We start from the raw sequence: 72,089 nt of genomic DNA, 5'->3' as shown, positions 1-72,089 counted from the left end.
ACTCTTATTATTATTTTTCTGAGGTGCAGTTAAATGGGGCAGGAAGGGGAAGCAGAGGAGTAAGTCAAGTAGTTATTGAGCTACTCAAGTGGCAACTCTCTACACACACTGTGACAGGCACCAGTAGGCCTGGGGTAGCATAAGGTCTAAAGATGTCTTAAGAAACCTTGTTCTTCATTATAGCTCAGAAGTTTGCCGTCCCCAGGAGATTATGAAACATTGTTGAGAGGTCACAACAGGAAGTGCAATCAGCAATGAGTAAATGGAGCTTTTCCTTCCTTTTCTATAGTTTTCAAAACTTCCTTCTCCAGTTCCAAATCCTCTTAGAGTTGTTACTCTCATATGTACATGGGGGAAGTTTGGGGAAAGGTTCATATGCATATACATCTTTAGCAGGATATACCTGCCACCTGTTCCCCCTTTCTTGCATCTTCATTTTTCACTTCTGCAAAGCCAGCCACATGATCTTTTCCTATGTGGGCCTAACTTTGTCTGAGACATTAATTATGTGCTTTCTTCCAGGTTGTTTTTTTTTAAAGCCCCAGTTGCGAAATGTCCTCTTTTTCTAACCTTGGGAACTCTTGGTACCTGCTTGCTGATAAGAGAATTTCATTGTTGCATGAACTGAATGGAAACATAGAGGCGGCTTCTTGCAACATTATCGACTGCATGGTGCAACACGGTCTAGATGGCGATGTGCTATAAAATCTAGTCTGCCTGCCTACCTCATTTTTCATGAAAAACAAGCTGTCAGAAGAGAAATGTCATAACTTAATCTGTCTTTGGAGATGGCTATCAAAGCACCGGCCAAAGGTCAACAAACCAAATTATGCATATCCCATCCTTAGCTCTGTGTGAATTCATGCTGAAACTCTAAAGTTCCTCATATATAACAGGCATAAGTGGTCTCATTTCCTCTGTCAGATTATTTTTCTAGCAGTTTAGAACTGATGTATCAGGTTGTAAAAGAAATAATCCTGAAGTTGCCTTATTATATATTTGCTACCTCCAGCACTGCAGTGCTACCAGACTTTTATAGGGTTTCCAAGCATTCTGTTTCTGCATAAAGAAAACAAATTTATCTTACTCAGCAGGCATATTGACAGTTTACTCCTGTCAATGGAGGTTCTGTTGGCATCTTTGATCCATACCAGAAAACATGGGTTGGTCCCAGTAGTAGCTTTCAAAAGAAGGCTTGAGTAAGATTTAATGACCAGGCATGATTTCTCATTAAGGGAATAAACAGCAGCAAGTTTTGGGTTGATATACTCCATTCTCCCTACCCCTTTCCTTTGCCCATGAAGGAAGTTGATTAGAAGCTCCTGCTTCCAGTTTGTGCAAAACATTGGTTCCCATTAAAACCAGAATCTCTAACCAAAATTTAATGGAATCCTGGTTTGGAAGCAAAGCAAACTATGGTTTGCTTCAACTATTTGCCTCATTTGGACAAAAGAACGGACTATGCTTTGCCACAAACTTAAAACAGAAGCTTCTGATCTCCTTTCGGGGGGAAGGATAGAATGCATGCAGCCAAGGCTTATTGCTGCTTGTTCTCATAACAGCAAACTATGTCTTGCCACTACGACTGAATTGAGCCAATAATTCTTGATATATTATTTGAGCCCAGTTAGTAGTCTGGAAATGTGCAGTGATATAGCCAACTGGATATAGAGAAGTTTAGCTCCTTGATGGAAAACCACCCAGGGTCCCATGCAAGGTCCACTGAACTTTCTAAAGGTAAAGCAGGATATAAGCAGAAAGATATAAATAAATGATTTATGTATTTCTATATGACCAGCTCTCCCCTACAATGCTACAAGCACAACATTTCTTTTAAAACTTGTGTGTGTGTGGGGTGGGTGGGGTGGGTGGGAGGGTGGGTGTGGGTGTGGTGCAAGTAAAAGGCTACCACCAGTCAGTAGTAACTAAGGGGATGAAGAACCTCAGACTGGCAGCTTTGTGAAGCGACAGTGTGGGCCTAGGGGCTGCTAGGTCACCATCATGGAGGGGCCTGGTGGCTGTGGGCACCTGGCATTATGGTCTGTCAGTAGTTGCATACCTGTGATGTCTGCTGCTAGGGCCATCAGTTCCTTCTCCTTAATCGCCACTTAACAGTGGCAACCAAGCAACTCACTTCACCAGCCAACCACCGTGGTCTTTATGGGATCACACATAAGGATACACTTTGGGATCAAATACACTTTTAAATCATGCCCTTTACATTTACCATTTGATTTGGAGTTTCATCTTTTCCACACTAAATCCTCAAACTTACAGGTGATACCCATGGAATCTTGTGACTTCTCCAGCTCTTGGCTCTTAAAAGTGAGCTCAACAGAGGAAAGTCCTGTTTTTAAGAGTCTGTAATCTCACATCACACTAGCTGCGGTAAGAGGGATAGAGTAATAATATTTGTGTCCCAAATAAAAGTGAGGAAGAGAACGCAGTTTCCCAAATGATGAAAGCACAAACAATTACAATGATGATGAGAAGCAACTGTACTATGTCTAATCCCATGACTGTGTTGGCTGCACCTATTTGATCAGTGGAGTACTTAAGTTCTTAACAGTGTGTACTAGTCACTGGTGTGTATCAAATGTACACTTAATTTTGGAGTATATCTTCCAAATGTACTTACTCAGATGCAATGTTTTTCTTGCTTAAATTCCGTATTTAATAATATTACAAACTACTATGCATAAAGCTTTGACAAGCTGAAACTTAACAGGGAAATCCTATGCATGTCTACCCATTGAGTTCACTGTGACTTCCTTCCAGGTATGTGTGCATGTATAGGAATGTAGCCAAAAGAGTGTCTGGGGTCCTAGATATAAACAAGAGATCAAACAACATGATAATAAACAATATCCCAAAGGGAAAATATATGCAATCCAGGAGGTGTGGATACACAACTGGAAGTCAACATTTCTAAAAATCATTTATTGGGGACATGTCAGCTTGTAGTTCTATGCAAATGTTTAAGATACCTGCTTCCTGCATCATCATGTAAAGGTTAAACAGAATGTAAGACAAGCACATGTGATCCCAGGGGAGGGAAGAGGGAGACGGAGTTGGCATGCTATAGAAGTAATTTAGGACACAAGAAGGATTGCTAAACATCCATTTTATTATTCATTTAACTAGTAAAAGCACATTCTGGCAGGACTGATGCCTAAAATCAGTAAATTTAATAATCAGCATAACAGATTATTATTGTCTTTGACCCCACCCCCTTACTTACCCACCAAGCTGTACCTATTACCCACCAAATTCCACCAGGCTGTGCACCACAACCTGTTTGATGGTTGCTGACTCTGCCCAAGGTCTACCAAGCTCTGGTTTTATTTTAATACCCATGACTCATCAGGTTATGCCCCTGACTCCATCCCTTGTAGTTTGACTTGGCCCCTCTGCTTCATTTGGGGAAGTCAGCAATTTGTAAATGAAAAGTTGACAACCCTAGGCATAGCTAGATGAGTAGATCCCATTGCAATTGGAGATATGTTCTATCTTATCCTATCCCTATCCTATTATATTCTATATCATGCTAACTGTGAATGCTTTGGTCAAACACTACATTTTGCTAATGTACTGTTTGGATGCTAGAGTGTACATTTATAAAGCATATGACTATGTAGTATGTACACAACAACAGCAGGGCTAGCTAATGTGGTCTGTAATTTTTGTGACTCTTCTTTAAAAAAAAACAACTAAGTACAAAACGTGTGTTCCAAAGAAATAATTAATCACTCTCCCTCTTCCCCCTCAAAAATAGACCATGTGTTTCCATGTGGTCTCTTTGTACTCTCCACCCACATTTCGTTTATACTGCAGAGATGGGCACCATGACAAGATAGAAAAGCCTGTAGGGCTTAAACCTCGAAAGAATAACTCTTGGATTACCTAGCAATTCCAGCAGGAAGCCAGATGATGATCACAACTGCATGTATGGCGCATCTGTCTCTAAATCCAACAGGTGTTATTAATGCCTGTCAGTAATGTGTACATGATATATGCACCAAACAAACAATTAGCAGGCGTGCATGATTGTGCATAGGTGGCTCTATACATAATATGGAAAACATAGCTTCAGAAAAAGAGGATCGGGCAGTCATTTCTTACCCCATCTTCTATGTTTGTCAGAAAACAGCTGTTGTACACTCTTATAAACATAGAAACGGGGATCTCTTTTCCACCCAGAACAATTCTCAGCACTATCTAATGTGACAGGTGGACTTGCATTTGATGGACTCTCAGTCTCACTGTTCAGAAGCTTCTCCTCCTCCTCCATACCCCAATTCTTTAATACTTGCTAATTTTGGGTGCCAGTTTGTGCATCTGACAAAGTTGGCTCTAAATCCACAAGAGTTTTTGCCACAACTCATTTGTTTGGGTTGCACCCAACTAAGTAATATTCGGAATAGACCTATTGAAGTCCATTGATTTCCATGGGTCTACCCTGAGTATGACTTAGTAAGTCTTTCTTGGATACAGCCCATAATTTATAATGTGTTGCAGGAGTCTTTCCTGTTTTTATTACAATAGACTAACCCTTCTGCTTCAGATACAATTAACTTCACCTGTAGTTCTTTCAGTAGTTCTAGTACCTGTGTACATGGATAAATGCACAAACTGTTAACAGTATATTGGTGAGCCACAGTTGGGTCTATCAGTTAACACCAGTGCTGATCTAAGATATTTTGCTCCCTAAAGGGGAGCCCAAATAGGATCCCTTCAAAATTAGGGCCAACACCTTAACAAGTCTTGCTACACCTTTCAGCTGCACACAATACATCCATGACTGGATGCAGGAGCATAACTCCTGAATAAGTATGCACTGCAGTTACAAAGATGGACCATAACTCCTCCTGAATGTGTTTGAATGCCTTTACTGTATTACTGACATTCCTTTGAATTAATTTAGGCTTCAGTAACCAAATGAGAAACTGTTTTACTGCTATTTTCTCTGAGCCACTAACAGAGATCTCAGTCACTTTTTTGAACAATGACAAAAATAATCAGAAAGACTAATTTGAAATATAAAATTCCCTTTACAGACCACTGAAGATTTTGTTCCTTTGAATGTTCCAGTGAGAAAAAGATAATTACCTCCCCCCCCCACGCACACATCCTTTCAAGAGAAATAGCGCAGTGGGGTTAAGAGAAATAACAATAAGTTGTTATTTAATAAGACATTATGCTTACAATTAGAGCATTTTAAAAAGAAAATTCACCTTTAAAATAAATTATACTAGGTAGTTACCCTAGAGCCACACTGATTGTGTCCTTCTGTTTGAAATGACGGGTTCGTGGTGGAGGGATGCTCTCTCTTTTCCTGCTTCTTATAGTTTCTAGAGCACTAGCCAATATTTCTGAATTATACTGACAACTTGAGTCTGCAGGTAGCAATCAGCAAAATTCAACTACATGAGTCCAAATTGAACCATTTATGATTAGTAACTATTCCAGAGGGCATTGTGAAAACTCATGTAACCTTTTGGCACTGTGGTAAAAATTGAATTTCTGTCATCAATTTATTCGACTTGCTAATCTCTTTACTGCTTCTCTGCAGCGACAAACCCTTTCATTAATAATATTTACTTTGTGGTACTGCATCATCCCTGTCATGTGTGTAGCTGGCATTGCCTTTGGTAGAGCAACATAGCCTTAAGGAAAACCCACGATTACTCATCCCTGGCTATTGTTTTTAATAGGATCATTTTTCTGAATTGCATCTTGACTCCTAAAAGACAGTCTGGAGCACAATGGGGACCAAAACAGTTTTTCATGCCATTTTTCTTTATATAATTATAGTTCTTTCTAGAAGCATATTGAACTGGAGTTGAACCCTCTCAAGATAGAAAAGGGGATCAAACGGGGTTCTAATGGCATCCTTTGTTGCTGACTTTCTGGAGTTGAGGGCCTAAAACAGGCTTTGGTAACACCTCCCCACACCCCAGAGAAAGCTTCACAACCTCTGTGAGGTCTTGGTTAATTTACAGAAACGCTTCCACAATTTGTAGCATTCTTGGAATATGCTGTATTTTATTTTACTGGAGATATATAGGCCTCACACTGTATTTCTTTATCGCTTTCATCCTTAGCCACCAATGCCCTTTTTGTGCTTTAGGTATATCCATAAATTATTAGTCACACTCAGAATGCACTTCCCAACTGCCTGGAAAGCTCATTTTGAATAGTCAGTAAATGTTTATATTTGGAGTGCTAATGATATAACATGAGTCCAAGTAGTGAAATGAAAAACCATAATGATCAGCAGGACCCTGCAATAAAATGTTGCAGTATGGAGTGCCTCTATACATGGTTCCAGGCATTTCTCTACATTCTCCCTCTTTCCTGGTTTTCCTTTTTTTCCTTGCCAACAGTGAGCATTTTGTTCCTTGCCCACTGAGCATACTTGTTCCTCATTGGACTGTTTTGCTTGCCAGAGAGAAACTGGCTAACATAGGCTCCTGAAAACAGTTTGGTAGCCAGCCATTTTTAGTATATTTTGGTCCATCTTGTTCATAGATACCTTGTAGGAGGTGCATTCAGTTAATGGAAGACAGCAAAACTGATTTCTATATTCTTACAAAGAACCAGACACCCAAGGAGATGAACATATTGTTCTAATTAACTGTATTTATAACCCAGTTTTCTATAAAACCATAATCAAAGCAGTTAATAAAAATATCAAAGCATCAAATTACAATAACATCCTTGATTTTAAAATAGCACAGTAAGATACCATACTATCTGTTCTGCCAGTGAAGCCTGCCAACTGATCAGGTCTGCAGAAAACAACAAGACCAATCACGTTTAGCTGATGGAGCCAAAAATCTGAAGCAGACACAGCTAAGATGTCTTCCTCATCAATTAGCCTACAGGCAGTGCCGGTGCCAGGTTATTTTGCGCCCTAGGCAAGGCTAACTACCTGCACCCCCCCAAAAAAAATTGCTAACTTCAATTTTCAAAAACAGATGTCTTGTAGAAAAAATGAAAAGCACAAAACTTGAAACTGCTAAATTTATTTCAAATTGCAAGAATAAGTAATACAACAATCTTTGATTATCTTTCTCAAATACAAAAGAAAATGTTTTAGCACACAAATAATTTTGAATAATCTTGTGATTTGTGATGTTAAAATTTAAGTCTCTTAAAAGTTTCAATTTCAGGCACATCAAAATATCACTTTGCGTGCCTTTTCCTTTGCAAATTTTGTCACCAGTTCCTTCAGGTCAAGTGCTGATGCTTGGGCATGTTCAATTGATATAGTTGCCAAGGCAACTAGTCTCTTTTGCAACATTGTTGAGCGTATGTAAGTTTTTACACATTTGAGCTTTGAGAAACTGCATTCACCACTTGCCACTGACACTGGAAATGTGAGAAGGATCCTTAGAGCAACAGAAACATTAGGCACATTATCCAGGAGTTTTTGTTGTAGTATGAAGAGAAGTACTCCTTGTGGCAGCATAGACATTGGAAGTCTTTGAGCTATTGCTATAAGTTCACAGTACAGATCTTCAGCATCAATATCTTTGTCTCCATTGTGCATCAATGATTTTTCCAAATTCTTGCAGACCTTAAGTATATCTTCAGTGGTTTTTTTGTTGATACTGTATGTATCATACAGGAAGCCAAATAGGGAATTATATTGTTGTAGCTGTTGGAATCTTTCTTCAACAGATTGTATGGCCATGTCTAAGACAGCATAGTAGAAACCTACTTTGAATTTCTGCTTTGGATCTTGCGGTGTCTCTTCTTGAGCCTCATACTCAAACTGCCGTTTCTTTCTCCTTTTTCTAACCTGTTCTGTCTCAAAGTTTGGTAGTATTTCTAGCTCCTTTGCAATCTCAGTAGCATCTATCAAAACTTGTTGAAAACATGGGGACATGGTAGAACCATCTGAGGCTCACTGTAATGAATTTGCTAGGCACTTCCAGGATAAAATCTTTAGCATCTGCCAGGACTTAGACTCCAGTGTTATAGCAGGTGAATCAAGTGAGGTATCCAGAACACAGCCTTGTTCTGATTTCTTGGATGAGTTTCAGTTGGTGCAGCTTGAGGACATTGACAAAGTGCTTGGACAGGTTCGTGCAACCACTTTTGTGCTGGATCCTTGCCTTTCTTGGCTAATAAAAGCTAGCAGGGATGGAATAGCCGGCTGGGCCAGGGAAGTGATTAATGCTTCTCTGCAAGAGGGGGTGGTCCCTGGCTGCCTCAAAGAGGCAGTAGTGAGATCACTCTTGAAGAGACCCTCTCTGGCCCCAGAAAATCTTAATAACTATAGGCCGGTGGCAAATGTTCCATTCCTCGGCAAGGTCCTTGACCGAATGGTTGCGGGCCAGCTCCAGACACTCTTGGATGAGACCGATTATCTGGATCCATTTCAGTCGGGTTTCAGGCCTGGTTTTGGCACGGAAACAGCCTTGGTCACCCTGTATGATGACCTTTGTCGGGAGAGAGACAGGGGGAGTGTGACTCTGTTGATTCTCCTTAATCTCTCAGCGGCTTTCAATACCATCGACCATGATATCCTTCTGGGGAGACTGGCTGAGTTGCGAGTGGGAGGTATTGCATTGTGGTGGTTCCGCTCCTACTTGGCAGGTCGCCTCCAGAAGGTGGTGCTTGGGAAACATTGCTCAGCACCCTGGACTCTCCAGTATGGGTTCCGCAGGGGTCAGTTCTGTCCCCCATGCTGTTCAACATCTACATGAAACCATTGGGTGCAGTCATCTGGAGCTTTGGAGTGCGTTGCCATCAGTATGCTGATGACACGCAGCTCTATTTCTCCTTTTCATCTTCTTCAGGTAAGGCTGTCAATGTGCTGAACCGGTGCCTGGATGCGACAATGGACTGGATGAGGGCTAATAAACTGAGGCTTAATCCAGACAAGACTGAGATGCTGCTAGTGGGTGGTTCTTCTGACCGGATGCTAGATGTCCAACCTGTCCTGGATGGGGTTGCACTCCCCCTGAAGGAGCAGGTTCGTAGCTTGGGGGTTCTCCTAGAACCATCTCTGTCACTTGAGCCTCAGGTAGGCTCGGTGGCACGGAATGCCTTCTACCAACTTCGGTTGGTGGCCCAGCTACATCCCTATCTGGACAGGGATAACCTGGCTTCTGTTGTCCATGCTCTGGTAATCTCCAAATTAGATTACTGCAATGCACTCTACGTGGGGCTGCCTTTGAAGACGGTTCGGAAACTGCAGCTTGTGCAAAATGCAGCGGCCAGATTGGTAACAGGGACCAGACGGTCCAAACATATAAAACCGATTCTGGCCCACTTGCATTGGCTGCCTGTATGTTTCCAAGCTCAATTCAAGGTGCTGGTTTTGACCTATAAAGCCTTGCATGGCTTGGGACCACAATACCTGATGGAATGCCTCTCCCGATACGAACCCACCCATTCACTACATTCAAGATCCAAGGCCCTCCTCCAGGTGCCTACTCCAAGGGAAGCTGGGAGTCTGGCAACAAGGGAGAGGACCTTCTCAGTGGTGGCCCCCAAATTATGGAATGATCTCCCTGACGAGGTGCACCTGGCACCAACACTGTTATCTTTCCAGCGCCAAGTCAAGACTTTCCTCTTCTCCTAGGCATTTTAGCATGTGTTTTTAAATTGTTTTAAATTTTTAAATTGTGTTTTAAATTGCTTTTAAACGATGTGTTTTAAATTTGTATATTTGTTTTAATGTTTTTAGTTACTGTAAACTGCCCAGAGAGCTTTGGCTATGGGGCGGTATACAAGTATAATAAACAAACAAACAAACAAATAAAACCCTCATCACACCTGCAGCCCACATGGTAATTCTTGGTCACTTGCAATTGGCTTGTAGCTGAATTTAAATCAGCTTCCTTATTTTGTTGTCACTTGCTTGTAAGATTGACTTCAGAAAGGATGTTGTACCATGTAACAAGGGATACCACAACCTTGAACTTACAAATTGCATCAGCAAGGGCCTTAGCTTCAATTTGGGAAGTATTTCCAGATAAACCTATTAGGCTTGTGTCATCAAAGATCTCTATTAAAGCATCATATATACTACCAAGATGATATTTCAGTGGTTTCAAAGCATCGATCCGACTCTCCCATCTTATTTCGCTCAATGGCTCAACAGTTATGCCTAAGTCTGATACATGGCTAGTTAGAATTTGCCAACGCTGAGTCGATGCAGAGAAATAATTATAGATCTGTTGAACCAAACTGAAGAAGCTAGTTGCTTCCAGACAACACTTAGCGGCATCATTGACTACCAAATTTAAAGAGTGTGCATTGTAGGACACAAAAAGGCATGTGGGTTTATGTCCAGGACTCTCTTTTGTACACCATTTTCTTTGCCTTTCATGTTACTCCCGTTATCGTGACCTTGACCATTCAGATTCTCAATTGGTAATCCCATTTGCTCAAGCTGTCCAAGAAGAGTTTCTGTCATAAAGGCACCTGTAGTCTCCTTTAGTGGAACAAATCCCAAGAAATGTTCTCTTATGATAACCTCAGGCTCAGACATCTCATTAACTGATGGTTTGATTACATCAACATAACGTACAATCATTGTCATTTGTTCAATATGACTGACATCAGGTGTGCAGTCCAGAATAATTGAGTGGTATTTGGCTGAGTTTGCATGTGCTAAACTTTTCTGCTTTATAGCACCTGCTAGAAGCTGTATAAGCTCATTTTTGATATCTTTTCCTAGGTAGTGAACCATTTCTTCTTGATCTTTAACTCTGCACAAATGTTCATTCATGACAGGATCAAAAAGGGCTAGATATTCTACAGACTTCAAAAAATTTCAATTGCTAGCACTGTACAACTTTTCAGTTGTACCACGGAATGCCAAGTTTTGTATGCCAAGAACTATGACCAAAGCAATCAAGCTTTCCAAGATTTGTCGCCGATATTGTTCTTCTTGCCTAATTTTCTGCTGGTTAATATCATCAATTGTTTTTCCTTTAGATAAGCGCAATTTAAGTTCTCTCCAGGTCTGATAGTTTTCTAAATGGTCAGTATTCCTAAAATTGCACAAACATGCTGTTACTCACTTGAGTATAAAAAGGATAAATAAAAAACAGAATATAGAAAATTTTCATAAGACTTTATAATTAATTATATTCCATAGCACTGTTGTGGCATTTATCTTAAAATAAAAATATAAATTGTCAGTTGCATTTTTACAAAGGTTAAAAAAATGAATCTGTATAAAACTGTGCCCCTCAAAGGTCAGTACTGCGCCCCTCTGAGGTCTGCGCCCTAGGCGGCTGCCTAGTTGGCCTAGTGATAGCACCAGCCCTGCCTACAGGACTCTTGTCCTGCTAAAATCAGGGAGACTATATTAACAACTAATGTCAATTCAGATGATATCTTCCATTCTTCCCTTCTCATCCCCCAGCCCCGTTGGGTGTATTGACTTCAATCAATGTTCCTGTCCCAGTACACTGCAATTTACAGGGCATTTTACAAGTAAATACTTTGAAAACCTCTGGTCAAGATCCCACTTTTCCACTCCAAGGTAGCATTCTGTAGAAGATTAATCTCATATAGAATCTATTGTGGAACTGAATATTACCATGCTTCCTGGGGTGTGGGTGTGTGGGGTGTTTTAAGTCAATAACAACAACAGAAGTATGCCAATAATTTTGCAAAACGGAATAAGCTTTATGAACATTACTGCATGAACTACAATTTATCAGCAGGCATCCTTTTTCAGATGTATCCATTTCAATATCTTTTCCATAGATTTTTTTTAAATTATCTTAATAGATTTACATTTTAAACTGATTTCTGTCTCCAGTGAGGGTCATTCTTTCTCAACAGCCATTTGTGTATGAACATTACTTATAGGTAAAATCCATGCACTTAGTTTTTTCCTCTAGTTTCTTGACATCTTGAAGTTTCTTGAAGACAGTTTCTGCTATCTGAGCCAAAATTACCAGATGGTGTCTTCATGCACCCCCCACATACAAAAGCTAACTGGACTGGCAGTTGGATCTTGCTTCAGCACTAGTGACAGGGCAATATCCTCCACTGCACCAGAGGGCAACAGGCTTAGGGGGCACTCGAGAGACTGCATCATGCACACAGATTAGTCCTCCCACACCTCATTGCTGCTTGCTCTCCTCTCTGCCTGGCACATGCTTGCTTGCTATCTGCTCAAACAAATTCTGCAGTGCAGCAGCAATAGCAAACATCATATGAGCCGACTAGCATATGTGTACGCCTAATATCTGCCAGAGCCTTTATGGCCTGAACTGGCTGCTTCTCTGACTCCTTGCTTCGTTAGGGGCCTTTCCCAACAGCGCGATTTGTGATGGGAGAAGGCATGTAGGCTGGACAGACACCCCAGGCTAGGCATTGCTGCCTCTGGGATGCCAGCTCAGGAGGATAGAAACTTAAAAAAAAGATTTAAAAAACAAGAAAAGGATAACAGAAACCCCTTGGCAGCTCTGTAAGGTGAAGTAAAATATGTGGCAACCACCTCCCAAAAACTGCAGAGAAATTTCTTTTCATATTCATTTGTGATAATTTGGGTGGGTTTCTTTTACCACCACTCACCCAACAAATGGTAAAAAAAGAAATGTTCAGGGTTTTTTCAGCTGTAGATGAACCATTCGAAGTTACACCACGTGCCCATAGATTGTTCAATTGCAGGGAACTTTTTATGGCAAAAGAGTTTTTTTAAAAAAAAACCCCAACCCTTTCACACAATCCTGAAAGTGTGCTGAAATGTCATAAACAAAATTTGTACAAATGTACAAAACAATTCATGGATTAATTTTTAAAAAATAAAAACCGTAAATAAAGAATGGGGTTTGCTAATCCATCATTTACTAATTAATGTTATTGTAGTTTAATTCTACAGGGTTTGGGGCTGCTTCACATAGCCTGGCAACGGTGATGAAATGTGGGCTGAGTTGCAATATATGTGAAATGGTCATGTAACCATCATAGCATGAGCCTGAGACTTGTTTTGCTGATATATATAGCAACTAATACTGTGGCATTGCCATACCAAAGGCTCCAAGAATTGATCAGTAGTAGCTTTGAAAAATTGGGACTTCATTGTGGGATGAAGCAATTGTTCAACTGGTTCGCTATGAGCAAAGGGTTTAACATAGGAAAGGATGCATGCAGAAAACAGAGAGGATATCTATAAAGAAGCGAAAATAGTGTTGTGGTAAGGAGAAGCTAACCAAGTTCAGGAAGTCATCTCAACACATGAAGCGTTAAACTAGGGGCAAGGCAGGGGCACGCCTGCAAGCCCCCTTCCATCCCCTGGCATGCAGATTGTGGTTTTTATGTATGTTCAATTGAACATGCTTTAAAACTCTACCGGCAATCAGTAACCCTGATAAGCCAGGGTTCCTACTTACAGGGAGGTTTCTAAGCACATTCCATTAAACATACTTAAAAACCCTCTTCAGACCTTTATGCTAAATGCGTAAAGATCTGAAGGGTAGCTTGGAGATGATGAGTGCTATTCACAGTGCTTTTCCTTTCCTGCAGAAATGAAAAGCCAGCAGATCACACTGATCACCTATTTGGGGACAAGAGTAAGCAGGGGACTGATCAAACTTCTCCTCCCCATCGACATGTAAGGAGATTATCAGTGTTACAGACTAATCAGGGTTAAATACACACAGCCCCACCTCTTAGACAGGGCTTTGCAGGATCAGAGATTGTATTACTTGTTGTTGTTATGTGCCTTCCAGTCGATTACTTATGGTGACCCTATGAATCAGTGACCTCCAAGAGCATCTGTCATGAACCACCCTGTTCAGATCTTGTAAATTCAGGTCTGTGGCTTCCTTTATGAAATCAATCCATCTCTTGTTTGGCCTTCCTTTTTTTCTACTCTCTTCTGTTTTTCCCAGCAGTACTGTCTTTTCTAGTGAATAATGTCTTCTCATTATGTGTCCAAAGTATGATAACCTCAGTTTCATCATTTTAGCTTCTAGTGACAGTTCTGGTTTAATTTGTTCTAACATCCAATTATTTGTCTTTTTTGCAGTCCACAGTATGCGCAAAGCTCTCCTCCAACACCACATTTCAAATGAGTTGATTTTTCTCTTATCCGCCTTTTTCACTGTCCAACTTTCACATCCATACATAGAGATCGGGAATACCATGGTCTGAATGATCCTGACTTTAGTGTTCAGTGATACATCTTTGCATTTGAGGACCTTTTCTAGTACTCTCATAGCTGCCCTCCCCAGTCCTAGCCTTCTTCTGATTTCTTGACTATTGTCTCCATTTTGGTTAATGACTGTGTCAAGATATTGATAATCCTTGACAAGTTCAATGTCTTCATTGTCAACTTTAAAGTTACATAAATCTTCTGTTGTCATTACTTTAGTCTTTTTGACGTTCAGCTGTAGTCCTGCTTTTGTGCTTTCCTCTTTAACTTTTATCAGCATTCGTTTCAAATCATTACTGGTTTCTGCTAGTATGGTATTGTCTGCATATCTTAAATTATTGATATTTCTCTCTCCAGTTTTCACACCTCCTTCATCTTGGTCCAATCCTGCTTTCTGTATGATATGTTCTCCATATAGAATAAACAAACAGGGTGATAAAATACACCCCTGTCTCACACCCTTTCTGATTGGGAACCAATCAGTTTCTCCATATTCTCTCCTTACAGCAGCCTCTTGTACACAGAATAGGTTGCGCATCAGGACAATCAGATGCTGTGGCACCCCCATTTCTTTTAAAGCATTCCATAGTTTTTCATGATCTCTACACAGTCAAAGGCTTTGCTGTAATCTATAAAGCACAGGGTGATTTTCTTCTGAAATTCCTTGGTCCATTCCATTTTCCAATGTATGTTTGCGACATGATCTCTGGTGCCTCTTCCCTTTCTAAATCCAGCTTGGACATCTGGCATTTCTCGCTCCATATATGGTAAGAGCCTTTGTTGTAGAATCTTGAGCATTACTTTACTTCCATGGGATATTAAGGCAATCATTCGATAATTACTGCATTCCCTGGGATCCCCTTTCTTTGGAATTGGGATGTATTTGAACTCTTCCAGTCTGTGGGCCGTTGTTTGCTTTTCCATATTTCTTGACAAAATTTTATCAGAATTTGGACAGATTCAATCTCAGTAACTTGTAGCAACTCTATCGGTATGCCATCTGTTCCTGGTGATTTGTTTCTTCCAAATATTTTAAGAGCAGCTTTCACCTCACATTCGAAAATTTCTGGTTCTTCATCATACGGTTCCTCCATGAATGAATCTGTCATCCTGGCATTTCTTTTATAGAGTACTTCAGTGTATTGTCTCCATCTTTGTTTTATTTCATCTTGGTCAGTCAGTGTGATCCCCTGTTGATTATTCAACATCCCTACTCATGGTTTAAATTTCCCTTTCATTTCTCTAATCTTTTGGAATAGGGCTCTTGTTCTTCCCTTTTTGTTGTTCTATTTCTGTCCAATAACTATTGTAATAGTTTTCTTTGTCCGTACGTACTAGTCGCTGTATTGTTTCATTTAGGGTTCTGACAGTATTTCTATCTCCTTTTGCTTTTGCTTTCCTTCTCTCTTTAACCATTTGAAGAGTTTCTTCAGTCATCCGTTGGGGTCTTTCTCTCTTGTTAACTAGAGGTATTGTCTTTTTGCATTCTTCTCTGATAATGTCTCTGACTTCATTCCATAGTTCTTCTGGTTCTCTGTCAACTAAGTTTAAAGCCTCAGATGTGTTCCTTACTTGACCTTTATATGCTTCTGGGATGTTATTTAAATTGTATTTTGGCGTTACGATTGCTTTGTTGGTCTTCTTTAGCTTTAGATTTTCGATACGACCAGTTCATGATCTGTACCACAGTCTGCTCCTGGTCTTGTTTTTGCTGAAAGTATGGAACTTCTCCATCTTCTACTACCAATTATATAATCAATTTGATTCCTATATTGACCATTTGGTGATGTCCACATGTACAGTCATCTTTTCGGTTGCTCAAATAATGTGTTCACAAGAAACAAATTATTGGCTTCACAGAATTCAATAAGTTTTTCTCCTGCTTCATTTCTGTTTCCTAATCCCCATTTCCCCACAATTCCTAGTTCTTCTCTATTCCCTACTTTTGCATTCCAGTCCCCCATGATTATCAGCACATCTTGTTTTGGTGTGTGATCAATTTCTTCCTGTACTTCTGCATAAAATCTCTCCAATTCCTCTTCTTCTGAGTTTGCCGTTGGAGCATAGACTTGGATGATGGTTATGTTAATTGGTTTCTTGTTTAATCTCATTGATATAACTCACTCAGACCTTGAGTTGTAGCTCCTAATTGCTTTTGCTACATCACTTCTCACTATTAAAGCAACCCCATTTTTTCTTCATTTCTCATTTCCTGCATAAAATATTTTGTAGTTGCCTGATTGAAAATGTCCCATTCCCGTCCATTTTAATTCACTCACGCCAAGTATTGTAATATTGATACATTCCATTTCTTGCTTGATAATTTCTAACTTTCCCTGGTTCATGCTTCTCACATTCCATGTTCCTATTGTGTGCATCGTACAACTCCGGACTCTCCTTTTGCATCTGTGTGCATTGGCCTCTGGGCTTCCTTTTGGCTTTGACCCAGCTGCGTCATTAGTCACAGCATTACTTGTACTTTTCCTTTGTTCTTTCCCAGTAGCGCGGTTTGTACCTTCTGACCTGGGGGTCTCATCTTCCAGCACTATCTCGTGTTGCATTTTGGATACTCTGTTCATAGGGTTTTTGTGGTAAGAGGTATTCAGAGGTGGTTTACCATTGCCTTCGTCTGAGTTTGGATGCATCTTAGTCTGGTGTCTCAGCTTTGACCATGTGGCCAGCAATGTGTCCTCTCAACCTTTGCCCTTCTTGGCTTATTAAAGCTTGCTGAGGGGGTCTGATCGAGTGGATCCAGGGTGTCATCAATGCATCATTGTGGGAGGGAGTGGTTCCAGCTGCCTTGAAAGAGGCGGTGCTCCTACTATTCCTGAAAAAGCCCACCGTGGACCCACTGGTTTATGACAACTACCGACCGGTTGCAAATATCCCCTTCTTAGGGAAGGTGATTGAAAGGGTTGTGGCGCAGCAACTGCAAGTACTCTTGGATAAAGCAGATTATCTTCACCCATCCCAGTCTGGGTTCAGGCCTGGTTATGGGACTGAATCAGCCTTCGTTGCCCTTTATCATGAGAAGCACAGGGGGAGTGCGACCCTATTATTCTTACTTGATCTCTCAGCGGCTTTTGATACCATTGACCATGGTATCCTTCTGGGCCCACTTGGTGAGATGGGTATTGGAGGCACTGTTTTACAAGATCGCTCTCAGAGAATAGCATTGGGTCACTTCCGGGAAGGGTGACTTAGCCTGTGCCTGCTTTTGAGACGGGCTCCTGCCTCAAAAGAAGCTTATTCAGATATATCAGTCAGTTTTTTCTTTTTTTTTTGACTGATTAAACTTCTCCCGGGTAGGGAGAAACGAAGAGATTAACCTCAAAGCCTATTTTTGTTGGGACGACCAGATCTCATTAATTTATGGGACGAGGTCCAGCCGACGAAGGTGGGACGGATTTTCAACAGCAAGCTCTATCTGTTAAAGCGAACGTTCATCTTATCTTCTAAGAGAGAACGCACTAACAGGCAAGCACCCTTCTTTCTATATTTTTCTTTTACTTGACTTAAATTGTTGCTGTTTAAAAGAGATTTGCCAGATTGATCAGTTTTTGACATCTCACTGGGGAGCCATAACTTCTCTCTGCTACGCACTAATTAATAGCTTATCTCTGTTTTTGTTGCAAAAAGCTGTCCTGGATTTGCATTCTAAAGATATACACAGAAGAGGGATTTCTATTCCAGATTTTTATTTTGAAAAATATTATACTGTTTTGAGACTACTCTCTTTTTGGTCTATTTTATTTTGACGAATCTGTTTCTTGACGATTGCCATTAATTGTTTCGATCCTGGGAACTGCATTTTGTTTACTTAACTATTGGAGAGATAAGGCTGTCTGCTCTGTTTATACTGTGATGTCACCAAGTTTGGAGTATTAACCCAATTGTTGCTGAAATAAGAAGTGGTTTTCCTATATTTTTCTTTTAAAATGGCAATTAAGAAAGTGGCTGAAAATCTGGAAATAACTATGTTTCAGAAAATAATGGATGAGATTGAGATAATGAAAATTGAATTGAGTAAAATGAAGCAGGAGATTAAAGATATAAGGGTCCCTGTGAGAGAGGTGACCCTGGAAGGGGTCCCTGTGAGAGAGGAGACCCCGGAGATTGGAACAGGGGTCCCTGTGAGAGAGGAGATCCCGGAGATTGGAACCAACGTGGAACAGGAACAAGATTTGGAGTCTATGGACTTTAGAAATAAAATCTATTGTTTGGAACTCAATGTTATCTCTGAAGAAATGAATGAAGATTCTAGAGATAAAGTTATCAATGGCATGGATAATCTTCTGGACTGGAATGATGTGATGGAGCCCAATATAGAGAAAATCTATGGAATTAACTGCAGCCATGTGACAATGGAAAAACTTTTAAGAGATGACCCAGTGTATTTTGAAAAAAAGAACAGAGATATGATTTTACAGCAGTATTTCAGCAACCTATTCAGAATGGATGGCAAGAAAATATTTGGGATAGAGGTAATTCCCATCAGACTCTTACTATATGACTATGGCTTTGACAGCAAGATTATTATGGAATACTGATAATGGAAGATTGGATATTGAAATTACTGGACTTAACAAGACTACTGAAGATGGAAGATGAAAATGGAACTAATAGAGATAATAGAACAATGGCTACTGAAATTATTGAACCTAACAGATTCTGATGTGATGGATTAATTGAAATGTTTATTTTGACTATGGTTATGACAATAAGATTATCATAATTAGTAATGAGATGGATTAATCGATATGCTTATCTGGAAAAAAAAATTGATAGATATATTTCTTAAAGAATTGAAACCTCTCTTTGACTTTTTGTGGAAAGAATAAAGTAATGTTTATGAGATTTAATGATTAAGTAAGATAACTACTGGAGGAAAGTGATTTTATAATATGACTTAAGAGACAGGATTGTTATATATTATAGACTTATAACTGATTTGATCTTTGACAAATGGGAAGTCAATATTTTACTCTTTATTTTTTATTTTTGTTTTTTCTTTTCTTTTTTTCTTTTTGTTTAACTATTTTTGATTTTGTTTTTTGTTTTTGAATGTTTTATGATTTTGTCTTGTATGTTTTATGAAAATCTGAATAAAAATTATTGAAAAAAAAAAAAGAGAATAGCATTGGGTGACTGTCTTTCGGCCCTTTGGCAGTTGTGCTGTGGAGTGCCGCAGGGTACCATCTTGTCCCCCATGCTGTTTAACATCTATATGAAGCCCTTGGGAGCAGTCATCAGGAGCTTTGGGGAGAGGTGTCAGCAGTATGCTGATGATACCCACCTCTATTTCTCTGTAACATCTGAACCGGGAGAGGCCGTGCAAGCCCTGGACTGCTGCCTGGACTCGGTGGTGGGCTGGATGAGGGCCAATAAACTGAGTCTGAATCCTAGCAAGACAGAGGCGCTGTAGGTTGGTTGTTCCCGAGTTCGGATAATTGGTCAGTTGCCTGCTTTATATGGGGTCGTACTCCCTCTGAAAGAGCAGCTCCATAATCTGGGGGTGCTCCTGGATCCATCTGTGTCACTAGAGGCCCAGGTGACCTCCGTGGCTAGGAGTGCCTTTTACCAGCTTTGGCTGGTGAGACAGCTGTGGCCGTTTCTGGACTGGGATAGCTTGACCACTGTTGTCCACGCACTGGTAACCTCCAAACTGGATTACTGTGATGCGCTCTATGTGGGGCTGCCCTTGAGGTTGGTCCGGAAGCTGCAGCTGGTGCAAAATGCAGCGGTGAGATTTCTCACTGAGGCAGGGTATCGCCAACATATCATCCCGCTACTGAAAGAATTGCACTGGCTGCCCATTTGCTACCAGGCCAAGTTCAAGGTTCTAGTTTTGGTGTACAAAGCCCTATACAGCTCGGGACCAGGATACCTGAAAGACCGTCTTACCCCTTATATACCCAGTCGATCACTGCACTCTGTAGGTGAGGGCCTCCTGCAGATACCATCTTATCAGGAGGTTCGTTCTGCACAATATAGGAAACAGACCTTTAGTGTGGCAGCACCTACCCTGTGGAATTCCCTCCCTTTGAATATTAGGAAGGTGCCATCTCTGTTATCTTTTTGGCACCTTTTGAAGACTTTCCTCTTTCAACAAGCATTTAAGGTTGAGACCCATCCCAGTCTGCGTCTGTGTTAGAATTGCTTAATATGTTTTTTAATAATGTTTTTAACCCTTTTTTAAAGTTGTTTTTTTACATGTTTTTAAAGCTGTTTTGTTTTAATATATTTTAAGATACGTTTTTATGATGTTTTAAAGTGTTTTTAGCGCTTTGTTTGCTGCCCTGGGCTCCTGCTGGGAAGAAGGGCGGAATACAAATTAAATAATGAATAAATAAAATAAAATTCCGCCTTGGGTGTCCCTGCTAGGAGTCTAGCCTCTTGGTCTAGACTCCTGACGGCATTGCTCTCAGCTTCTTCAACACTCTCAAACCCCCTCACCACATTAAGGTGTGCATTGTAAAGGGGAATGACGATGATGATGATGACGATGATGATAGCCACCTTTTCTCTAAGGAGCTCAAAGTGGTGTACAAACATGGTTCTCCCCCTCCTGATTTTATCTTCACAACAACCCTGTGAGATAGGTTAGGCTGAGAGACAGTAACTGGCTCAAAGTCATTTGGTGAGCTTTATGGCCAAGTGGGGATTTGACCCCCAGTCTCCCAAATCCCAGTCTGAAACTATTACCACTACTCAGTTCTCCATCCGTTAGGGCTACATGCACAGAAGCCTTCTACACATCGATGAGTCTAACTTGGTCAGGATGATCACTGTAGAGTTAAGGCCTGAGCCCTATTCTTGCTGACTCTGCGAGTCCTAACTGTGAGCCCCACACATACTATCAACTCACATTTTAATGTTCCTCCAGGTCATCTTTATCAACACACAACTGTGTCATACTAGACTACAAGCAGATTGATTATTGGAATGAGGCATGGTAATATATGTCTGCTCTGTTTAAGAGGGGAAAATTACTTCATGCCTGTAGTAGTAATGTTTTCTTTTTAATTGCTTAGATAAACTATAAATCCCTTACTGAATTCAAGAGATGCATTGGTCATCAATTATTATTTGAATTGTTTTCAGTAAGCAATGTAATTGCTGCATGGCTAAAGAATGTTTGGCCTTGACTAGTACAAAAGCATTAAAGAGAAACAGAGAAGGATCTTTTTCTGTTTTTCTAGCAAGAGCTATATGAAAGTGCAATCTTTAGGGAAAACAGCCACTTCCTGACTATGTTTGGCAAGAAAAGCAGGCTCCTAACAAAGCTTTTTTTAACTAAACAGAGAAACCCTGATCTTTTTTTGTCTGTCTATCTAAGCTATATTGTTACTGTTATTATTGTTATTTTCACATGTGACCATCAACATAAGGTACCAGGGCAGTTACAAATATAATACACAATTATAGAAACAGATAAAATTTACCATTAAAAAAGAAGTGAAACCATTCCAAATGGAACAAAATAGTGTAAATTCAATAAAATAAATTCAAAAATGTTTGTGGGTATAGTCTTTATATGTTGCACTGTAAAATGGATTCACCTTTATGCATACATTTGTACTAGAGTCAGAATGGTGATACATACACGCTATACAAAATATGGAAAGGAAACATAAAAATATGACAAGAAGATGTGAACATGGTTATTTGCAGATAAGAGGTCCTCATACAGAATATAATCCATAAAACAGAAACAGGTACATTGATATTAACACCTGATATTAAATTGATATTAAGAAATGTAATAAAGGGAGATATATTTGCATTAGGATGGCATGGTCAGGTTTTACCTTCTATTCTGCAAGATAAGAAAGGAACTAGGAGCTATAAAAATAGGTGCAACATTGACCTTGAGATGCTTGAACCTGATGCATGCTAGTTACATCTACCACTTTGTAATCCATTGCTCAAAGCTGTGAGAGGACTAAGGAGGCAAACTCCATTTGCTAGCCAGAGCAACTTAGGCTGGTAATAGCAAACTGGGGGAAAAAAACCTTTCTCCGAAGGAACCTGGGCTGGAGGTGGAGGGAGCAGTGGGGGCACATATAAACTTAAGAAGAATCATTTGTCCAAATTGATTACCAGACGTCTACATAGCTAGACACTCCCATCATGAATGATACAAGCAGTCTGTCATCTTTTCTAGCAAAAGGACAGTAGTGTTTACAGATCAGAGAAAAGTCTAAGGACACCACATCACACTGAATGACAATTTTATCCCACTGGCTGACAATTTCTGCTGAGCAAGTAGAATTTTTTGAAGCGACAGATGGTTGCCCTCCAGTTTGTCTCCTTGATCATCATGCCAGGCCCACATATACAATAAAAGGGCCTCTAATGTCAAGGTAAACAATACTTGATACCACTGTAATAACATGAACTGTAAACCCACTCTAATAAAAGCAAAGTGTTTAATAAAAAAAAAAAAGACGCCAAAGTTTGTGAGAAATGTTCGTTTATATGAATCTGCCAGAAAAAAGTGGTACAAAGTAAATATAGGTAGAAAGGAATATAGTACACATCCACCTGAAGAAAAGGAAGGCTATACTAATCACCAAAAAGGATAGAAAAAGACCTAATGAGTTCATAATTTCTGCTGTCGACGATGTTCCTTAAGTGGGCCTAGAAACTATGGCCAGGTCTACCATTAGGCACAGTGAGGCTGACACCTCAGGCAGCAGAAGCGTGGTATTAGGAACAGGCAGCAAGTTGTTAGTTATGTAATTTATTATTGTTGTATTTTCAGTGCCAGGGAGAGGAAGAGGTGTTTGTGGGATTTTCTGCCTCAGATGTCAAAAAAACTTGGCTGGCCTTGAGTACTATGTATCTCTTGACTTTAGGGGATTGTGCCATTTGCTGCTTCACTTTAGACAGCAAAATGTCTTGGGCCAGGCCTGCTAGAAACTATGTGCTGGAAAAGTACAGGTCAGATTGTTTCCACACAGAACAAATTTGAACCAAACATAATCACTGCAGAGTTAAGAGTAAATCTTGGCTAAGCCAGAGCTTGGAAAAGTTACTTTTTTAAACTACAACTCCCATCAGCCCCAGCCAGCATGGCCACTAAAGTGGGCTGATGGGAGTTATAGTCCAAAAAAAGTAACTTTTCCAAGCTCTGCCTGGAGATGCCAGGGATTGAACCTGCTTGGAAAAATTACTTTTTTTGAACTACAGCTCCATCAGCCCAATCCAGTGGCCATGCTGGCTGGGGCTGATGGGAGTTGTAGTTTAAAAAAGTAACTTTTCCAAGCTCTGGGCTAAGCTATTGGATGCCTGAATGAGTTTACATTGCCAGGAATATTTCAAACACTAATTATTTTCATTAGCACAACATCTTAGCAGAAATGTAATAAATACCAGTGGAAAGGGCTCTTTAAAAATATATGACAACAGAGAATTTAAGTATTATCAAGAACCCAGGGCAAATCTTTGATAGATGTCCAGTGAAAAACTGAGTATTAACAGGGGCAATTGTCATGATAATGATGTAGTGAATGTATCATAAATGGACTTTCCCCAGTAATTTGAGCAACCAGCCTACTCAATATCTGGGTGTGAACTGAGATTGCAATTTATCATATCTTGGCCCAACCCACTTTTGAAAAGTTTTCTAGGTTGTACTGAGCAGCGATCTCACAATGTGGTAGAACATCCAGAAAATGGCTTCACTACAAAAATCCAAAGAAAAGGTCAATTCATTGTACTGTGAAAAAAAGTCACAAATATCAACATATACTCTAATCTATATATGAAGTCATTCAGTATGGCATAACTACAGATGCCTACTTTCAGTTGACCAAAATCATCATTTCCCATAGATTGCAATGACTACATCTATGGTTGCCTTGTTTGCTTTTCAATAGGCCAGGCCCACAATCAATCCAATCAGATCCCTAATCCACCATATCATCATTTCATTCAGACACAGATTAGGGCTAACAGTTACTGTATATTCATGAACTCTCCCAGGATGAGTCCTTCCAGATGCAAAAGCTCTCATGTATACAAGTGTAGCCTTGAGGGCTGCACGCCAAAGAACGACAGGATATAAATTCAACAAATAAATATAATAAATAAATTAATAAATATCCTTTGTGGCTATGTGCATGTTTCTGGCACACACCTAAAATAATGATAAAAATTGTAATCAATTAATGAGATATCAAACGATTATCAAGCATTTATATAATCATTACTTTCCCAGTTCCAGTGTCCCTTCTCCCATATTTCATTGTCCAAGATTTGATGGATTGTGCTACCACCAGTTAAATAGTAGACTCAAAGGCAGGAGGATTGACTGAATCATCTCTCCATATCAGGAAACAGCTAACCATATCTTCTGCCTCATTCTCAGGGCACTTGAGAATTCTGACAATTCTGAAGAATGAGGAGAGCTTTAGGTGGAATTACTTCTTCTGGCAGTGATCTGCATTTGATGAGTAATTAAATCTCTCCCACTTACACTGTTATTTTATGCTTTCCATTTTGCTTGTTCTATACAGCAGTGGACCATCACACCTGTTTCACATGGCTGTAACTGGAACATCACACCTGCTTCATAAGGCTATAACTTCAGGGAGGAAGGAGGAGGGATGCAATTAGAACATGCTCAAGCAAATGGGAATGAGTTGGGCTCAATTGTATTTCATCATGAGGTAATTATTGTGACTTCCTTACATTCGGAAGTTTAGAAATAGAGCCATTTTCCCTGAGGACAATAGCACACATATTTTCTTAACAAGAATTTTTCAAGTTTCCCTGTCCTGCATTAGTCACTTCTCAACCATGAACCGAACAAATGTTGTCCTACACAACATGCTACATCCTGTATTTTGCCCAAACCTAAGATTCTGTTCTCCCTTCTCACTAGGCAAATCCTGTTTTATCAGAAAGAGAATTGGTAAAGGCAGGATGTCTGGACAAGGGTTTCCCCTCACCACCGCAAACTTTTTGTCTAGCAGGAGAAATTCCACATTTTTATGTCAGACTTTTCAATTAGAACAGTGGCTCCCAAACTTTTTTCCTGTGGACAACTTGAAAATTATTGATGGTCTTCATGGAGCACAAATGTTCGTTGGCGATCACTGTGGCCAAGTAAGATTGTCTTCCAAGACAAGGTCTTTAACAGTGGGTCTGTAAGTGACTGTGGAGGCCAATTCTGGATCCATACAGCCTCCCACAGTGAGGACATAGGTTTCCACATGGAAGATGGTCGCATTTGTTTGACGTGCTTTCCTCTTAGCTTGTTTTTCCCATTCGCCCTGTATTTGTGCTTCTTCAAAGTCCACAGCACCTTTGATAATAGCCGACCTTCATTTGGGACTTTTATGGGCCAAGACTTCCCAGTTGTCGATGTTCATGTTACATTTTTTTAGATTCGCTTTAAGAACATCTTTAAACCTCTTTTGCTGTCCACTGATGTTTTGTTTTCCATCCTTACATTGGGAGTTAAGTAGCTGCTTTGGAAGACAGTGATCAGGCATTCGAACAACATGGCCGGTCCAGCGAAGTTGATGTTGAAGGATCATTGTTTCAACACTGGTAGTCTTTGCTTCTTCCAAAACGCTAACATTAGTCCGTCTGTCTTCCCAAGTAATTTGCAGAATTTTCCGGAAGCAGCGTTGGTGGAATCTTTCAAGAAGTTGGGAGTGGTGTTTATAAATGGTCCATGTTTCACAGGCATACAGTAAGGTCAGTAGTACAATGGCTTTGTAAACAAGCATTTTGGTCTCCCTGCGAATATCCCAATCCTCGAACACTCTACGCTTCATTCGGGAGAATACGGCACTCGCAGAGCTGAGACGATGTTGAATTTCAGCATCGATGTCAGCTTTTACAGAGAGACGGTTGCCGAGATAGGGGAAGTGATCAACGTTCTCCAATGTCACAACATTAGGCTGGATGGATGGTGATACAGAGGGACTATTTCCCACCTGTTGATGAAGCACTTTGGTGTTTTTAATATTAAGTGAGAGCCCAAGCTTTCCATATGCTTCTGTGAAGACATTTAGGATAGTTTGAAGATCTTTCTCTGAATGTGCAGAGACTACATTATAATCAGCATATTGGAGTTCTATGACAGAGGTTGACATTGCCTTACTTTTTGCTTTCAGCCTACAGAGATTAAGAAGCTTTCCATCGGTTCGATATATGATTTCCACACCAGTAGGGAGTTTCCCCTCAATAAGGTGTAGAATCATAGCAATGAAGATAGCAAATAAGGTAGGAGCAATGACACATCCCTGTTTTATACCTGATCCAACTGAATGGATCTCTCTGAAAGCCATTGTTGTCCAAAATTGTTGCTGTCATGTTGACATGAAGGAGTCGCAAAATATTCACAAATTTATCAGGGCATCCAGTTTTCAGAAGGATGGTCCAGAAAGCGGTTTGATTCACAGTGTCCAAGGCCTTAGTCAGATCAATAAATGCCATACATAAAGGTTGATTCTGCTCCCGGCATTTTTCTTGAAGCTGTCATGCAGTGAAGATCATGTCCACTGTCCCCCTGGAAGGGCGGAAACCATTTTGAGATTCAGGGAGGACATCCTCTGAGATCGGCAGGAGGCAATTTGCGAGGATCCTTGCAAGGATTTTACCTGCGGTAGCAAGAAGAAAAATACCTCAATAGTTTCTGCAATCTGTTCTATTACCCTTCTTTAAAAGAGTGATAATTATGGCATCCCTAAAGTCTTCCGGGATCTCTTCCCTCATCCAGATTTTTTCAATGAGCTTATGAAGTTGTGTAAATTCAGGCCCACCTTCTTTAAAGACTTCAGCAGGAATCCCATCAGGTCCACTAGCTTTGTTGTTCTTCATTTGATTGATGGCTTTACTGACTTCATCCAAATTAGGGGATACTGCAAGCTTGTCTCTAGTTTGTTGTTGTGGAATTTGCAAGAAGACCTCATCACCATTTATTTATTTATTTTATTTTATTAAATTTATATACCGCCCCATAGCCGAAGCTCTCTGGGCGGTTCACAACAGTCATACATCAAATACAATAAACCACATATTTAGGCAATTTAAAAACAACTTTAAAATTTTTAAATTCTTAAAAAAGTTAAAAAACAATTTTTAACACATACTAAAATGCCTGGGAGAAGAGGAGAGTTTTGACCTGGCGACGAAAAGATAATAATGTTGGCGCCAGGCGTACCTCATCAGGAAGATTGTTCCATAATTCGGGGGCCACCACTGAAAAGGCCCTTTTTCTTGTTGATACCCTCCGAGCTTCCCTATGAGTAGGCACCCGGAGGAGGGTCTTCGATGTTGAGCATAGTGTACGGGTAGGTTCATATTGGGAGAGGCGTTCCATCAGGTATTGTGGTCCTGAACCGTATAAGGCTTTATAGATTAACACCAGCACTTTGAACCGGGCCCGGAAACATATAGGCAGCCAATGCAAGTGGGCCAGAATCGGTGTTATATGTTCGGACTGCCAGGTCCCTGTTATCAATCTGGCCACTGCATTTTGTACGAGCTGCAGTTTCCGAACCGTCTTCAAAGGCAGCCCCACGTAGAGCGCATTGCAGTAATCTAATTTAGAGGTTACCAGAGCATGAACAACTGAACCGAGGTTCTCTCTGTCCAGATAGGGACGTAGCTGGGCCACCATCCGAAGTTGATAAAAAGCACTCCGTGCCACCGAGGCTACTTGTGCCTCGAGTGACAGGGATGGTTCTAAAAGAACTCCCAAGCTACGAACCTACTCCTTCAGGGGGAGTGCAACCCCATCCAGAACAGGGCGAACATCCACCATCCGGTCAGGAGAACCACCCACTAACAGCATCTCAGTCTTGTCTGGATTGAGCCTCAGTTTGTTAGCTCTCATCCAGTCCATTGTCGCAGCCAGGCATTGGTTCAGCACATTGACAGCCTCACCTGAAAAAGATGAAAAAGAGAAGTAGAGCTGCGTGTCATCAGCATACTGATGGCAACACACTCCAAAACTTCTGATGACCGCACCCAGCGGCTTCATGTAGATATTAAAAAGCATGGGGGACAGAATTGACCCCTGCGGAACTTCATACTGGAGGGCCCAGGATGTCGAGCAATGCTCCCCCAGCACTACTGTCTGGAGACGGCCCGCCAAGTAGGAGCGGAACCACTGCCAAGCAGTGCCGCCAACTCCCAAATCAGCGAGTCTCCCCAGAAGGATACCATGGTCGATGGTATCAAAAGCCGCTGAGAGATCAAGGAGAATCAGCAGAGTCACACTCCCCCTGTCTTTCTCCCGACAAAGGTCATCATACAGGGCGACCAAGGCTGTCTCCGTACCAAAACCAGGCCTGAAACCCGACTGAAATGGATCCAGATAATCGGTCTCATCCAAGAGTGTATGGAGCTGGTTGGCAACCACTCGTTCCAGGACCTTGCCCAGGAATGGAACATTTGCTACAGGCCTATAGTTATTAAGATTTTCTGGGTCCAGAGATGATTTCTTCAGAAGTGGTCTTACTACCGCTTCTTTCAGGCAGCTAGGGACCACTCCCTCTTGCAATGAGGCATTAATCACTTCCCTGGCCCAGCCGGCTGTCCCAATCCTGCTAGCTTTTATCAGCCAAGAGGGGCAATGATCCAACCTAGAAGTGGTTGCACGCACTAGTCCAAGCACCTTGTCAACGTCCTCAAGCTGTACCAACTGAAACTCATCCAAAAAATCAAGACAAGGCCGAGCTCTGGATACCTCATTCGATTCAACTGCTATAACATTGGAGTCTAAATCCTGGCAGATGCAAGAGATTTTATCCTGGAAGTGCCTAGCAAATTCATTGCAGCGGGCCTCAGATGGCTCCACCGTGTCCCTAGGGCCAGAATGCAATAGACCTCGGACAATTTTGAAAAGCTCCGCCGGGCGGGAGATGGAAGATGTAATAGTGGCAGCAAAATATTGCTTTTTTGCTGCCCTCACCGCCCCTAAGTATAACTTAGTATAGGCACTTATCAGTGCGTAATTGCATCCATCAGGAGTTCGCCTCCATCTGCACTCGAGCCGTCTCCTAGCCTGTTTCATCGCTGTCAGCTCCAGAGTGTACCATGGAGCTTTATGAGCTCTACACAGGAGAGGGCGTACAGGAGCGATCATGTCAACTGCCCGGGTCATTTCTGTATTCCACAGTTCAACCAGGGTTTCGACAGGAGCGCCAGCCCTATCAGCCGGAAAACTCCCCAGAGCTCTTTGAAAATCACCAGAAGTCATCAGTCTCTGGGGGCGGACCATCTTAATAGATCCCCCACCCTTGCAGAGGGGAAAAGCCGCTGTAAGTCTAAACCTCAACAAGCGGTGATCTGTCCATGACAAAGGGACTGATGTAAAACTCCCAACATTCAGATCACCATCCCCCTGTCCAGTTGCGAAAACCAAATCAAGAGTATGTCCTGCTACATGCGTTGGGCCAATAACATACTGTGACAGCCCCATGGTTGTCATGGAAACCATGAAGTCCTGAGCCGCCCCAGATAAGGCGGTCTCGGCATGAATGTTGACATCTCCCAGCACCAACAGTCTGGGGGATCTCAACAATACATCCGAGACCACCTCCGTCAGCTCAGTTAGGGAGTCCGTTGGGCAGCTGGGTGGGCGGTACACCAACAGAATCCCCAGTCTGTCCCGTTGGCCCAACACAAGATGCAAACACTCCAGACCAGTAGTCACATGGACAGGGTGCTTGGAGAGGGAGATGGAACTCCTATAGACCACAGCAACCCCCTCTCCCCGACCCTCAGATCTACCCTGATGCTGAATCAAGTACACCGGTGGGCACAGCTGGGAGAGACTAACTCCTTCCTGCTCACCCACCCAGGTCTCAGTTATACATGCCAGATCAGCTACTTCATCCACAATTAAGTCATGAATGAGAGAGATCTTATTATGTACCGATCTGGCATTTAGAAACAACATCCGGAGATCTGAGAGCTGGCTGATAGGACAACCAACAGACCTGTGGTTGTGGGGGAGACCGGAACAAGGCACAGCCATTAATTGCCTGGGCCGAGTTCCCCTCAACTGGCAAGTCTTCTGCACAACGCCATATCTCCCTCTACCCGTCACTACACCAATTTGGGCCCCCTCAAATCTTCCCACTCTGCTCTGAATCCTCTCTCCAGGCACATGGTGCAAACCCAAGACTTACACACACAGTCCACACACACATTCACTCACATCACACATCACCACACTCTCACACAAAACAAAATCTGCAATAGATGCTAAAACAGCAATAATAACAAGTCTCCTTCCAAAAAAAATTGGGCAACGATGGTAACAGCCAGAGGAGCAGCAGTAACAGCAACTAACAGCAGTCGCAGCTCTCCTTCCTCGAGCAGCGGTGATGCCCCTCTCCCGGCAGGCAGGTGGAGAAAATTAGTCACAGCTGAGTAAACGTCTGGGATCCAGTCCTGCAAGGCACAACGTCAACGTAGCACCAGCCGATCCACAGCAGTCCAACCGGGAAAGCCAACGAGGGCAACGATCGAAAAGAGCAGCAACACCATCACAAACAACAACAGCAACTGTCCTTCCAGCAGATGACAACAACAGCGGCAACACACCCCGCCCCCCGAAGTCCCCCCCGCACCGCACCTCCTGAAACCAGAGCCAAGAAAGATGAAGCGGGCAGGGGCACGCAAAAACAAACAACCGCAAGCAGTGGGACAAGCAGCCGCGAGAGGGACAGGGAAGCGGTAAGGCCACCCTCTCACCTGCAGCCCGCGATATTGCAATAGATGGCAAACACATGGCAAGCGGCAAGTTGGGTAGATGGCTCCCGCCGGCCGTGATGGTAGATTGATTAGTCGTCGTGGTCTTAAGAAGAGGCGGTGGCAGCGGCGGTACAGAAAGCAAGGGGGAGCAGCACAGTCTGGTAGTCTGGCAGCAAAGCTTGTTTACCTGCCCGTTCTTAATCACAGACTGGTCCAAGAAATTCATGCCACTTTCGCCCACAACCGGGATGTCCTCAACGCTGTAGTAGCACGGGCGCTATCACTCGGAAGTAAGCAAGAATAGTCCAGAGAAATTTAAAAGAGGAGAGACAATACAAACACTCCTCTCACTGCAGCGGCCATCTTGTCATGATAGAGTTACGATTGAGGAGGCCGTGGTAATGCTCTTTCCAGTGCAGTGCAATAGGCTCTTTATCCTTAAGAAGTTTGGTACCATCCATTGAACGCAAGGGATTTGTACCGTAATTTGTTGGTCCATAGATGGCCTTTGTGGCATTAAAAAAGCCCCGTGCATTGTGAGCATCTGCAAAGTGCTGGATTTCTTGAGCTTTCTTTATCCACCAGGCGTTCTTAAGTTCTCTAGTTCTTCTTTGGACCTCAGCCTTTGCACTGGCATAGATTTTTTTTCTTAGCAGCATAGTTTATGTCTTTCTGCCATATCTGCCATATCTATTGAGCTGTTACTTTTTTGTACACTGCCCAGAGAGCCGTTAGGCTTAGGGCGGTATATAAATTAAATTTAATTAATTAAATAAATAAATAAATATCTGGAAGGCTTTCCTTTTCTTGTTGATGTTATGTTCAATCTCACTATCATTCTCATCAAACCAATCCTGATGTTTCTTAGTTTGGTATCCAATAGTTTGTTAACATTCTGCAATAATGGATGTCTTCAGTTTAATCCAGTGTTCCTCGACATTTTCAAGGAGTTCTGTCAGTAGATGTTTCTGGAGAGTTGTTTGAAAGCAGGTTTGCTTAATAGGATGTTGAAGGGCATGGATGTTCATTTTACGCCTTTGTTTTCTTCCTTGGAGAGGAAGAATATTAATGGCCATAGTGGATCAAATTAATCAGTGATCTGTCCAGCGGTCATTGGCACTCGTCATGGCCCTAGTGAGGAGTACATCACAACGATCTCTGGCATGGACAATTACATAATCCAGGAGATGCCAGTGTTTTGAGCGTGGGTATTTTCATGATGTTTTAAATTTATTTTTCTGATGAAAGAGTGTGTTTGTAATAACAAGATTATGCTGTATTTTATTGTATTACCATTTGCATTTCATAGAATTCAAACTGAAATTCAATATAACAAATAAAATAAGTAATAAAAACACAATTAAAAATCAATATTTTATTTATTTATTTATTTATTTTATTTTATTTATATACCGCCCTAAGCCCAAGGGCTCTCTGGGCGGTGTACATAAAATAAAACAGTCAGGAATATATAAATACAATAATACAATAACATCAAGCCAACAAAGGTAAACAAAAATAATCAAACAGCAGCAAAATACAACAATACATATAATAAAACGCATTAAAATGCCTGGGAATATAAAAAGGTTTTCACCTGGCGCCGAAAAGATAGCAGCGTCGGCGCCAGGCGCACCTCATCGGGAAGACCATTCCATAGTTCGGGAGCCACAACTGAAAAGGCCCTATTTCTAGTCACCACCCTCCGAGCTTCTCGATGGGATGGTACTCGGAGGAGGGCCTTAGATGTTGAGCGCAGTGTATGGGTAGTTTCATATTGGGAGAGGCGCTCCACCAGGTATTGCGGTCCCATGCCGTGTAAGGCTTTATAGGTCAAAACCAGCACTTTGAATTTAGCCCGGAAACAAATAGGAAGCCAGTGCAGACGAGCCAGAACGGGTGTAATATGAGCGGACCTTCTTGTCCGCGTCAACAATCTGGCCGCTGCATTCTGGACTAACTGTAGTTTCCGAACTGTCTTCAAGGGCAGCCCAACGTAGAGCGCATTGCAGTAGTCCAATCTAGAAGTTACCAGAGCATGAACGACTGAGGCGAAGTCGTCACTGTCCAGATAGGGACGTAGCTGGGCTACCAATCGGAGATGGTAGAAAGCATTCCTTGCCACTGAGGCTACCTGATCCTCAAGAGACAAGGAAGAGTCGATAAGAACTCCCAAGCTACGAACCTGTTCTTTCAAGGGGAGTGTAACCCCGTCCAGAACAGGGTGAACATCCACCATCTGGGCAGACAAGGCACTCACTAACAGCGTCTCGGTCTTGTCTGGATTAAGCTTCAGTCTGTTAGCTCCCATCCAATCCATTATCGCGGCCAGGCAACGGTTTAGTACGTTAACAGCCTCACCTGAAGAAGATGAAAAGGAGAAATAGAGTTGCGTGTCATCAGCGTACTGGTGACAACGCACTCCAAAACTCCTGATGACTGCGCTCAGCGGCTTCATGTAGATGTTGAAAAGCATGTGGGACAGAACCGATCCCTGCGGGACTCCACAATGGAGAGTCCAGGGTATCGAGCAATGTTCCCCAAGCACTACCTTCTGGTGGCGACCCACCAAGTAGGAGCGGAGCCACTGCCAAGCAGTACCCCCAACTCCCAACTCCGTGAGTGTTCCCAGAAGGATACCATGGTCGATGGTATCAAAGGCAGCTGAGAGATCAAGGAGAATCAACAGGGTCACACTCCCCCTGTCCCTCTCCCGACAAAGGTCATCATACAGGGCGACCAAGGCTGTTTTGGTACCAAACCCAGGCCTAAAACCGGATTGAAACGGATCGAGATAATCAGTGTCATCCAAGAGCCCCTGGAGCTGGCCGGCCACCACCCGCTCCAGAACCTTGCCCAGGAACGGAACATTCGCCACAGGTCTATAGTTGTTCAAGTTATCTGGGTCCAAGGAGGGTTTCTTCAGGAGTGGTCTCACTACCGCCGCTTTTAGGCAGTCAGGGACCACTCCCTCTCGCAAAGAGGCATTGATTACCTCCTTGGCCCAGTCGGCGGTTCCGGTCCTACCAGCTTTCACCAGCCAAGAGGGGCAAGGATCCAGCACTGACGTGGTCGCCCGCACCAGTCCAAGGATCTTGTCAACATCCTCAAGCTGCACAGACTGAAACTCATCCAATAAATAAGGACAAGACCGTGTTCTGGATGCTTCATTGAATCCAGCTGCTATAATATTGGAGTCTAAGTCCCGATGAATGCTAGCGATCTTGTCCTGGAAGTGTCCAGCGAACTCATCACAGCAGGCTACAGATGAATCTATAGTATCCCGAGGGCCAAGATGTAAAAGCCCTCGTACAGTTTTAAAAAGCTCCGCTGGGCGGGAGAGTGATGCCTTAATACTGGCAGCAAAATATCTCTTTTTTGCTGCCCTCACCGCTGCTGTATATCGCTTAGAGCAGGCACTTACCAAGGCATAATTGCATTCGTCAGGAGTCCGCCTCCATCTGCACTCAAGCCTCCTCCTCTCTTGCTTCATCACTCTCAGCTCCGGGGTATACCATGGGGCTGCATGAGCTCTACATAGGAGGGGGCGCATGGGAGCGGTCGTGTCAACCGCCCGGGTCATCTCCGTATTCCACAGTTCAACCAGAGCTTCAACAGGAGCGCCAGTCTTCTCAGTCGGAAAATCCCCCAAAGCCCTTTGGAAACCCTCAGGATCCATTAATCTCCGGGGGCGGACCAGTTTAATAGGTCCCCCACCCTTGCAGAGGGAAAGGGTCGCCGTGAGCCTAAACCTCAGCAAGCGGTGATCTGTCCATGACAATGGGGTAGATGAAAAAACCCCAACCTCCAGATCACCATCTCCCTGTCCATGAAAATATAAGGCGGACATGTCACTGGCCACCTGAATGAAGCTAGCAGACCACTGGTGGTCCACGGACCACATTTGGGAACCTTTGACCTTGAAGATTTTAAAACTGCTTAAATTCAATAAAATTTTAAAAACATGGATTTTCATATTTGCCACGCCAAAATTAAGTCCTGGTTTATTGGTATGAACTTGAGACTGGTGCTAAGGCTTTTATTGTCCCCCTGATTTCATTTTTCCTCACACATACAGGTACTTTAAATTCACAGATAAATTTATTGATACAAATGGATGTGCCCATGGCACCTCAGTATACAAGAGCACTGCATTTAGATCAGCACTTCCTGAAAAATGACCATTTGGCTCTACTAATATGTCACCAGGTGTTTTTAAGAAGTCATCCTCAACAACATCATTATCATCATCAACTGGAGCAACACCCTTGCCTTCTAAACATAACAGAGCTGGGGTTTTGCAGGCATTTCAATGGAGTATGTTCCATCTTTCCCATTTGCTACGGGGCCAAGTTCAAGGTTTTAGTTTTGGTGTACAAAGTCCTATACAGCTCGGGACCAGGTTACCTGGAAGACTGTCTTACCCGTTATATACCCAGCCGATCATTGTGCTGTGCAGGTGAGGGCCTCCTGCAGATACCATCTTATCAGGAGGTTAATTCTGTACAATATAGGACACGGACCTTTAGTGTGGCAGCACCTACCCTGTGGAATTCCCTCCCTTTGAATATTAGGCAGGTGCCATCTCTGCTGTCTTTTTGGTGCCTTTTGAAGACTTTCCTCTTTCAACAAGCCTTTTAAGTTGAGACCTATCCCAGTCTGTGTATGTGTTAGAATTGCTTTTAATATGTCTTTTAATATCTTTAACCCTTTTTTCCAAAGATGTTTTTAAAGTTTTTTTTAATGTTTTTAACGTTTTGCATTAATGTATTTTAATGTCTTTTTATTATGTTTTAAAGTCCACTAGATTGTATTTAATCACTAAGTGACACTTCTCAGGCAAAGAAAATGAAAAGTTTAGGGGTAAATGGTCGCTGTCAAGTCTGCAGCCCACTGAGAATCTAATATTCAGGTTTAAAAGCTGTTGGGAGATTAAAACATAGTCTACAACACTGCTGCCTTGGCTTGAGACATATGTGTATTCTGCACAGTTATCAACAGGGTTAAGGCCGTTCAGTATAGCTAAGTTTAAGCTTCTCACAAAGTTTATTAGACAAATTACCCCGTAGTTTACCTTGAGATCTTTAGAGGACCATGGGTGTACAGGCACATAAGGGTCAGTATCCGCCCCCTCCCAGAATCTAGATGAAAAAAGGGTGGAATTATTAGGGCCAATTCTGGCATTGAAATCCCCCATAATGATGAAATAAGCTCTGGGGTACACGGATTTAAGTCCTGTTATATAAAGCTCCAAGACCTCCCAAGCCTGATTAACCTCCTTTCTGGAAGAAAAAGGAGGTATGTAGATATTAATTAATAGAAGGGATATAGATTTCAATTCGAGAAGGACCGCAATAGCTAAGTTCTCACAAGGTGGGGAGCTTTTAAAATTAAATGATAAGGAGGTCGATATCAATATCGCTAATCCTGCCTTTGATCTACCTTTTCCCTTTCCTTTAGGGGGAGCTGCAGGAAGGACAATTGAAGTGAAGCCATCCACGTATAATTTGTTGGTACACCACGTCTCCTGTAAAAAAATTATGTCATCTTCTTTCAAGCATAAGAGACCTAAATGGTCCCCAGAACTATCTGCCAAGATTGTTGCCTTTCATAACTCTTCTCAGGCACAATATATTCAAAATCATATAATGACTGCCGATGAACCTGTTCTTGCCCTAAACGAATATTCCCAATTGGTGTCGGTGCTTCTTTCAATTCTAAAACCCAAACCAGCTTCACTCACTCTTCTTAATCAAGGCTCTTCCAGATGGTTTGATAAAGAGTGTCTCACCGCAAAAAACCATCTGAGAAGGATGTATAGTCAGTATAAATCCCGAAATTTAACCACTCTACCCACGGAGTATCATAACATCAAAAGACAATATAAATCTCTCCTTGTAATCAAAAAGAGACAGGCGGTACAGGACAGCTGGAAGGCCTTAATAAATGCATCCAAGTTGAACAACACCAAGATCTTTTGGGCCCTAGTTTCAGATGCCTTAACGTCACACAACCCATTTCCCTGTAATATTCCTCCCCATATCTGGGAGCAGCATTTCTCAGAAATGTTTAAAGTTTCAGACCGTTTTTCGAACCGCTCTCCTCCTAGTGACTTTTCAACTTCTCCTTTCTGGCCCCCTGTCACACAATCTGAAATAAAAACACTAATTAGTGCCCTAAAACCAGGTAAATCTCTGGGTCCTGACCTAATCCCCCCTGAACTATTAAGAATACATCAAGACTGGTGGGCCGCCTTATTGGCCATTTTATTTACAAACATAAATAACTCTGGCTGCTTCCCCACGGTTTGGCTAGAGGCCATTGTAATCCCCATTTTTAAAAAAGGGGCCAGGGACTCCCCAGCGAATTACAGACCCATCAGCTTACTCTCAGTTGTGGGCAAGTTATACGCCACCTTCTTAAATTGTAGGTTGTCTTCTTGGGTGGAGGAAGACCATATTTTGGGTCGGGAACAGGTGGGCTTTAGGAAAGGAAAATCCACACTCGACCACTGTATTCTCCTAAATCACCTGGCAGATAAATATAAAGGCCCCAGGGGTAATGGACTCTTCGTGGCATTTATTGACCTAAAATCTGCCTTTGATTCCATCCCCCGAGACAAGTTGTGGGCCAAACTTATGAAGACTACCATGGATAGGAGACTTCTTTTCCTCATCATCCAGTTACACCAGACTACCACCATACGAGTGCGATGTGGCCCAGATGGAACATTAACCAACCCCATTCCCGTTACCAAGGGAGTTAGGCAAGGATGTATTTTAGCCAGAGCTTGGAAAAGTTACTTTTTTGAACTACAACTCCCATCAGCCCAATCCAGTGGCCATGTTGGCTGGGGCTGATGGGAGTTGTAGTTCAAAAAAGTAACTTTTCCAAGCTCTGATTTTAGCTCCCCTGTTGTTTAATTTGTTCCTAAATGATCTGAGCGTCCGCTGTCGTTCCCCTGACTTCCATCCTCCCAAGGTGGCTGATCAAACTTGTCCCCTTTTACTCTATGCTGATGACGCAGCCCTTTTATCTCTGTCCAAAGTTGGGCTTAAACGGCTTTTTCGGGCCTTTATAGCGTATTGCGCCGACAATCTTCTTTCTATTAACTATTCCAAAACAAAAATCTTGGTTTTTTCCAAGCATAAAGCTGTCTCTGTCTGGACAATCGCTGATCAGAAGATCATCCAGGTCAGACAATATAAGTATCTTGGTGTCATCTTTCACTCCTCCCTCTCCTGGGTACCCCACATTCGCTCTGCAGTCCAGACTGCCCGGAACACGCTAAAGAGCATTTTAAGTTTTTATTACACCAAGGGTGGGCAGTATTTCCCAGCTGCTATCCAAGTTTTTAAATCAAAAATTCTTCCCCAACTGTTGTTCGGAATATCACTTTGGATCCGGAGTTTTAACCCCTCAGTTGAATCTGTTTTATCTATTTTTCTTCGCGCCCTCTTTGGTGTTCCCAGGTGCATCCCTGCAGCAGCCCTTCGTCTAGAGTCAGGCATGCCCTCCCTTGAATGTGCCGCTTGGATTGCTGCCTTTAGATACTTGCTTAAACTAGCCTGTGCGTCTCCATCCTCAGACTATCTATCCTTTCTCTGGATTGACGCTTTCTCAAATACCTGGAACACAGCATTCCATTCTAAGCTAGCAAGATGGGGCTTCTCTATGGAGCTTCTCGCCTCCCTAGACCTGGAAACGGCTAGACGCTCCATTGAAACCCGTATCAAGGATATAGACTTTCAAACTGCTTTCTCAATGGCTGCCAAGACTTGTTCCCCTACCCATTTAGGCTTAAGATTCGCATTTCCCTTACCCGCCCGGTACCTAGAATTCTTAGTTATTCCAAAATACCGCCTAGCCTTTTCTAAGGCTAGGTTCAACTGTTTATTCTCTGCACTTCTTGAAGGTCGCTTCCAGGGCATTTCCTACGAATGTAGACTATGTCCCTGTAGCCTCATGTTCATTGAATCTCTGTCCCATGTTCTTTTTGATTGTCCTTTTTATACCACAGAATGTTCTAGATATCTAGAATTTATTATTAAGAAATTCCCAGGGAAGTCACCCAACTTACTGTTGAAATCTCTGATGTCAGGTGCCGATAAGACTCTTACTCTCATGGTTGCCAAATTTATTAATGCTGTCCAAACTACTCGCCAGAGGCTTAACCCCACTGCAATTTATCCTTAACCTTGTACCTTGCTACTTATTTTAGTAAATGACTTTGTCTTTATTTCTTATTTAATGCAATCTGTACTGTTTGTACTACGGGTCTGTGACCGCAATAAAACCTTGATGATGATGATGATGATGTTTTAAAGTGTTTTTAGTGTTTGCAGTTGAGTGGTGAAATAAAACACAGAGACTTTAGCTTGGGTTGAACAAGGGCCACTTTATTTAAATTTTAGTAAACAAAAAACCCAATTTAAAGTGACCTGCAGAGGGAAACCTAGGTGCGGGAACTGTCTATAAGCAAGTAGCTTGCCACACAGCTCTCGGGCGACCAGCCTCTGCTGGGGCAAGGGCAAGCCCATCTGCTTACCCTTTACCCCGGCCACACCTTGCAGGTGAGTAGGGGGGCCTTCCCACGTCATCCCCACCCTAGGCCGTATAACCCCTGGGTAGATGAGGATAAGTTGGCCCCAGAAGCAGCCCATATCCTGCCCTCGAGCCATAAAGCCCTGAGAGACAGGCCTCCGGAACTGCCAATCACCTCCAAAGGTGCCTAAGGGGGCCACCTAGCTGTCCTTACCTATTTCCCTTCCCGCACCTTCCTGCCACGAAAGGGGGACAAATCTCTATTTAGTCCCCCTTTACCCCACTGCCGAGAAGTACCTCTCGCAGATATCTCTGCAGGTCTCCCAAAAATAGGTTATTACCTGTGTCTGACAGGTGAACGCCATCAGCCCTGTACAGTTCACCCTTCTGTTGCTGAATTTGGGGATGCAGAATGACTAACCCCCCATGCCTGAGAAGAGCCAACCGAATCTGCCGGTTGACCTTCTTCCTTGCTCGATCAATCCCCGTCGGGTCCCAAACATCACACCATACCTTGCGTGGAAGCAGGTCTGACCACATCAGATGTACACAAGGCCAACGCTGCCTTATCGCTTGCATGTCCTTACATGCCTGCATGCTGAGGGCCTTGCCCTTCATCAAGCCAAGGTCATTACCACCCAGATGGATGACCAGCACTTGCAGAATTGTCCGCACCAAACCTTGCCGGAACAGAGCGGGTAGGAGCCCCTCCCAATGCATTCCTTGCCGGCCAAGCCACTGTATTGCAGCCCATCTACTGAGGCCCAACTGCGAGCCCATGCTCGACTTCGCTGCCCTCCGGGCTGCCCAGAAGACCATGCTGTGGCCGCATATAAGGATCTGCATCCGCTCCATCCCTGTCCAGCAACCTGCCAAAACAAATGAAAATTGTTAGGCTTCTGCATTCCCTGCCCTCTAGAAGGGGCGAATATAGCCCTTATACACATCAGAGGACCAACGTCCAACGGCCTGTACTGTTGCCTGGGGAAAACCAAAACCTGCTGCTGTAGAAGCAGCTCCAATTCTAAATGAATGTGTTCCAAATTGTGAGGCGTCATAACCCATCCTATGCAATGCTAGTTTTGTTAATGCCCAAAACTGGTAAATAGAAAGAGGATCCAGATTTACATGGGTAAATAAATATCCTTCGGCTGATCCCCTGGCTCTTAGGAAATTATTTAGAGCCCACACTGGGCAGAGGTGAGGCTCTGATGATGGGGCCAAGCGCACCTGTCTCCCCTTACACTTTTGGTCTGTTTTAGACCATCTCAAAGTTATGCAAGCGCAGCCTCCTTCTATGGAGACATCCGAAAACTGGAGGGCACGTCGAGTCATGTCATGTTTAGAGCCAGCCACCACCTCACCTATCCTGAAGGCTCCAAAAAATAGCGTAAAGGACACTGCCTGGAATAGCTTGGCTTCATAACTAGAAGAACAAACTGTTTCCCACTGATGAACCATCCCTAGTATAATATCCAGTGAGAAAGGTCGACGAGAATCAGGTAAAGCAGGGTGTTCTTTAGCCCACCCAGCCAACATGCGGCGGACCCTAAAGTCCCCGCTATGATCTAGAAAACCACCTGTCTTTGCTAAAAAGGAAAGCCCCGCCAGCTTACCTTGTAGTGTTCGGACTGACAGGACCTGTTTCCTGCCATCCACCAGGAATTCAAGCAGGTGACTTACCGGAATAGGCCACTCCGGTGCATAGCCTTTGGAGGCCCAGAAGTCCTGCATGTCCCTACCTGCTCTCTGGTAACTGGCGAGCGTACTGGGGGCAATGGAAAGGATTATGGCCCTCTCCAACTCTGCTCTCCAATCTCCCATATCGCAGGGGGCACGGCTTCCGGCTGAGCCCTGGTCAGCGGCGCCAGCTGACGGAAACGGTCCATCTGGTTCCGTGACAGAGCATCAGCAACACTATTGTCAATGCCAGGAACATGCCGTGCCCGAAAAAGAACATTAAAGCGCAGGCACTGGAGAACAAAAGAATGGACAAGACCCATAACCCTGGCATTCCTGGATGTGAGGGAATTGATAACATGTACTGTAGCCAGGTTATCACACCAGAAGTGTACTGTGGAGTTCTTCAATTCCACAGCCCACAAATAGACTTCTACTACTATAGGGAAAAATTCCAAAAAGGTCAGATCCTTGTCTAAACCATCTTGAACCCACGTCTGTGGCCATTGTCCCTTACACCAGGAAGACCCAAAGACTACCCCAAAGCCATAACCCCCAGACGCGTCAGAATGGACCTGTAACTCGGCCTCCAGGAGTCGGTCCTGCCTCCAAAAGGATATGCCATTGAAATCCTGTAAGAAGGAGGACCACACAGCCAGGTCGGCGCGTAAAGCCGCTGTAACCCGAAACCGATGGTGGGGTCATAAGAGCCCTACCATGGCCTCATATACATGCCTCAGAAATGCTCTGCCGGGTGCAACGACCCTGCACACAAAATTAAGGTGGCCTGCTAACTCCTGGAGCGTGGAGAGGAAAACTTTCCTCACACCTGTAACTTCCTTTATCTTATCGTGAAGGATTAGAAGCTTGTTCTGGGGCAGCCTACAGCATTGCTTCCCAGAATCAATTTCAATGCCTAAAAAAGTCAAAACTGGTGCTGGCCCTTCCGTCTTTTCCATGGCTAGAGGAACCCCCAGTTCCTCTGTCAAGTCCTGAAACTGGGCCATTAGGTGTAGGCATTCGCCTGTGCCAGCCCCACCCACAAATAGAAAATCATCCAGATAATGGACAACAGAATCCATACCCGTCCTACGTTTGATTGCCCATTCTAAAAAAGTGCTGAAGCGCTCAAAAAGTGCACAAGAGATTGAGCATCCCATAGGCAATGCGCGGTCCACATGGAATTTGTCGGCAAAAGTAAAACCCAGCAGATCAAAATCTGCTGGGTGGACGGGAAGTAGTCGGAAAGCGGACTTAATGTCACACTTACCCATTAATGCTCCATTACCACATGCCCGAACCATGCGCACTGCAGCGTCGAAGGAGGTGTAGTGGACTGTACATAGACTGTCAGGAATGAAATCATTAACTGACTGTCCACGCGGGTGGGACAAGTGGTGAATAAGCCTAAACTCCCCTGCCGCCTTCTTGGGTACAATCCCTAATGGGGATACACAAAGATTAGGGAGAGGGGGTGATTGGAACAGGCCCAGCCTGCACTTCTTTGTCGATTTTCATTTGCGCTATTGCCTCCATGCCGATAACAGATTTTAGATTTCAGGACATGAAGGAAACCCTAGGACCGTTGTAGGGAATTCGGAAGCCCAACAAAAACCCATTGAAAAGAAAACAGGCATCCCCAGCCACTGGATAACCTGCTAGCAAGCCCTGTAAAACTTGTAACTTAATTGGGGAGGGGCCCTTTTCCTTGATTAGCACCAGGTGGGGGCTGTTTTCTGCCCCATTGCTGGTCCCTGCCACCTCCTCGGTACAGCCTGCCTCTGTTGCAGGCAGTGGAAGGGTGTGCGGTTCCGCAAATCGCGCACTCGTGTCTAAAACGACACGGGTTGCATGCGCAGGCTCCCCGGGCATTGAACTCTCAGCACAGCAGCCGTTGTTGAACCCCTTGCCCCGCATTAACACGGGGAAGGGTGGCAGTTGACTGCCTGCTCAGAAGATGCCCACTATCACGCCTATCGCCAGTCATGGCTCGGGCTGCAGTCATAAACTGCAGCCATAGCTCAGGTTCCTTCTTGTCCCATGGCAGGGACACATCGCATGTCGCCCGCATACGAAATGCCTATTCATAAGACAGCCATGCCAGCCCAGAGAATTCTACATATGCCCTGTATATTATGTCAAAGTACTTAAAGAGAGACAGTCTCCTGTGAGGCTGCCTCTCCATCAGCACTCCCGCGTATATCAAATACGCTGGCAGCCAATTAGCCCAGGTGCGGTCAACTCTCCTGCGCCTGGGCCTGTCTATGTCACCCTCAGTCTCCTTGTCCTTGTCTCTTTTGGGATGCTCCCTGTAAAGGAGCGAAAAGACATCTACATACTCCCCCCTCCAAATTTTTTCTTTTGTTGAAGGGAGCAGGTGGAAACCCAAGGTGACAGATGTATTCCCAAAAGGGATAGCATTAACTGCCATGGACCCTAAAGGGTCAGAAGGAATACCCGGACTCATTGTCGCAGTTGGCTGCAGCTGTTCAGCAGCCAAAACAGCTGTTAGAACTAACCCATCAGGCGACACAGCTGATGTCAGCATCTGTCCATTACCTGCATGTTGCCAAATTTGACCACATGCAGCCTGGAGCGGTGGTTGATACACACTCTGAGGAGGCCACCCCAAACTTGCAGACCCAGAAGCCTGAGCAGGCCTGGCAGACTCACCTGCTCCCACTAGTGGCCCAGTCACAGATGATATCACGCCAGCCTGGGGTGTAGCCACCTCACTTCCAATCCCCACCGCCGCTGTTGGTGCAGGAAGAGCCACCGGCCCATTGCTCACTATCTGTGTAGAATCAGGAGGGGTTTCAAGAGCCTCGAGCCTCGCTAAAATCAATGCAAGGACATCATTGTTAGACCCTTGCCGCTGACCCTTATTTGTGCCACCCTGAGTCTTGGCGTTTGTTCGCTTTGGCCTAGTAACCCCCCCAGTAGAAGTCCCAGGAGTGGCAGCTGCCTTTGAAATAGTCAGTGGTGACGTGGGACCAGGGGTTGGTATTACCCTCCCCCGCTGCTCTAAAGCCTCAAGGCGCGCTAAGATGGCAGCCCATGGTGGTGCCTCCTCCTCATCCGAGGAGCTAGGCGCCGGGGGAGGGCGTTTTTGTGGAGGCCTGTAGGCTCTCCCTTTACCTTTTGCCCCCCCTTTCCCTTTTTTGGATGGCATGACGATTAACTTGGCTTATAAAAATTGTAAAGTTGTTTGTTGTTGTTGTTGTTGTTGTTAGTATAAGCCACCAATGCAGAGCTAGTGTCTGCAGGTTCTAAGTCTATTGCAAGAACCCTGCAGCCTTTCCCCTTGATTAGAATTTAATTAAGCAATATGTGCGTGTGTGGTCTTGCTTCAACTGGCTGCAAAAAACCAGCCTGGAAACCAAAGCCTCAATGTGTGTGCTCTTGCTTCAGCTGGTTATAATATATCCTCAGAGGCGGTGTGCCTCCCTCCCCCTCAGCGGGGGGGGGATTGGCATTTGAAGTCTCGACAAAGACCCGCCTAGCTGCCGCCTTTTGACCGATCTCCTGGAAGTAACTGGGCCCAAACGGTCCACAGAAAAGCGGCCGGAGGCGCCGCAAACCAACGCCTTAGAGGCTGAGGCCAGAAACGCGGCCTGTGTGGCTAAAGACCAGCACCTACAATGGCGTCGATCACGCGGCCGAATGTAAAATGGCCACCACTGCTCTCCTTTGTGCTCGCGGCCGAGCGTAAAATGGCCACCACTGCTCTTCTCTGTGCTCCTCTTCTGCCTGTCCCTCACCGTCGACGTTGTCACGCAGCAAAAGAGGAAGATAGGAGGGGCGGCTGGACTTAAATAGTCCTGCAAGCTCCGCCCCTCACGCTGCATGTCGCGCTTACCTCACAAGCGCGACGCGCAACGCTGCCCCCTTTAAAGATGGAGGCAGCGTCTTCACCCCCACCTGCAACCTTGCCCCGCTCGTCAGCTGCGCGGCGAGCGGGGCGTCATTTCTGTTTGCCACCCTGTGCTCCTGCTGGAAGGACGGGCGGGGTATAAATAAAATAATAAATAAATAAATAAATAAATCTTTATGATGCCACAATAACAGCAATTAAACACCACTTCCTGCTGTAGCAGACCCTTTCTAAAAATAAACATAAAATAAAAGCATCCCAGAACAGGGACTTATATCACAGATTACAAGCATATATTTGTTTCTTACTGTGTGTTTGGAATTCTGAATCTATTTTATTTTTGGTAATACTGTTTTTTTATTCATTTAGTTTTTATTGTTGTAAGCTGCTTTGGATGGACTTTGCCTGGCATATAAGTGGCATATAAATATTTTAAGATAAATCAAATCAAATAAATATTTAAATAACATGGAAAGTCATACTGCTTACAAACAGAATGCAAAACTGAAAGCCTTATTTAGTTAAGCACATCATAGCTTGGATCCAACACCCATAACACGTCACTTCCTTGTGTGTGCCCTCCACGTTTTAGACATACAACTTCCCAAAGCCATGTAAACTGCTATAGCTGTTGGGCACAAGGTAGACTCAAATCGAATAGGGTTAGTGTAACTGAGCTGCAAATCACAAAATATATTTTTAGGCAAGAGAGATTGATGTATTTTTGCTGTCTTTATCAAAAACATTATGGTGCACATTGTTTAGTCTTGGCATTGTTTGCAGACATTTTAAAGAAAGAAAAATAATTGAATGTGCTAATAAACACGTCATCTTTCGAGGTGGGTCTCAGAAGATAAAGTTGCTAAGGAGTCATATCACTTCCAGAACTGACTCATTATATTATTATCAAATTTCATCTCAGATGTTTGTGTAAATATTGTACTTGTGTAAATACTGTACAGACCTCTTAAGCTAGAACTGATGAGAACTTTGTGTGATATAAGTGACCTATCCTATAATGTTCAGTCCCATAATGTACAAATACAATAGATGCCACAGCACAAAACATGCATGCAAATATGCATAAAGCAGACCAACAGTGTGATGGTTTCCAGCTTTTATAACATTGCTACAAAGTGGGGAGGGAAAAATAACAACCAGCCTCATGCGGCATGGCTTATGGGAGTTCACCCTAAATCTCTTGTATACATTAGAGTGCCTCTGAACTTTGTTCTGCTCACACCTTCTAAGGGGATTTCACACAGATTTCTGCAAATTCAAGAAAGTGCCCATGCCTTTCTCTCACCTTATCTTTCAACAGATGAAGGCCTCACATCTAGTGGTAAAGTCATGATTTGGGGCATTCACTGTCATGTGCTGAAAGTATACATGTTGATGGCAACCACAGTTTTTTCCTGAATAGATGAGCCCAGCTGTTAGAGAGGTAGTTTAGTGGGAGGTGTATAGGCAGTTTGTATTCTGGTTTTGCCATCTAATGTATTGGACATTGTGGGATATGTTGTAGACTACCACCTACTCAGGAGAAGGGGCATTGTTAATGATAGGATATTAGGATGTTTACACTGAAGAATGCCTATACATGAACTCTCTGGCATGTTTGATTTGGCATGAGACAACATACCAGTTGTGCTATAGATATCTCCCTTTCTTTTTTGTAACTCTCCATTCCACTGTAGGGACAGGGCTTTATGATAGCAGAAAAGATTATAGGAAGCAACTCTATCAATTGCCTCTGTCGACCAGCCGTTCCACACATTCACCAAAGCATCATCAGAGTTAACCAGTAGTATAGTGGCAAATTCAGAAGTGCAGGGTCCCTTCATGTTAGTTACAGGCACACACCCCTTATTTTGCTGCTGGGTTGAGAACGAGACCCTTGTTAATGCCTTCTCCCACAACAACAGATGTCCCTAGGAGCCAATCAGCATGAAAGAGGAGAGTGTTAGGTGCTGAGAAGAATGTTCTCAGTGGTTGACTCACCTCCTTTCACTTTGATTGGCTCCAATCAACAGGAAAGTACAAGGAAGCATGTTAGAAGACTCTTCTCAGTCGCTAACACACTCCCTTTTCATGCTGATTGTCTTATAGGATGCTGAAGACATAGGGGCCCTGCTGGGAGGAAGGGTGGCATATAAATCATATATCATGTGTACACACTAGAAGAGCAGGATGTAAATCTTGAAATAAATAAATAATATACTATAATCCATAACCTGCTTTCATCAACATATTTCAGTTGACAGTAATAGGACTCATCTGGGGTCAAGCAGTTATAATTTCATCCCAAAGGTTTCATCTGACTTCCTAGAAGCCCACTGAAATTTTCAATAATGATTGGAATGGAACAAACCTTATAGGAGCATGCTCCAGATCCTCTGATGAAAATAAATTATTCCCTAACACCCCTAATAACCACCTTTTCGCATCTCAAAGAAAGTGGTAAAAGAAGGTGGGGATTTTTCTTTTCTTTTAATTCATGCTTTGAGGCAAAAAGTGATTGTAATAATAATCTGGTGTGAGTGGCTATGGGTAGAGAATAAGGAAGTAGTCTGATTAAGCAGCGCAAAATAGCATGCCCTTGCATATATGCACCTTTAAACTGAATGCTAAGAATTCACTACAGAGTCTGATCACCTACACTGGAGACTTTTGAGATAGGTGAAGATACACTTGATCAACAAATGTTGTGTGTGGCAAACCTTTGCCAGCAGAAATGCTGCTTAGGCAGAAAGGACTGATGTTATTATCCCTCTTGTCTGTGTCCGATAAAATATGTATTGAACATACTAAATGTGAGAAGGTGGCCTACTTTCCCTGCAAAATGGAAGAAATACAGCACCCTGCTGGAAACCTGTCTGTTACTAGCTTAAGGATATCATAAATTCCACCCGTAAGACAAAAGCCAGTTATGAGAAACAAAATAGACGTGCAGACAAGTTGCTTGTGTAGGGCAATTTCTTGGAATCTGATTAAATTTAATGATGGTTTCAGTATATATATATATATATATATATATATATATATATATATATATATACTATATATACTAATAAATAATTCAGCTTTCTGGAGAACAAAGAAAAAGATTTAATCAGACAATATGCACTGACATAGAGAAGAATCAAAGCTAAACTCATATGAGAAATCATATATTGAAATTTTCTCCTGCACAAATCCTTCTAAAATAAGTAGTACCCACAAAGGACCAAACATATGCTATTGTGAAAATTCCATCTATTTAAATGTACAGGAGAAGGTCCAGATTAATTGTGCCCATTGGCTTCAGCTACTCTTCTTCTAATAATTTAATATAGACTGGGTTAATTTTAGGACACCCATGTGATACATAATATTGGCCTTTAACAAAGCAACCAAGGATAGGTTCCTGCCTGTCCCTCCCATGTGGAAATCTCAGAAACCTAATCCATATTGTAAACATTTTTGTCCCAGTCCCCAAGGGCACCCCCTTGATATATCTCGGGCTGCATCTTTAAGGTACTATGCTGTGCCTCTGTTAGATCAGGGATGGGGAAACTGTGCCCCTCCAGATGTTATTGGACTACAGCACCCATCATCCCTGATCATTGGCCATGCTGGCTGGGGCTGATAGGAGTTCAAGTCCAACCATAGTTGGAGGTCCACAGGTTCCCATCCCTACTCTAAACAATTTAGATGTTGCCATGACACCCATATGAGAGGATAGGAAGTCTCAAGAACTACAGTTCATTCATATATATCTGCAGAGGGAGAACAACTGGGATTTTCTGCTTCAGGGCCCTGGACATCTTTAGCTATCTTTTTTTCCCCATGTACAATTTTTGATAGTGATTATAATGTCCAGGTAGATGAAACGTCGCTCACTTTTATCTGTAAGCCGCCTTGAGTTCCAATTTTGGAAAAAGGGTGGGGTAAAAATAAATAAACAAACAAACAAACAAACAAATAAGAGTGTTGTGCTGGTTCTTGGACTGAGAGGATGTGAAGCCTGCTGTCCATTTTGAAAGATATGACAGCCTTGTACAACCAATTCCAGCTTTTAGTCTGCTTTAGTAAAAGCTCCGATCAATTTTCTATTGTGCCAAGCAATGAAAATGAAAAATTGATATGTTCTGGAGCTCCCTTTCCCTCTGGAAATATCCTATTAACTCCAGCTGCTTTTGTGAATTTAGCGCCCAAATAACATGGTGTTTTGTAAATAATAATAATAATAATAATAAATTTTATTTCTGAGTCGCCTATCTGGCCGAGTCAACGGCCACTCTAGGCGACGTACATAAATAGAATGAATACAACATATAACCATAATAATAATAATTTGATGTCTAAAACAAGGGTGGGTAATATGGTGCCTTCCAGATGTTTTGAATATCTCTCATCATCTCCAGCCAGCATAGGCAATGTTGAGGGATGATGGGAGTTGATGGGAGAGTACCACAATGGATACCCCTGGTCTAGATTGCTGAAAGTGGAGTAAGGCACTATTATTTATATACTGTATATACTATGACTAGTAGCTCTTGATGTGAGATGCTGGTTGTTATCCAGAGGGCTGCATAGTGATCTCTGCATGCGCAGTGGGTCTTGTGAGCCTTAATTTAATTTCAGCAGCAATTTCCAATGCTGCAGCAAGAGCATGCCATTAAGGAAAAAGAAAGTGAAGAGCCCCAGTTTATGTGCCAAAGCCATTGTGCATGCCTAAGAAGCTTTGAAGCTAAGAAGAAACTCTGGAGTGCTTTCAGGCAACCTGTTTATTGAGCATTCATCCTTTTGTTTGTCCGGAGATTAGACATGTTGACTATCTAAAGCAAATATCATGTCATGTCATGTCAAGGTTTATTTCTAGGCCACCTTTTGGCCAAAAAGGCCCCCAAGGTGGCTTACACACTAATAGAAAAACACAAATACAAAATACAAATCAAAACAATACAATTTACAAAAATTCAAGCCAACAAAATCCTAGCATTTCTAAAAAGCAACAACAGCTAAAAACTAAAAGCATTCATCTTCCTGGTAAAGGACAGTCCCCAGAAAAATGTCACTAAGAGCAGGGGTGAGGGGGCAGAGCAGGGGTGAGGGGGCAAAGCAGGTGGCCAAGCTTGCCCCTGATGGTCCCAGCACAGTCTCACCCCTGCAGCAGTACCTCTCAGTCTGCAGTACCTCTCAGTCTCAAACAGCAACAGCAAGTGTTAGCCATTCTTTTTAGTGCATTTTCCCATCTCTTTCCTTATTGAAAAAATCCAATATGGGGGGGGGCAGGTTTCTTGCACAGGAAAGCTGAGAGTAACCACTATAGTTACTCAGTTCTAGCTGAATTACATTTTTAACCTCCAGATCCTAGTGATGTCTGGATTGCTCTTACAGCAATTAACTAGCCTTATCAACTATTTCCTATATAATTAAAAATTGCTGATCAGCAATGCCAGTTTGCTTATCAGAACCACGAGTCAATGAAATACAAAATTTTACACCAGGAATTTAAGGCTGCAATCCCATACACATTTTATCTTAGAGTAAAAGCCCCATTGAACTCCCCAGTAGATTTCTGTAGGATTGCACTGGGGCAGAACAATGCTATAAGGCCATTGTGCCAGGGCTGGCAGCATACTGTTGCTACGCCAGGAAAATGGCCACCTTGTCCAATATGTCCTCAGCCCAGGACAGGAAGGGGAAATACAGCAGAAAGAAAAATGAAAGCACTGCAAAAATGCCAATCTTCTAACACTGCCTCTACCCATCAATCCCAGGATATGGGGGAGACTGCACCCTCAAAAACAGTGCCCTCAAAAGAAAGAGCCCATCCACAGTGGGTGATCTGAAGGTGTGCCCATGGCACCACAACACCTAAACATGTACAATACCCACAACTATGGCCCAGTGCCCCCAGCATGCAAGGAGCACAGCAGGAGACACATGGCATCCTTGGCTTCCCTGCAGGAAGGAGCCCAAAACCTCAGATATCACATTCTGCATGCAAACACCTTGGCCTTAGGACCCAATTGGCCTTAGGACCCAATTGGCCTTAGGACCCAGTCAGCTGTGCTGCCTTTATTTTAAAAGGATGCAGTCCCTGGCAACCCATGGAACAAATCCTCATCCCTCATGGCTCATCTGATAGGCTGCTCTCCCCCTGCTTGTTCATCCCATTCCCCAAAGACTGCCTCATACACTCTGGCGGCAGCAGTACCCGTCCCTCTTGTTCACCCTGAGACCCACCCCCAAAGTGAGCAGAAAGTGGACAAGCCCAGATAGTAACAATAAGAAGCTTTCTGTCCCAGCGCTCAGAGACCCATTCTGAGGCTGGGTGAATCCACTTTGCACTGAGTTGAGGGAAAAGAAACCCTATCTACTTATGTCCATCATACACAGAAATGATGCATCTGGCACATTGGTGATATTTACCCAACAAGGAGTGGATCCTTCAAAAATAAAGGGAGCAGTGCTCCTGTGATGGTTGGCAATTCCATGCAGGAGCAGCTGAGGTGTCCTGGCTATGGCTGCCAATCCCGGTATTAAAAAACAATGAAAACACATCACATTAACAGGAATAGGGTGGGTCCTAAAAGCATACATCTCAAGTGCCAAAGGATAAAGAGGCACATCTTCAGCATTCACTGATAACTGTACAGCAAAGGTTCCAGATGTCCCTCTTTAGGGAGGAATTTTCTCAACTTAGGGGCTGCCACAGGGGAATGCCTCTTCTAGGCCACCATACCCCAAACTTCTGAGGATGGCAGAGCTACTGTTTGCTAGGCTGAGGCCTCCCCCTAGGTCTGCACGTAACTTGGTGTGTGGGGTAGATTCTCCCCCTGTAGGAGAGAAGCCTATGGAGAGCAAATGGAGACCTGGACAGAACAGAGTAATAGTCAGTAGCTGGGGCGCGTAGTCCCTGAATGTCCATGCACAGTAGGGGTACAAACACACTCACTGTTCTGCCAGTTTCAGTGCTTCTCCACCTCTTTCTTTTGAAAATGGGGGGACATGATGCTAGTCAAACCCTGCCCCCTTTTTTACTGCGAAACCTGATGGGATCAGCTTGAGTGGGTTTCTTTTTTTAAATTCAGCTTCAAAGAGATTTTGCAACTGATTGATAAATCAACCCATTCCTCCTCCAGGCGTGGCCAATGGAAATGCTTTGCCATAAACGACTGGTGTTTTCACAGCCTAGGTGCCTGTGAGGGTGTGAAAGAGAAGAGGAAATGGTGTCACCTGAGTTCTCTGCTAATGCTAATACTCTCTCTCTCTCTCTCTCTCTCTCTCTCTCTCTCTCTCTCTGTCAAAGGCCAAGCACTCCACTCAAACTATTGTCATTGCTGGCTAAACACTTATATACCCTTTTGCTTGTCAGGACCACACCCTACATACATGGAGCAGCATAAAGAGCCATTGATGTATGTTTCATGGCAATGATGTATCTTGCATTCCATATGTATGGTGGGGCTTCCACCAAATCCTTGTGGATCTTCACTATAAGATCATGCATGTAATCTCTTATGTTCACCTAGGAAATACATTGGGTGACGAAAGCTAAAGAGATGCTTCAGGTAGGCTATAACCTACCAAAGCTCAGGGTACAGTAAACCTATTAGGATTCCATCCTATACACTTAATCCAGGAGGAGGTTCCATTCAACTCAGTGGAGTTTATTTCCCAGTAGACATGTGTAGAACTGCATTGTCCTTTTTCAGCCTGAGTGCCACATTTCCTTGTGGGGAGCCTTGGGGGAGGTTCTAGGGTTACCAGGTTCCTGACCTGAGACTGATTCTGTATCTTTAGGAGAAGAGAAGGTCAGCCAAGTGCATGTGTTCTTGCAAATTTGTAATGAGAAAAACCACAAGGTGGGATTCTCCCTTCCCCCTGCCCAACTTTTAAAGATACAGAAGACCTCTTGGTTGCCAGGCCCGACCTCCAAGAGGTCTTCTGTATCTTTAGAAGTTGTGGAAGGGGGAGGGAGAATTCCACTTTGTGGTTTTTCCCATTACAGAGTTGCAAGAACACCTGCACTTGGCTGACCTTCTCTTCTCCTAAAGATACAGAATCAGTCTCAGGTCAGGAACCTGGCAACCCTAGGAGGTTCACATGCCAGTGGTGGGCAGGGCCAGAGACAAATGCAGGTGGGGCAATGGATGTAAACCTCTCAGTTTGCATAGCAGGCTACATCCCAAAATTCATTCATACCAGAGTCAGAGGTTTCTTTACAAACACAAACATCCATCCAAGCAAGCAAGAAGCATTATCATGGATCAAGGACATGTTCTAGCCAGACAAAAGCAGGAAGGCATGGAGCAGGGCTGCTGAGGGGTGTGACTTGGAGAGATGGGGTGGGCTTGAGAGAGTTCCGGGGGCCAGATACAGAGGTCTGGAGGGCCACATTTGGCCCCCGAGCTTGAGGTTCCCCATCCTGCTCTGAAGTGCCGCAGGATTCACTGTATATGCATTTTCTTTCTATGTGTAACAGAAGAAACACCCAAATGACTCAATGCTCAGCGTTGATCTGAAGAGATGTGGGTGGGAGTTATAACATGATGGTGTTGCCAGTGGTTACGGATTGCACTGTAAATACTCTCACTGAAGGGCCTTTGCCTTCAGAAATAAGCACATTCATTGTGCAAGGAAGCAAAATCACGGCTATTAATCCAGAGGGCATGTCTACTCAGAAGTAAATCTTACTGAGTTGGGCTTACTCCCAGGTAAAAAAAGGTAAAGGTGTCCCTGCACTTGTAGTGCGAGTCGTTTCCGACTCTTAGGGTGATGTCTTGCGATGTTTACTAGGCAGACCGTATATATGGGGTGGGATTGCCAGTTCCTTCCCTGGTCTTTCTTTACCCCCCAGCATATGCCAGGTACTCATTTTACCAACCACAGATAGATGGAAGGCTGAGTGGACCTCAACCCCTTTTACTGGAGATTCGACTTCCTCCTTTTGTTGGAATCGGACTCCGGCTGTGAGCAGAGCTTTGGCTGCATTACCGCCACTTGCCACTCTGCGCCATGGAGGATCTGTGGATAAAAGAACTGCTACCTAAGGGCATTTTTCACATATGAAACTCAAAGTGGTGTTGGAGCTCTCTTCCTCTGTTTGGGCACACTTAGCTTGCAACCCTATATACACACTTGAAAAATGGACTGCCTTCAAGTCTACTCTGACTTATGGGAACCCTATGAATAGGGTTTTCATGGTAAGCAGTATCCAGAGATGGTTTACCATTGCCGACCTCTGAGGCTGAGGGGCAGTGACTGGCCCAAGGTCACCCAGTGAGCTTCATGGCTGTGTGGGGATTCGAACCCTGGTCTCCCAGGTCGCAGTCCAACACCTTAACCACTACACCACACTGGCTCTCATATACACATATACATTCAAAATAATAATAATAATGGTTAAAAAATGGTACTTTGGCTCTAGAGACAGCTCAGCTATCCAGCTGTTTCTCTTTCTAATGCTTTAACATTCCTAACAGTATAATCCCAAATATGTCTACTCAGAAGTAAGGCCCATTGAATTAAATGGGACTTCCTCTCAGGTAAGTAAGTCCATTTAATTCAATGGGCCTTACTTCTGAGTAGACATATTTGGGATTATACTGTTAGGAATGTTAAAGCTTGAGAAAGAAAAACAGCTGGATAGCTGAGCTGTCTCTAGAGCCAAAGTACCATTTTTTTACCATTATTATTGTTTGAATGGAAGTGTTAAGAATAGACAAGCCATGGATAAAAGTAAGATCCATTCTAGGAGCCATTGTAAGGGGATAATTCCTTCCTGCTTTGCCAGTCTAATCTTGGAAATGTACCCTTAGTTACTCCTTTCATACCTTTACCCCCCCAATATCTTCCTCCTGATTTAAACCTTCATCTATCCTTGACTTGCTCTATTTTAACAAAAAATTGACTAGCCTTTTTAGTTGGATCAGCTTCTTATCTTCTTTATCTGGAAAGAAGTCAGAGTGGGAGAAACAAAGTATTTAGCTGACAGAACAGCACATGCCAAGCCACATGATAAGTCCTTGCTAATTTTTTTTGCCAACACATCAGTGCTGGGAATGTTATTGACAAAGACAGCAGCGTTAGCATGTACAAAATTCTTGCAGACTCCTCATTGTCTGACACTCTCTCCGCTGCTTCTCCAAGTTCACTGCAAAACACACACACACACACACACACACCATAACAGAATCTCCATAAGTAGTTCAGGCTGGGCTGCTTCTGGGCAAAGAGGCCTCGGCTGAATTCCTTCCTCTCTGTCAGTGGGCCTTACCCGTCTTTTCCTGGCTGTGATGGCATTTCTCTGAGAAGCACTAGGCCACTAGGTCTAGCCACCCTTTGCATTCCCCACAATACCTCAGAATAATGGTAGGGCAGGGGCATTGTGGGAAATCAAAAGGCTGGCTAGATAGAGCCGCCTGGCACTGTTCATAGCGCTGAGACAGGCACAAACAAACAAACAAATAAGGGGGCTTGGAATCAGCAGTGAAGCCCTGGAAGCTGTCCAAGAAAGGCAGGTGCTGAGGCTGGGCTTGAATTTCATGTGAACACCTGATTGTCCAAATGTTTTGAAGATTTCCCAGAAAGTTCAGATAAATTAGGCTCAGTAAATCTGGGCTGGGGTGGGAAATATATGTGTTATGATAATGCACGGATGGGGAGCCTCAGGCCCAGTGGCCAAATGTGGCCCTCCAGGCCTCTCCGGCTCTCAGAACCCTTCCCAGACCATACTCTTCACTGGACCTGATTTGTATCCCAAGAGTTTTGCCTGGCTAGAATGTGTCCTTGAACTCTGATTCTTGGCTCCTGCTTGTCACAGAGGTGTGTGACAGCATGTGTAGAAATGCACCTGCTATACAAAGGTAAAATGGCCGACACTGGCATGTGACCCTTGGAAGGGTGCCCAGAATGGAATGTGGCCCATGGACTGAATAAAGTTCTCTGCACCTGCTATAACGAGTATTGAGATTTCACTCCATGCTTCTGATGAAGTGGACTTGAGTCCATCTATATATTGTATATGTTGCTTTTGATGCAAGAAACTAAAATGGCTACCCATCTGGAAATTCATATAATGTATGAACATTTGAGCAGAAGATATAGCAGGCTATTCAGGAATTATGTATGATTTTGTACATAATTGCACTACTCTCCTCTTATTTGATTCATACACATACACACATATAGGAATGCAGTTGTAAAGCAACATGCTTGCCATATATTTGACCCTAAGGCACAAAATAGTTACTTCCTTTCTCTCTAAAAATATACCTAATAAGTTGTCCTTCGTGTATCAAAACAGATGGGCTTCAATCCAGAAACCATTAGGGAGTTTCCAGAATGGCCGGCTGTTTACTGAGCATTCATGCTTATATGTACAAAACTTGCATGAACGTTATACAGGATTGCCTCTTTATCGAGCATTCATCCTGATATATTCATGCAAAGCTTATATAGCATTGGCTGTATTGGGGTCATATTCCACACTTCCCAATGCATAGGAGCAGGGGAAGCTGCCTTATACTGAGTCAGATCCATGGTCCATCTATTGTCTATGCTGACCAACAGTAGCCCCCCAGGATTTCAAACCAGGGTCTCTCCCCTCTTACCTGGAGATGCTGGGGATAGAACCTAGGTCCTTCTGCATGTAAAGCTGACCCTCTGTCACTGAGCTATGGCCCTTTGACCACTTTTTCAAAGGGCTGATTTTGACCTATAAAGATCTTTACAGCTCAGGACCCCAATATCTTCTGGAACACCCCTCCTAATATGAACTTACCCAGACCCTTAGGTCTTCTTCTGAGGCCCCTCTCCAGGTCCCCCCTTTGAGGATAGCTTGGAAGGTACTTGGAAGGGTTCAAGCTGCTGCTGTGGGTGCAATGGCAATTGGTTGTGATTTGACAACAGTGTGGAGGAAAACCCCTTTTCTCTTCTCAGCACTAAAAAAACCTGCCAAACAAGGGGGAGACAACACATTTATATTAGACACGTGGCAAACTACATGATTAACATGACATGTAGACCTGATTCACATGTCACAATAAGCCAAACTATTTATTTTTATTTATTGTTTGATTTATATCCCTCCCTTCCTCCCAGCCGGCTTACCATGACCATGTGAACATGTTGGGTCACAGAGAGAAGCTCACAGCCATTTCACTTTTCCCTGGTCTTCTTTAATCCTGCACTGCACAGGGTGAAATCAAGGTTTGGCTTAGCATGTTATCTGAACCTGGGCTGTTGGCATTCTTTCTCCCCACTACCCATGAGCTGTACAATACATTTTGTAGTCAAGCTTATTTCATTTGGCTTGCTACGACCTGCAAACCAGGCCATAGTTTGAGGGAGCAGTAAAAACCTGAGATGATTCCTTACAATATGAAGGCCTTAGAGCCTTGGTGCTCTCAGACGCCAAGCTGCCTACTGGAAGGAAAGATGACCTTACAAAAACATTCCTGAATTTCCCATCTCAATAGAAAGTGAAATCAAACCACAAGGTTCAACTATGTTCTCAAGAAGCTCACCTTTTACTACTGACTGGTCACTTTCAGCACGAGGCAAATGGACCTCTCTCTGGCAAGGAATTCAAAAGACATGCACTTTTCCAAAGCATATGAAGCCATTTCGTAACTTAATGAGTATCAGCTGCTTTGGTAAGTGATGAGGTTGCGCATGTACCTTCAATTGTGTCAAAACTTAGATAACAGCAAATGATTTGATCTTTTGCACAAAGACTGTTTTTCTTTTTTTCAAGACCTATGCTGGATCAAACGAAAGGCCTATCAAGTCCAGCATTCTGATCTCACAGTGGCTAACCAGATGTTTATGGGCAGCCCACACGCAGGACAGGGCAAAAGCACTCTCCCACTTAGGGTTGCCAGGTCCATGGCCTGAGACTGACCCTGTATTTTTAGGAGAAGAGAAGGTCAGCCAAGTGCAGGTGTTCTTGCAACCCTGTAATGAGAAAAAACACAAGGTGGAATTCTTTCTTTCCCCTGCACAACTTGTAAAGATACAGAAGACCTCTTGGAGGCTGGGCCTGGCAACCAAGAGGTCTTCTGTATCTTTAAAAGTTGTGCAGGGGGGAGAAAGAATTCCACCTTGTGTTTTTTCTCATTACAGGGTTGCAAGAACACCTGCACTTGGCTGACTTTCTCTTCTCCTAAAGATACAGGATCGGTCTCAGGCCAAGAACCTGGTAACCCTAGACTCACCACAGTTCTGAGGAGAGTCACTGCAGCAGGAATGTTCTCTTTTTGTTGAAAAGTGAGATTTCTGCATAGTGACATTCTGGGAAGGGCCATAGCTCAATGATACAGCATCTGCTTTGCATGCATAAGGTCCCACATTCAATCCCCAACACCTCCAGGTTCGCCAGTCACTAGATAGACCATAAGTACAGTATAAGGCAGTTTCCTATGTATCTTTTGTCTTTCTAAATGTAGCACATGGGGTAGATTTTATTATAGGGTTGATTTTCATGTACAGTCCCTGCCCTTGCAGAAAAATGGCAGCGGTCAGAATGATCCCCCTCTCATAAACCCTCAAAAGGGCCTCCCTCATGCCACTGTGGAATATATCCAGCAACAAGTGTGAGACACGGGCATTGCTGAGCAATACAAATCTGGGTCCTTCCACCCACTGGTTTCCTGCAAAAAGGTCGTTCAGGTGACTGTTTGCAGAAAGCATCAGCTTGTCCTGGGGTGTTATTTTAGTTAGTGATGGGTAAGCCTTGAGGAGTACATTTATACACCAGCATTCCAGCTAATGCACTGGCTTTCTATAGCCTTCTCACAATTCCAGAACAGGTAATTATCCTTTAATGGCTGAACTATACAGCCAGTTCATTTCCTTTATTTAATGGCATTGTCTTGTATGAAACAGAAAGGAAAGACAGCATCATTTTTAAAAGGATGCAAATGGGCGTTGCTCTAACTGGAAAGAAGAGGTGTTTATGCAACTGAGCGGGGAAGAAAAGTTAAGCATTTTCATTTTTTTAATTTGTAAACTGGCTGCAAAGCAGATAATATCCATACTGGCAACCAAGGGGTCTTCTGTATCTTTAAAAGTTGTGCAGGGGGGAAAGGGAATTCCACCTTGTGTTTTTTCCCATTACAGTGTTGCAAGAACACCTGCACTTGGCTGACTTTCTCTTCTCCTAAAGATACAGGGTCAGTCTCAGGCCCTGAACCTGGCAACCCTGTTCCTGAACCATGTCCACTAAACGTGGATTAGCATTAGTATATATCAACATGATCCTGTGATGATGGTTAAGAGATCTATATGTTCACCATGAGGAAGGAGCCAATGCATTGAAATGGCTACATGTATAAAGGGGATTTTCAATAACTGCTCCATGTCTAATGGTTGTATGACAACACCCTCAGAAATCATTGTCATAATGAGAAAACTCCACCTCTTCTACACACTTTAACCACAATAATTATGTATACACCTAAGAATGATTACAAAGTATACAACAGATAACAAGTCTGCTTTATATGTTCCTCAGCTCCTGCTCCTGGATTGGACAAATCTGCCTTTTTTGCAATAGCAGAATAAATGCAATTCCCTTTCAGTACATCATACTGTAGCAGTTCTTATGAAAGCTTTGGCAAGCACTGCCAATTCCCCAAGAACCATTTATAATCTGACCTGTTCCCACAAAGAGCACCCAAAGCATGCTGCTTTTAGCTAGAGAAATATTTACATTTCATTTTTGTGTTATTTAGCCAACTCCACAAGAATCTGATTTTGGGACGGAAACAAAAGTAAACATTTCTCCAAAGTCAACACAGATCCCATATGCCTGAGGCGTTTTTGATGCTAAAGAAGAATTAGCTCTGTGAGATGGTGAGGAGGGGGCCATTTATTTGTGTTTAGTCATTAAGTAAATTTTTATTTATAGCAGGTCTTTGACAAAATGTGACTCCTTCCTTCACTCAAAAAGAAAACAGAACTGGCTTTTTTCTGTTTTGCTTGCCACAAATTATAGAGATTAAAGAAGTTGACAAGAGGTGTCATTTCACACTCAGTTCTTCTGTCAGTATACAAGCAGCATAATGGTGTCTCGTCTTGTGGCCATCTATGGTACACTGTAGGAACATGGAATAGTAATACCACGTGTGTAGCTGTCTATAACAGGGGCACCTAACATGGTATCCTCCAGATGTTTTAGACTACATTCCCCATAATTCTTGACCAATGACCATGGAGGTTGGAAACTGTAATATAAAACATCTGTAGGGCACCATGTTGGCTAACCCTGCTCTACAAGATCCTGCTATTTGTAGGAAACATGAAGATATCAATTGCTCTGCTTTCTGCATGCAGAACTCTATACTAAACCTATAAACAGACAACAACAGTAATCTTTGCTGGTAAACTATTCACAGTCTGATAGTATACATGCTCACTTGGAAGTAAGTCCCAATTCATACAATGGGACCTCCTCCAGGGTAAGTGTGCATAGGGCTACAGCAGGGGTGGGAAGCCTATGGATCTCCAGATATTCTTGGACTCAACTCCCATCAGCCCCAGCCATCATGACCAATGGTCAGGGACAATGGGAGTTGTAGTTCAGAACCACAGGCTCCCCATCCCTGGACTATAGCCTTAATCTTGTAATTCTCCAGTAACTGCTTGCTCAGAAGCAAGTCCCAGTTTATTGAGTGGGGCCTCCTCTCTGGTAAGCATGCCTAGACTGCAGCTTTCATCTCATCATTGCACAGTTATTGGGAAAGTTCTACATTAACCTTCCAAATTCCTGTTTCTTTACGTAACATATCTTGATAGAATTGTCAGCCTGAGTTTCTTCTTATGCAATGCTTAGTATAATACATTATAGATATTACAGAAATATTTGTTGCTCTTCTTGTCATGAATGATGAAGAATCCCACCTGGATTAGCAGAACAGATCTACAAAGAAGGTTTTGCCCGTTTGCAAGTGGTGGGCAAAATCACTGCCAGTTTAGGAGGTCTACCCACATCTTAATACAGAAGCAAATGTGGATATGCATCTTAGGGCAGATATAGATGCATATCTGCCTTGAAGCATCAAAGTATCCCTGTGTAAAGGTTTTCGTGTGAGAGAGCTGTACACAAAAGGATTCTTATTCTCGGAAATGAACGGTCAAAACCAATTAATTTTTGGTTTAGCTTAGCACTGCTAGGATGATATCCATTCATCATAATGACTTGGTTGACCTAGCATATCCCCTGTGTTTGGCTCTCCAGAAATGATTTGCCTGTTTAAAGCAGCATCATTCTCATCAGTGAAAGTAGACCAAAATTCACCTTTGCTTTTGCTATCTACATAGTTGCTAAGGAAGTAAAGGTTTCTAAGGAAGTCGCATTATGCTACACATCAGCTTTGCACACACACACACACACAACTAATGTTGAAGTCAAAAGGCATTAAGTAAGGGGAGTGCATTTGAATCATTTTAGCAAAAGAATTAATGGCTGAAACAACAACCATTCTTTTCATTAAAATGGCACATTGAATGCATGTAGACTGTGCTTCAAGCAGTGTGAAAACCACAGCTAGCATTTCATATCATGTCAAAGCTGAGAGCTATTTTTCCAGTAGATATGAATATGTATGTTAGACATAATAAGAACTTCCTGTGCTGGGATAAAGTTGATGAACTGCATGGGAGAAACCCCCCCTATCATACGGCCATTAAAAATATTCTCTATTGATAGCCTTCTAAGGAAAGAATGTCCTGCACTTTGAGTGTTTAATATGTTTCCTCCTCATGCAATATAGTAAATAGACACTATACACAAATGTAGGACACAAAAAAACAAAGCAGATGGGAACCATGTCCAAAAATGCTGGCCTGTCTCCAAATAGGAATCATAAATCTGCTTAAAAGCTTCAGAAATATGAACATAGTCCAGACCAATTAACAATCAATCAAAACAATATATCTCATTCATGACGATGTTGCTTGTTGCTTGCTACTTCATCTAAATATGAAGCAAGAATAAGTTTTTTAATCAGTTTCTATAGTCAGAAGGAGGCTTATCTGGAAGGTGTTTAAAACCTACTACTTATTTATGATATTGATGCACAGCTAATAGAAATGAATGTGAGACCTACTGATGTAGTTTAAAGTCCATAATGTGCTACTGCAGTTTGTCCTTTATGAATGTATCACATTTTTAAAATAACAAGCTTAGTCCTGCAAAGCACTCTTTCCCAATTTCCCTCTCCATAAATACCCTAAGTTATTCAAATTCCAGTGTTTGCTAGGGGCCACTGTGGTGGTGATTGGTGTTGGGTTTGGTTGTATGAGTAGGACATGCTGGTTCAAGGCTCTCCTCCACTGAGTAACCTTGGCCAGTCAGTACCACTCAGACTAGACTACTCCATAAGACTGTGAGTGCATATTTAAAAAGTAATGTATTTCACACACTAAGATCTATCACTGTACATGTCAACTTCATAATGTCACAAATGGCATGCACAAAATGGAAGCTGACAATTATACTGCCGTATACACCAGTAATACTCAAAACAGTAGGCAAAAAACCCTGCCCTGCCCCCACTGCTCTGCTTCACATTATGGAGCCAAGTAAATACAATAATACCTCAGTTAATAAATCATCCAGGAGAGAAACTCCTTTTAAGGAAGGCTTTTTAAAAGGTGAAACTGACTGACTTTGCTCTGCTATGGATATATTTCCAAGTCCGTGCCTTTGCTTTAAGGTGAAACTGACCAGCCTTTGTATTTTATTTGCTGTCAATAAACTGATAAGCCTGTGCCTTTGCTTTGCTAGGGTGAAACCGGCCAGCCTGTGTGTTTGTTTGGCATTAAAGAGATCTCTTGCTTTCTCCCAGGGCTGGGGAGGGAAGGATCCAATATGATTCCAAGGAGAGGAAGGGGGAGGAGTGGGAGTGGGTGCCAGGTAGGCACCTTTTAAAGCCCCTGCTGAAGCTGCCCCCCCCCATCTATGAGCTGGTGTAGGAACCTATCCCTGTTCTTTCCATGTTATTCCTACCTCTGGTACCAAAGTTTCTGTTAAAGAAGAAATGTCCAGGAATGGATCTACTTTAACTGAGGTATTACTGTAGCCAGCACCCCTAGCTGCAGTCCTTAGTGCTTAACATGGAAAGATACCATTGCTCATTGTCCTGCTCTGTTAGAGGGCATTGACTTCCTTGTAGTGACAAACCTATCTCAGCCTCATATTCTCTCTCTTTGCACTTAACTTGTGCATACCCTGCATTGCCTGAGCCTCCACACATTGGATTTCAGTTATCACCCCCTGCATCCTGTTGCTTTCTGATTAAGATCACTAGCAGGGTGGTGTCTCTTAATTTGAATTTTAAGAGCCTCAGCAGAACAATTTCCTGTGTTCTGTCTACAGTACGAGTGGAAGCAAATACAATTCTGTAGCAGTACATTTGTCAATTGCCTTAATTTTGTCATCAAATTCTTTTTAACACCCTTTATTGGGAATTTTATTCTGGTTCTTAGAGCATTAGTTCAATGCTCTGCATCCAAAGAGATGCATACAGAGCAACCCTATGCATGCTTACTCAGAAGTGTAAGTTCCACTGATTTTAGTCAGACTTACTCCCTAGTAAGAGGGCATAAGATTGCAGCCCCTTAGGCACGGGCAAAAAGGTATTCGCTCACTGCAATTTTGGATTTTTTTTTCTCTGAACAGCTGGCACCTCTCCTCCCCATGTTGTATCATAAACTGCTTTTTGAAACCCCCTTTCACTTCAAACCTATTTGCTATGCATAAGAGGGGCTTGCTCTTTTGAGAAAAACAAGTCTAAAGCTCCCTTGGCTTGACAGAACAAATTTCCAATTTTTTTCCGGTGGATCTTGGCCAATATGGTTAATGTTATGTCCTCACTGATTTCCTACCCAAGAGAATTCATTTTGACATAGTTTCAGAACAATTTTATGAAGAATTAGGTGCACATAAACCCATTCAAATAAATGGTCTTAAGTGCACTTAACTCTGCATAGGACTGGCTGTTGAGCAACTTTTGCATCTAGGAGCTTTCACAAGTGAGAGTCTATAATTCAAGCTCCTCATCTTAACAATTCTACTGGAGTTATCCTTCTGGTTCACTCACAGTAGAAACTCAGCCCTGTTAATATTTCCAAACCTAACCCAATCCCAAAGAGAAAAAGATGAATTAAGGAAGCAAAGCTGAAGATGAGCCACCAAGCTGGGTCTGGGGAAGAAGCAGCAGCTTAAAATGGTTTAACATTTGAGGACAAAAACCCCCAGTGAAATTGTTAAAAGATCAATGAATAGCTAGTCATTCAAATATATCGGAAAGGCAAAATATAAGTATTTGCATGATCTTCAAATTTTACCTTATCGTGAGGTAGTGAGAATATCTTTTTTGCTGAACAGGATAAATTTACAGGTAATTGCCACGACTAATCTAGTACACACAAAATGGAGTTCTCCACAGATTCAGTCAATAATGCCTGGTTTCACTTCAGTATAAAAACCATTGTCGAGCTTTCACAAATAGGTTTTTTAATTGAGTATGAAAAAAGGGTGTTTGCCTGTATGCATATGCTACAGAAGGGGCGGGATCCCCAAAAGATCTACTGTTTTCTCCAGTGCAGCTGATAACCAGATGTCCAAATACCCTAAGCTCCTAGTAACAGTGGAATACAAATAAAGTATAAAGAAAACAAATTAGCACTGCCACCCAACGTACTAAGCCATGTCTAGTACACAACTGGGGTATCTGCGGCCCTCTAGATGTTGCTAGATGTCAACTTCCATCAGTCTGACAGCACGGGAAGCTATCAGGGATGATGGAAGTTATACTCCAAGCAGCAGTCTGGAAGGCCACAGTTCTCCATTCCTAGCATAGTAGAAATGGAAGTACGACTTAAAAAAAGAAAAGTTTGGTGCTATGGTAATAGTTTTGAAAAGCTGTTCTAGGAACTTTGGAGCTCAGCAGGGTCCCTCAACGATCAATGGACTAGCTTCTATGAAAAGACGGCTTGCTCATTTTCTCCTCCAAAATGCACAGCATTGTTATGAGGCATTCTAGAGCACCCTTTTCAATTCATACAAGACAGCAAGGTCCAACTGAGCAACACCCACCCTGCTACCGAGCGCATGTTCTAGAACCATCTGCAACGCTCACAGCTTCCTTAGGAGACACACACAGGCATGGAAATCTTTCCCTAAAATGTGGCAAGTCTGAAGGCCTTGAAGAAGTAACAAAGTGAGGCATGGACTGTCACGTCTAGTGCAGCCTGCCTTTCAGAGCACCGTCGTGCCTCTGCAATGGCACAGCAAGGTGAAGTCTTCTGCAAACAGTTCAAGCTGGAGGCTGCGGCCATGCACTATACAAAAAGTAATCTCCATGTAATCATTAACAGGAGCCCATTCAGTCATCCAGAGTTACAAACTACCAAGTTTTGCTACACTGGATTTTTTTTTAAGTGTGTTAAAAGGGGATAGCTGCTATTACAAAATACTGTCCATATAAGTTGATTGGATAGTCTAATGCCTATTAAGGCACATCAAAAGGTAACTTTTTTTGAGAGAGAGCACAATATACAGGTATAGCTCCTACAGAAACCTCTTAGAAATAAATGGGATCTTTCAAGACATTTTTGCAGGACGTTTTCCCAGAAATGTGAGGGAGTCCCTAACGTGCACAGACTGCTCATAGCAGACACATGCTGGGAGAAAAAAATTAACAATTTTATGCAGCCATTTATAGATTCCTATAATCCCATAATAGTAGTCACTTATACTTCTTCCTTTGATAATATTCTCCAAAAAAAAGATACCATAGCAATAGAATCCAGATTTTAAAACATTTTATTTTTGCATATTAAAAAAATTGTGCATTCCAATAATTAAAATCATTTGAACAAAAAAAATGGCACTCGATTAACTGCATTTTACAGCTCGCAGGACCTTGGTACAGCTTTGCGTATATTCATGGGTTATTAGATTACTGTAGTCCCTTCTTCCAGGATCTTCTTTCAAGATACATGCAAGCTCTTTTGTGCCACCAGGACCAAAGCCGAACAGGCAGATGGAAAGGGCAGCGCCTTCGTTCAGCATCAGTAGTTCTCTCTATTCTTGGTTTTTTGTTTGTTTTTTTGGATGTGAAAGGGGCAGTACAGTCATTTAAACTTTATCCAACCTCTTTGCATCTTACAAAGTTAAAACAGCTAAAAGAAGTAAAATAAGAAGGCAATGCTTGTGGAATGTACAGTGCATAATTTGGAAGGGCCGACTTCATTACGATTCACCCGCTTGCTTCTCCTGTTCAATTGCTACAAAATGGAAAGGGGGGGAGGAGGAAAAAGACAGGGAGAAAAAGATTAAGCATTTGAAATGCAGTTAAATGCAAATTGTATTGTAAATAATTTAAAAATTCACTAAAATCATATCATTTAGAGATTGCTAAATAAATGTCTTTATTTTCACAAAATCTCTATTTTAACATATATTATCTGTAATGCATACTTGCTAGAAGTCTATTTTCATGAGATCTCTTTACTTTCATAATAGTTCTTAAATGCATATTATGCTAAAAGTCTCCTCTATTTTCATAAAACCTCTTTAACCTGGTAATATAGACTGTATTGAACGCATACATTTGTATACAGATGCATGGTGTACCCTATTGCATATAAACTCCAGAGCGAGAAGTCATAGCTAAAGGCATAAGGATCTGCCTTCTCTTTGTCTCGCCTGGCCCACGCCCTCTTTTCAATTCCTAAGATCCGCTTACTTTCTTTTGAAGGCAGTGGGTTTTTCTCTTGCGTTTCTGTCTTCTTCAACTTAGACTTGTCAAATTTCTCAATTTCAGCCATATCTGGTTTGTCAGACATATTTGCCGACTGATCTGCATGCAAAAAAAAGACGAAAAAAAGAGATGGTTATATTGCACCACCGTTTCCGCCCTCCCCCCCCCTTTCCAGAACCGCACGGCTCACTTGAATTCATTCCAGCCATCTCAGCTCCTTCTTCCTGCTGAAGTGCAAAGTACTAACCCTCCCTTTCAAATACAGCTTTCTATATGCATATCCTGACGTATAGATAGCTCACTACACCTAGAAAACGAAGCCATCCACAGGGCTGAATCTCATATGAAGGGGGGGGGGAGAGAATAACTGATAGGCTTTTTTTAAAAAAAAGAATAAAATGATACTAACTTAAATTTTGTTCAGAAACGAAATTAATCAAATTCGCTGCTGGTGGGGGAAAAGCTTGTTGTTTTAGTGGTGGCGGTGAATCCTCAACCAGCCAGGGAACTACAGAGAAAATCGTAAATGGAATAAAGCAAGCTGACGATGATGATTCAAAAGCGCCTTTTGTGCGGGTATGAAAATGGTGCCGCCACCAGAACCGAACAAGGCTATGCTAATTCCTTCTCCGTCTTGGTGTTGCCTCCGCAGTACATTTGGATCGAGTCCTGCATTCTTTCCTCCTCGCACAAGGCGAGCTACAGCTAGAGCCCGAGAAGCCCCAACCACCGCCCTTCCTCTCTCTCTCTCTCTCTCTCGGCCGCCTCACTTTCGCCTTCGCGGCGCAATCGGAGCCACCGCGCGGGCGGCTCGCCATTAAACAAAAGAGCTCTTCCTTTGTTGCTGGACATGCAGGGCAGCCGATGCTACGATAACACGCCCCCCCCGCCTCTTCCCCTTTCAAGTGAACTGCTCACGCCCAAATAAACGTTATCCAGCCTTCAGGAGACGCTTGAGATTTTTACAGCGCACGAAAAGCGTCTTTTCGAAATGCCCAGAACAATTGGAGCGAGCAGGCCAATCCACTCAATTTAGGGGTGTCGATTTGACCAGGCGCGCGATCTCACCCCACCCTCCGTTCCTCTCCAAGCACGCATCGAGGGATGGCGGCGGTTCTCCTCCTCAGAGGATCGTCGGGAAGCTAACCTCTTCACTCAAGTTTCCACGTTAAAATGATACTGGCTGTGCCACAAAAAGCCTAAGCTTGCTCCTCCACACAGTTAAGCCGCAGTTGGACGCGTTAAGGAAGAAGCCCTTCGTGCATACGTTCAACAAAGCGGAGATCGAAAGATCAATAGCCTCCGAAATCCGAGCCTACGACAAAAGGCGAACAGAAAACTGGGTGCTAAGAAAAGGGAGACTGAAGAAACCAGAAGCAGCAACCCTCAAACAAACCCCTAAGCATGAAAACATAAATCGGGTCCTCACCAGTAACGCTGTCAATAGACCTCCGATCCTTACAGCAGCTGCTCTGAACGGTAGTATAAAAGGGCTGTCTCACCGCATGACCAGTTATAGCCCCACTTCTATGCAAATCGCAGTGATGTCATCTTGAATCAGCTTAACTCTTTCACCTCCCTGAAAGATCTTTAGTTCCCCTTTTAAAAAAAGCAACAACCCTAGAACACAATCATGCTACATACGAAAAACAAAAGCCAGCAATTAAACCCACACACGCAAAAATCACACGTAAGGAATTATTTGCATAGATGTTTGTGCCCCGCGAAGGGAACCGTTCAGCATGTGTGATTCCAGGAAGAGCATTTTTGACAAAATAAAATAAAATAAGGGCTGTACTTCCTTAGCTCACATGCCTTTCATCCGCTGACTGGGAGATGATCAGGCCATACAGGCAGCGAGCCAGTAAGATACGCAGGAAGCCTACGCGCAGACCCGATGCAAAGGCTACGAATATACTGCAGTTTATGCCCAGGCTATAGTGAGGCATCCCATGAGCTAGAATCTGGAAGGAGGATTGTGCTCTACCCTTTGTGTTTTATCTTGTATCTAACAGCGTAGACAATGGCTGGGGCTCACTCCAGTGAGTAAACGCAGCCAACGTTTAAATTAACGGATATGGAGAAACCTACTACTGGGTGGGTCAGTTGAAACTGGCTAGACACGACCTACTTGAGGGTGGGTGGAAGGGAATGACAACGTGATTTTGTCTGAAGTGGGGGAGGAATTGATTGTGTTCATCTGGTACTTTATTTTTTTCCTTTAAAAAAAAAAGTCTTTAAACAAAAGAGATAAAATACCTTCTTGCAGTTGATTCAAATCCTGGCTGAGGACAAATCATTCCAGTACTCTGTAATTTATGTATGGCATGAAAAAATAAAGGACCATCAATTTTTGAAAAGCATTTCCTTGAAATGATCAGGAAGTTCTGCAAGGAAGTGATGGCACAACATCCTTGAGCCCAGAAAGCAGCATTGTAAAAGGATCAACTCTGTTGTCTGTTGGCTTCTCGGTGTGCTTTTGGCTTCCTGTTACTGTGGGGTGTCTCTGCCGGCTGTTTCCAGTTATGGTTATGCTGCTCATTTACTCAAACAACTGTGCCTATCTTACTCTTTTGTGAATCTTACTTTTGGTTGAGCAACATCTCCTGATTGTTCAGATTATGAAGATTTCTTTATCCCTCACCACCCAACCCCATATCTCTTTCTGATTCTGGCCGCAGTTTTTTACTACAGTTTGAAGTTTTCTGCTGCATCCCCTCGAAACCTCAAACGCCATGCTTTCTTTTGAGGTTCAGCGGACAATAAGGCTAGTGTAGTGAGACTGTGATTTGCCCACCCCGCCCCCCACTCTCCACGCCCAGTGCTGTTCCCTAACTGATTATTACAAATCATGCCAGCTCCTTCCATGCTTCTGTCTGTTGCATGGTGGTTTCAGAAGAAGCTATAAAAGGAAGAATTTCACAACAGGCGCGCCTTAGCTGAGCAAGGTCTAGAATCCTTCATGCTTACAGGAGAATTGAAATGTAGTAGTGGGGACAGATGTCTGTTATGACCATCATTAAGGACTGGATTTATAATGCTGAGAGGGATTTGTCCAGAAAGATAAGCAGGAATTGAAAGGAAGAAAGGATGACATAACAAAAATACTATGTTTTTACCTGAGTTAGACAGTTTATAGGCCATGCAAAAAAGCTACATAATTGCAATGCAAGAAACAATTTTAAAAGGCATTTTAAATACATTTTTCTTTGAGTGATCTTACCACCTCTGTCTCCCAAATTGTTACTTGAATATGTTAATAGATGCATACATATGCAAATATGCAATTGCTCATTGGATTATTGTTTGAAGTATCAGGAAATAAAAATGGTTGTGGCAACCTCAAGACTGGAGGGTGTGGCCCACGTGAAGCACTGCTTTACACATGACACTAGGAGTGGGGAAACTTTCTCAGCCCGAAGGCCACCTTCCTTTCTGGGCAATTTTCCAGGGGCCACATGCCAGTGGTGGGCAGGGCCAGAGGCAAAAGTGGGCGGAGCAATAAATGCAAATGTTTGCTTTGTACAGTAGGCATCCGGAAAAACAAGAGGCATTATTAGAGATCAAGGACAAGTTGCAGAAAGGCAAAAACATCTGGAGTGCAAAGTAGAGCCAGTGAGGGGTGAGGCCTGAGAAGAGGGTGTGTGACCTGAGGAGTATTCAAAGGGCCAGGCAGAGAGGCCTGGAAGCTGGCATGGTGATTTGCTCCTGCTGCCGCCAGGCCTCAACTTCTCTTTCCTGTATTATATATAATGGGGAAGGCTTTTAGCTGCAATTTAATCTGTAACATGTGAGAAATATGTGTCTTATTTCTCCTCTGAAGAACTAGGCTTACTTGGGGATCCCTGTAGGAATACATCATAGGTATGTAAATATAGGAAGCTGCCTCAGACCAGGCCTTCTGGCCTAGCATTGCCTAGCATCGCAAGGCCAGTGTGAAAGGGGAGGGATTGTAGCGCAGTGAGCGAGCACATGCTTTACATGCAGAAGGTCCCCAGTGGTTCAGTCCCTGGCATCTTTAGGGAAGGGATGGGAAAACTCCTCTCTAACTCTTGAAGAGCCACTGCCAGTCAGTGTAGATCATGCTGAGCTGGACAGGCCAATGGTCTGGATTGGTATAAGGCAGCTTCCTGTGTTCCATCTGCTCTGATTGGCAGCAGCTCTCTAGGGGCTCAGGCTGAGATCTTGCCCATCACCTACCCAATCATTTTTTCCCCCAGAAGATTTCAGCAATTGAATCTGGGACCTTCAGCATGCAAAGCACATGTTCCCGGGTGTTCATGACATTTGGAGTGGCCTTGGGTTAGAGCCACCTTCATTTTATTCAGAGTAGACCCACTGAAAGTAATGGACCTCGTCAGTCATGTTCATGAAAGATATTTAAGGGTCTCCACTGAGCATCACTAGCATTGAGCTACAACCCCTCCTCTTCTGCAGCGTTTGCATAGTAACTTACAGAAGGATGAAAAGGATGCTGGTCGTTCACTCTAAAGCAGTGGTTCCCAAACCTTTTTCCCCACAGACCACTGAGGGTCATGGTGGACCACTTAATGACTTTTTCTTCCTGTTGTAGCAATGTGCTGTGTTAGATGCTGTATGATTTTTAATTGCATTCGTATTGCTTCTGTGGACCACTGGAATGAAGCTCGCAGACTGCTGGTGGTCCATGGACCACAGTACAGAAACCCTTGCTCTAAAGAGAGGGGGGGGGAACCAGGGCCTACCCTGTCCTCCCTTGAACTGAGTGAGGGTTATAGAGGATACTCTCTTTGAAAAGGGAGAGTCACCCTACCATTTCCGCCTAGAAGAACAAAAGCGATTACATTCCACTTCAGAACTGTATCTTTCAATCACACTAGGGAAAAAATAAAGTTGTAAACTACTGGTGAATTTTATATTATTACTTAAATAACTGCATTGGCCAAGTGCACATCCAACAGTGGTAAGGATGTGTTCTTACAGTGGTATATGGCAGCTGAGACCCAGGGTAGAGACACATTTACTGTTCTGCTGGTTCCAGTTCATCTCCACCTCTCCTAAAAATGGGGGCACACAACACTAGTCAGACTCTGCCCCTTTTTACTGTAAAACCTGGATCAGCTAGACAGTGTTTTTTAATTCACATCAAAGAGATTTTGCAACTGATTGGCAGATCAATCCATTCCCCCTCCAGGTGTGGCCAATGGAAACATTTTGTTGTAGGTGACTAGTATGCTCGCAGACGAACAGGACAGCACAAAAAGAAGATCATGGGGGAAATTCATAGCTCAGAGGCACAATGTTTGCTTTGCATGCAGAAGATCCCAAGTTCAGTCCCTGGCACCTTCAGATAGTGCTGACTCAGAAGGCAGCATCTTAT

The 72,089-nt window shown here is 43.0% G+C and overlaps 2 protein-coding genes and 1 long non-coding RNA gene across 5 annotated transcripts; all 3 read right to left on the bottom strand.

Annotated features, from left to right (window-relative positions):
- Nucleotides 1-39,050: 39,050 nt before the first annotated feature.
- LOC133386068 (uncharacterized) lies at nt 39,051-44,937 on the bottom strand. Its single transcript, XM_061629693.1, has 3 exons — nt 44,730-44,937; nt 43,763-43,924; nt 39,051-42,530 (listed from the first exon to the last, which is right to left on the bottom strand). The coding sequence occupies exons 1-3, from the start codon at nt 44,935-44,937 to the stop codon at nt 41,791-41,793; spliced, it is 1,110 nt and encodes a 369-aa protein (XP_061485677.1). The 3' UTR covers nt 39,051-41,790.
- A 9,881-nt stretch (nt 44,938-54,818) lies between these two features.
- Nucleotides 54,819-57,552, bottom strand: LOC133385842 (uncharacterized). Its single transcript, XR_009762973.1, has 4 exons — nt 57,485-57,552; nt 57,069-57,147; nt 56,740-56,909; nt 54,819-54,906 (listed from the first exon to the last, which is right to left on the bottom strand). It is a non-coding gene; the product is annotated as an uncharacterized LOC133385842 (long non-coding RNA).
- Nucleotides 57,553-65,772: 8,220 nt separating this feature from the next.
- On the bottom strand, nt 65,773-68,270 carry TMSB4X (thymosin beta 4 X-linked). 3 transcript variants are annotated; one of them, XM_061627125.1, is made up of 4 exons: nt 68,160-68,265; nt 67,878-68,045; nt 66,716-66,829; nt 65,773-66,254 (listed from the first exon to the last, which is right to left on the bottom strand). In XM_061627125.1, the coding sequence occupies exons 3-4, from the start codon at nt 66,813-66,815 to the stop codon at nt 66,220-66,222; spliced, it is 135 nt and encodes a 44-aa protein (XP_061483109.1). In that variant the 5' UTR covers nt 66,816-66,829; nt 67,878-68,045; nt 68,160-68,265; the 3' UTR covers nt 65,773-66,219. The 3 variants fall into 3 exon arrangements, with proteins under 3 accessions (XP_061483109.1, XP_061483108.1, XP_061483110.1); XM_061627124.1 differs by lacking the exon at nt 67,878-68,045 and having other exon boundaries at nt 68,160-68,270; XM_061627126.1 differs by lacking the exons at nt 67,878-68,045; nt 68,160-68,265 and adding an exon at nt 67,140-67,310.
- Nucleotides 68,271-72,089: the final 3,819 nt, after the last annotated feature.

The sequence above is a fragment of the Rhineura floridana genome, chromosome 5, assembly GCF_030035675.1.
Source record: "Rhineura floridana isolate rRhiFlo1 chromosome 5, rRhiFlo1.hap2, whole genome shotgun sequence".
In the NCBI taxonomy this organism is placed as follows: Eukaryota; Metazoa; Chordata; class Lepidosauria; order Squamata; family Rhineuridae; genus Rhineura; species Rhineura floridana.
Note: the sequence above shows the minus strand (reverse complement) of the source record. Positions and strands in the feature narration are given on the sequence as shown.

Bases quoted from the DNA above. Each gene is read 5' to 3' on its own strand.
- LOC133386068 (XM_061629693.1), bottom strand. From the start codon at position 44,937: ATGCAGCGTGAGGGGCGGAGCTTGCAGGACTATTTAAGTCCAGCCGCC. The intron at 43,925-44,729 runs GTAGGTGCTGGT...CATTGATTTTAG, and splicing joins GCCGCGTGATCGACGCCATT to CGAGGCTCGAGGCTCTTGAA. The intron at 42,531-43,762 runs GTGAGTCTGCCA...TATCCCCATTAG, and splicing joins TGGGCCACTAGTGGGAGCAG to GGATTGTACCCAAGAAGGCG.
- TMSB4X (XM_061627124.1), bottom strand. From the start codon at position 66,815: ATGTCTGACAAACCAGATATGGCTGAAATTGAGAAATTTGACAAGTCT. The intron at 66,255-66,715 runs GTAAGCGGATCT...TCCATTTTGTAG, and splicing joins CCCACTGCCTTCAAAAGAAA to CAATTGAACAGGAGAAGCAA.